The sequence below is a fragment of the Mizuhopecten yessoensis genome, unplaced genomic scaffold, assembly GCF_002113885.1.
Source record: "Mizuhopecten yessoensis strain PY_sf001 unplaced genomic scaffold, ASM211388v2 scaffold9385, whole genome shotgun sequence".
Lineage (NCBI taxonomy): Eukaryota > Metazoa > Mollusca > Bivalvia > Pectinida > Pectinidae > Mizuhopecten > Mizuhopecten yessoensis.
In genome coordinates, this window is record NW_018408021.1 from 54,481 (window position 1) to 120,636 (window position 66,156).

The 66,156-nt window shown below is 34.7% G+C and overlaps 3 protein-coding genes across 13 annotated transcripts in view; 1 reads left to right on the forward strand and 2 right to left on the reverse strand.

The window, feature by feature from the left end:
• Positions 1-9,285, reverse strand: part of LOC110457945 (GDP-L-fucose synthase-like) — a 16,217-nt gene extending 6,932 nt beyond the window's left edge. The window contains exons 1-7 of one of the 2 annotated variants that reach the window (XM_021509449.1): positions 9,151-9,285; positions 7,203-7,370; positions 6,709-6,823; positions 4,833-4,961; positions 4,419-4,492; positions 1,914-2,047; positions 684-815 (exon numbers count right to left, since the gene is read on the reverse strand). In XM_021509449.1, coding sequence (XP_021365124.1) covers positions 684-815; positions 1,914-2,047; positions 4,419-4,492; positions 4,833-4,961; positions 6,709-6,823; positions 7,203-7,354 — 736 coding nt within the window. In that variant the 5' untranslated portion in view covers positions 7,355-7,370; positions 9,151-9,285. Of the gene's footprint in view, positions 1-683; positions 816-1,913; positions 2,048-4,418; positions 4,493-4,832; positions 4,962-6,708; positions 6,824-7,202; positions 7,371-9,032; positions 9,123-9,150 lie in introns of those variants that run through there. The other variant, XM_021509450.1, reaches the window with a different exon arrangement.
• Positions 9,286-14,686: 5,401 nt separating this feature from the next.
• On the reverse strand, positions 14,687-58,496 carry LOC110457934 (baculoviral IAP repeat-containing protein 2-like). 10 transcript variants are annotated; one of them, XM_021509419.1, is made up of 8 exons: positions 58,426-58,496; positions 48,420-48,550; positions 45,793-45,876; positions 32,614-32,872; positions 31,940-32,092; positions 16,898-17,086; positions 16,145-16,297; positions 14,687-15,615 (listed from the first exon to the last, which is right to left on the reverse strand). In XM_021509419.1, the coding sequence occupies exons 2-8, from the start codon at positions 48,546-48,548 to the stop codon at positions 15,602-15,604; spliced, it is 981 nt and encodes a 326-aa protein (XP_021365094.1). In that variant the 5' UTR covers positions 48,549-48,550; positions 58,426-58,496; the 3' UTR covers positions 14,687-15,601. The 10 variants fall into 10 exon arrangements, with proteins under 10 accessions (XP_021365094.1, XP_021365092.1, XP_021365091.1 ...); XM_021509417.1 differs by having other exon boundaries at positions 48,420-48,553; XM_021509416.1 differs by lacking the exon at positions 58,426-58,496 and adding an exon at positions 54,135-54,193 and having other exon boundaries at positions 48,420-48,553.
• A 6,797-nt stretch (positions 58,497-65,293) lies between these two features.
• The window catches only part of LOC110457931 (leucine-rich repeat-containing protein 74A-like), an 18,032-nt gene continuing 17,169 nt past the window's right edge, over positions 65,294-66,156 (forward strand). The window contains exon 1 of the mRNA XM_021509404.1: positions 65,294-66,055. Coding sequence (XP_021365079.1) covers positions 65,620-66,055 — 436 coding nt within the window. The 5' untranslated portion in view covers positions 65,294-65,619. The remainder of the gene's footprint in view (positions 66,056-66,156) is intronic.

The following is a 66,156-nucleotide window of genomic DNA, read 5'->3' on the forward strand; positions in this document are numbered from 1 at the left end:
AGTAAATTAATTTATAATAGATGTAATTAGTGTTTGTTTTGTTAATCCAACAGTAGGTACCTCAATTAATCACCTATTGACCATGTTAAAAGGATCCGGTGATAATTGCTTTAGGCTCCAGTGAGCACGCTTATTGCCGGACACCTGTGGGCTTGTCGTCCGGTCCCCCTCCCCACTAATTACAGGCCCCCTGTGGCAATACGCCTATCGTGCAACTGACCAGTGGGGTCATTGCTGGACTTTGGTCAGCCGTGTCATTTAATCAGTGTCAATTTCTTGTGTAAAAAGACCACCTTCAGTACAAATAACAAGGTGATACGGTTCACAGTTTAAGGTGATACGGGTCAATTAAGCTGATACGGCAGGGAGGATTTCAAAATGAAGCTGATACGGAGCCGTATCAGCTAAATGGCCTGGGGAGAACCCTGAATATATATGTGACAATTTAAACACAAGTGACTTTATACTGTCTAGTTGTTGAATTTGGTGGACGTAAAATAATTTTGCAATTTGGTTTCTGGATCTAATTTGTGGGGGTTGATTTTCATAAATCAAAATTTCGGTAATGCCAATGTTTTCGCAAATACAGAACAGGCATTAACAAATTTTATATGTGTTTCTGAGTATGTTATTACGTTTGCGCATGCATACCTTCCACTGCTTTAGAATACAGATTTACTTACCAGAAAGGATGATGGGATCAATTTCTGGATAATCTCGGAGAACCCAAATTATAAGCTCGCCCAGATCTTTCGAGTAGATGAATTGACGGAGTGGTTTACCCGTTCCCCAGACTGTAAAATCCTCGTTACTCTCTGTAATGTAACAGTTGAAATACTTTTCAGCAGATACATCTTAGTCTTCTGATACTCATTTGAAATTCTGCTGTACAACATAAATTGATATTATAGCATGCTTAACAGCCCGTCAACAAATGGGGGTCATTAGGTTTGATGAAAACAATGTGTAAAACGAAATGCCATCAACAAGAGAAAAAGGCTAACGACAAACGTCAACTTGAATATTACAAGCAGCTTTGGTTTGATATATCTTTCGGAACAGATTATGAGTGTTCAGGTAGTCTAGATTTCGTAAAAAGATGCGTTTTTCAGGATACTGTACCGCTGTTTGTACCCAGGATACCGTACCGCTGTTTGTACCCAGGATACTGTATCGCTGTTTGTACCCAGGATACTGTACCGCTGTTTGTACCCAGGATACTGTACCGCTGTTTGTACCCAGGATACTGTACCGCTGTTTGTACCCAGGATACTGTACCGCTGTTTGTACCCAGGATACTGTACCGCTGTTTGTACCCAGGATACTGTACCGCTGTTTGTACCCAGGATACTGTACCGCTGTTTGTACCCAGGATACTGTACCGCTGTTTGTACCCAGGATACTGTACCGCTGTTTGTACCCAGGATACTGTACCGCTGTTTGTACCCAGGATACTGTACCGCTGTTTGTACCCAGGATACTGTACCGCTGTTTGTACCCAGGATACTGTACCGCTGTTTGAACAGTTGTTTTACTTTAATATTTTGCAGTTGTCCAGATCAACTCCAGTTCCCAGAGGTTAAAATTCAAGCTACAATTGCCAGGTAAAAATATTGCGTCCAAGAGGTCACTTTTTTACTTGGATGATTGGATTTATTTTACAAAATGTTTTATCCAAATAACGTATAAAAACAATTTTTAATAGGTGTTTCTATCTCCACTGTTCAACATTAAAACGGTAAACGGACTTGTTCTTTCTTTTGTTATATTCATTGTATATCTTTTTCTGTCTTTATATTTGCTGGTTATTAACGTTCATGCTACCTTTGTTCATTTACGCTATCTATGTTCACCATGACTGTAGCGAAATTAAATTCGCCTGCAAAAAATACCAACTAAACAGTACAACTTACTTTTGGCCTTGTAAACTTTGTGTATAAGGCCTGGGAGTACATGACCATCTTCCAGATTAAAGTTGTCGAAAGGTCCATACACATTAGTGGGGATAATTGCAGTAAACTGACAACCATGCTGCTTGTTGTACGCCCTGTAAAAGATTAACCAACTGTTACAAAACCTAGAGAGGTCAAACTTCACATCTATACAAATCCTACTTCCAGCAGATGTTTTTATCCATGAATTGTTTTAACAATCTTTCACTGGTAAGAATCATAGATGGCCTCCTAATAGTAGGGGTTGCACACAAGAGTTTATCTTGCTAGTCTAGTGGTAGGACGCTGGGCTCGTGACCGAAGGGTTGCATGTTTAAGTCATGTCACAGCAGTACTAGTGTTGTATCTTTGAATAAGATTCTTTACTCCACTTAATGTGCCAGTCTACTCAGCTGTAAATGAGTATGTGATTGAGCAGTGATGGCATTGTTGAATGCTTGCTGTGAGCATTTAAATTGCAGCACCGGCTGTATGCTCCTCAGGGAATTGAGAAAGATATTGGCTGGTTGCAAAGCCCAAATAACCACAGATAACAATTTATGAACTGCTTTGAGACGACCCAGTACCTAGATTGTGATGTATAAAAACCTCAAATTATTTTTATTATTATATATTATCACGATATGTTGTAATGCAGTAGGATGTATTCAGGGTTTTTGCCAGCTATTTTGGGAAAGGTCTCTGAGCAGGAATTTGGAAAATATTATCGGCATTTGGCAAAAATTTGGAAATACCATTAGTGTTCACACATGCACAGGTTCGAGAAAATATTAAAAGTTTTGAGAAATTAAACCTACAAAGTGATTTGCAAAAAGTTTTCCTCTAGCTGTTTCTTACAGTAAAATGTATAGCAATAAATAAACACATCGGTTTTTAGCGTTTTTGTTTATTCAATTTCAAATTTCCATTATTATGTATTTTGAATGCTCTTTCATGGATGGTAATACTTTGAACGTTGCACATATAACGACTGGAAACTTGTATAAAATGATTGTTTAAATTTAATTGGGAAAATAAAGACTGAAATTGGGAAAATAAGTAACTTGTTTATAGTTAATGGCATAGCTGTTGTCAGAATCCAAGTTGGCCACCTGATAGCTATCTTTTTCTTGTGACCATTGCAGTCTCAAAATTTTACTTTCAAAATTATCAAGGACCAAGTAGAAACTACTTCAAAATTAAATTTGAAAAGGTTCATCTATTATTTCTTGAGAAATAGCAATAACTATTGTTAAGAATAGTTTCAGAAGAATGATGAACTGTGGACCAAAATGCCATTTGATCGGCCCAAAATCTAGTAATGATCTGATAATCGATGTAGACCTAAAATTAAAATTTATACAAGAAATATGGATCATATTTATTTTTGCCTTAACAGTGCCCCTTACTCCTCGATGATTTATCGTGCCCCAGCTCTGATACTGTTCCCAGTATTTCATTCGATCCGAGAAAGTCAGACATGACACCATGCTGTACCCTGTACACGTATGCATTACCACGACATCTGTGACATTATTTGTTCAGTAAGTTTTGATCCATACATACATTATTGATCCTCTGAATAACACTCCTTTATGTGAGGAAAATCAATTGATAACTGTACGACAGGTTTTATCTATCTGCAGTCCAACCTTTTAATATCATTAAGGTACATTAATGTCCCACCACTTCTCTACTGCACGCAAGTTACTTTCCTGTATTTATACATTTTCCAATGTTCATACGTATACAAAGACAATTATAGGTTGCAGGCCTATTTAGCTAGGGAGTTCAAACATTTTGAAATAACCCCCATTATGTAGCAGAAAAGAATAAACATATAAATATCGTGACCAGTGGTACATGTAGCTCACTGAATTTAAGCTCCCTGATTTAATATTAACAAGATGACCGGAGCATTGAAGCCAACGTGTTTTCTTCAAAAAGGAATATGTGATGATAATAATTCTTTGTGGACTTAATTTTACTGTCTGCTACTAGCGTAATAAATGTAGTTTATTTGCACAATTTGTAGTTTACTTATGTATTACATGTATTATGTCTTAAAATGTCTGCTGTAATGAGTTTGCAGATTAATAATACTATTAAGAAAACCGTGTAAATGATATCAAATTGAGGGGAGCACTGTATATTAAGTACAAATCTGGCATACATTGTATTTAACAGCAATATCTATATCTTTTTTTTTCTTTTGTCTTCAAACAGAGTTCCAGAATGTATCCATTTGTACAGATAATATGCCTTTGATTATTTATTTTTTATTAAAACTTTTATAATCAATGTTATCAATTTATGATTTCAATATGTACTTTTCAAATGTGTCATCAATTCTTGTGAATATTTCGAATATGTCATCATTGTTGTATAAATTTCGAATGTGTCATCAATTCTTCTAATGAATCTTTTAAAAGTGTCATCATTGCTTGTGTACATTTCAAATTACTCATACAACATATAAATATATACCTGTTCTGTACATCAATCATTCTCTTGGCGAAGGAATATCCAAAGTTGGACTCATGAGGAGGGCCGTTGTGTACCTGTTAATACATATAGTGTCTAGTTATATATGTCTAGTTATATATTTTTTCTGAATCTAAACATTTAGAAAACTTAAAAACATCAGGTAGTTGACAATTTGTTTTACAGAATTATGTTTGTGTAACACATTTACAAGAAATGCTTTCCTTGGTTATCTCCCTTGATATAGTTTAATTTTAATGTGTCCTTCCATGTAATTTTTCATTTAGCATGAATTTTAATTAGAGTTTGCCTCAAATTTATTTCCTAAAAAAAATCAGATTCTGTAACTGAATGTATTTACCTTTATGGCTGTTCAACTCCATACACACCTGTATGTTTGCCGTTATGATCACTTACCATAGTTTCGTCAATGGGGTAAGTGGTTTTGTCGGGGAATATACAAGTCGACAAGCAGGAAACCAACTTCTTGACACCAAATTCCTTACACATGGACATCACATTGTCATTGATGATCGTGTTATCTCTCTGAAAGGACAAAGTTATTATTAACTAGAAATATATGTTTAACTAGAATCATATTGCCAACATCAAACATGGTAGGATTTGATATTATACTCAGACCTCAGTGGCGGCATAACAAAGAGGAGGCCCACAGTGACTCCAGGGCAACACCCTCTGTTTATACACTAGCTAATTATATATAAGCACAGTGCCTAGATAAACCTACTGTGCCTAATAATAGTTAGTTCCCAATAATAANGGAGGAATACACAAAATGTATAACAATCACCAGGCTGTTGGAGGAATACACAAAATGTATAACAATCACCAGGCTGTTGGAGGAATACACAAAATGTATAACAATCACCAGGCTGTTGGAGGAATACACAAAATGTATAACAATCACCAGGCTGTTGGAGGAATACACAAAATGTATAACAATCACCAGGCTGTTGGAGGAATACACAAAATGTATAACAATCACCAGGCTGTTGGAGGAATACACAAAATGTATAACAAACGCCATAAAATTTGAGATTTTTATGCGGTTTTAACAACAAAAAATGAGATCATATAGAATATAGATATTTTCAATTCTATTTTCATTCAGGTCTGGGTAAACTTTAAATGTGTCATTTCTCAAGCTTTAAGTCTGTGCAATGTTGTAAGAATTAATACACTGCTTATTATACAAATATATGCTTAAAAGGTCAATTTCTTAATGACGATTGAGTGCAGGATTTTATCGTGTTTTGTAATAGTCTTCAATGATAAATACTATCGAAAAATCTTTTTGTGTAACTTCTAGTACTTCTGGGTATGACTGCACAGTGGACCACAAATGTCACTGGATTATTGAAAAAATATAGGTAAACGTTCTTAGAGTTTGCTAAAATTGATTGATAGTTGAAGTACTATTATAGTATATCACGATGCAGGCAAACAAATTTCAATTTGATATGATACACAAGAAAGTATCGCGTTACGATACAACAAGATATATTGTTGCAGTCCTATATAATGTTGTATTGATATATATATATATACGTAATATTTTAAAACAGAAACTATTCAACTATTGAATCTGTGGAACTCTTCTGTTTTCGGATTGTTGCTTGCTTATTTCTATATACACACATCCCACAATTCCTGCCCCAAAGACTAGAGGAGTCTTCAATTGTCGCTGTTCCATCAGGCATGTTTCTGGTGTCGAATACCATGTATTCCTCGAAATATTAATCTGACTGGACCCCACATTTGAGATAGTGGGGTTTTACTAGACAAGGATATATATACAGCCTAGATGTCATTTACATATCAAAGTGAAGCATTAAATATTGGAGACTCAACATTTTCAGTAATACTTTATAGTATCAGTTATGTATATATCTCTATTCATATGACCTTATTAGCTTTGAAGAAGACTAAATCTAAAATCAAGTTTTGCCAAGACTTTTTTCTGGCACCTGCTATAAAACTTTCAAAAATGTCAGACGCCATCAACTGTAACTTATTAATCATATATTTATTCATGTAAAGTTGCCTTTATATACCTTGGTATATATATATTGTGATGTTGAATGAATACAGCTATATTCAAGGCATAGCCCCAGATAGTGTACCTGATACCACCTGAAAAGCCACAATACTCTATACAGTAACAAGTGACAACAAATATTAAAATCACAGGAAACATATAAAAGATGCTGTACTATTCTAGATAACCTCCAATTTTTAAACCATCTTACTATGTAATCATGAGTGCACTTACATAAAAGTCAAGGTTGTACTTGAGGTTACGGAAAAGTCCTCCCACTAACGCTGCCAAGTGGATCACATGTGTCGGTTTGTGTTTATTGAACAGCGCCCTGGTCGCCTCTGTATCCCTGAGAATGAGAGGGAAAAAAATATGCCAAAGGAATCATTATTAGTTAAAAATTAGTTAAAAGTTCCATTATCACTCCATACATGTACATACCTATACAATAGCTTATATATTGTGAATATAGCATTTCTTTAAATTGACTGGAATAAGTGTGAAATCTTTAGAATCAAATGTTAAATTAAAAAGGAGATCCATTATCAATGAACTGGAGTGTTAACCTATTTCCATGAAACGCTGTAAGGTTTGTTTAATGTTTATGTTGTATTACGTATACCAGCTGTACTGCGTTAATTCTTACTGAAAATTCAACATCTGGAGAAAACGGGATATTTTACAGTTAGTTTTAATATGATTCACAGGCTTGTGAATATCTGCCTTACTTGAGATTCGCATCCTTAGAGCTGAGGTAGATCCACTTTTCATCTTTGTGCACAAGACTTGGCTTACGTTCCATGGCCAGCCTCAGACCGTGACCAACCAAACCAGTGCCTCCTGTCACAAGCACAACTTTTGTCGTGTCACAAGCAGCCATCTTTTAAATTTGTTTTCTGAAATGTTTAAAATTACACAACATCAACCATCTGACTATCTAAATATATACTAGTATAGCCATATCTGATAACTAGGCTTCTCAAAGTTAAGTGTAAAGTTCCCATGCTGACTGATCATGAAATGTCATAAGACTGGACACAGATAAATACATGACACATTAAGTTATACTTCTGCAAAAAGAATCAATTCAGTAAATTCCTCCGCCAACCATGCAGAGTCGACAGTTTAAAAATGTCCTTCAGTGTCCTATGCTTCTGTAGAATTGATACAAAGAAACAAAATGTGGTTTTACTCAAATGTTTCTGCTATGACCATATTTGAATTCATTTAAACATTGCACATTTATGCTTTTTCAAACACTGTCACGTGTAGTTATCAATACTATTTTTCATTTTACTGGTATTGTCATTGATTTTCTCATCATAAACATTAGTGACCTGCTCCGTATTGTACTGTATGTGACAGCTGATGACAAATCTTTACATGCCACCACACCATATTCAGGGTTAGACACTAACTTTTTGTGCTTAGTAGTCCACAGGACTAGTTGAATAGATTTTTAATTGTCTTTCGTCAATGTATTAAACTAGTCCACGATTTCCTGATGAGGAAACATTGCAATCTACAGCACGAAACATCAAAAGTTATCAACTGTATGGGACTTAAAATAATTTCCCCTAAAATAATTACAAGTTTTAGGAAAATTTTGACAATTATCATGCACTATATTTTATTTTAAGCTAGCTGTTTTCTAATTTTTAAAAAGAAATAGTCTTATTTTATAATGATATTTTTCACAAGTCGAATTAAAGGACCAGTTAGATTAGGTGATTCACAAGTCCTTGCCGAGATCTACTAGTCCAGGACTAGCAGACTAGTGTTAGTGTCGACCCCTGCATATTTAGATACTGTCTGTTATCAGCAATTGTCCTGTATTTGGCCTAATAAGGGTGACAGGTGCTGGTTTGTTTGTTTGAATGGGGTGCAACATTCTCACAAGTCTCATAATGAGCATATGAAATTGGATGCTAAGCTTGACACCAATAAGAAGAGCAAGAAAAAGAGAAAAGAAAGACAGAAATATCAAGTACTGACTGCAATTGAGATATAGAGTATCAGTTTGGGTTTCTTCCTAAAGTAAGCAGAATTAAGATACTGAAGAAAGTCTTGTTTCTACAAGGGGGGCGTGGCATTTTTTGTATAGCATTCAGTGGGATACAGTACTAGTACACAATAGGCCAGTATTTCCCCCAAACCTGCACGGTTGTCAGTAAACGACATGTGAGACGCCCTTACTTCAGGAATGAGGTTCTACACCTAAAAAGGAATGGGACTAAAGAATAAAATATATAATATACCTTTTTGAAAGTTTTTGTATAGGCCTATATTTTATATTTATACATGTATACACCATCCAAAATGTTAGATTTTGCAACGAGAAAAAAGGCGGGGTAGATTTCGACATCAAGAGTACCAAAACCTTTCAGTTTTACATTTTTTTTCGAGTGTTGACTTTAGCTGTTACATGCATGAAACCTCTCTCTCTACACATCATGATAGCTCCAACATAAATACTGTGTATGAATAAAGTACAAATGCATAATTTCTTTGCCTATTTTGCGACAATGAAAAATAAACGAACTCGGGTGTCACATTACCATGGAAGCCGGTTTTCGAGCCGGAAACTGGGCAAAGCTAGATGTCTACACGTGACGCTATAGTTTGTTGTGGTCTGTATTATGTGCATATGACTTGATTAGTAGGTTACAATATTACCTGTTTCAAGTGCTAAACGAAATTCCGGCGTGAGAGTGTATTGGAACGTCCCTTAGCGACTAGGTCCGAAACGACGCTATCTGGAATGCCACGTGAAGAGGTGATTGGGCCGCTTGTGTAATCGCGAATATAAAAACTTTGTCCTAAGCGGCCGAATGATTGTAAGACCGCCTGATCGGTTCCCGCGGAATGCTTATTTATTTAAACTGTACCATACTTGCCAACTTTTGAAATTTCCATTGGAGATATTCTGCATGCTCAAAATTATAACATAGGGTAAACATAATGTGTGTATATATACCCCATAGTGACAATCTTACCCTAAAGCGATTCATTTAGTGTAGTTCAACTGTTTAAAGGGTTAACAATCGAGAGTCTCCCTCCTAAATATTTAGGAAGAGTTGGCAAGTATAATCTATGCGTATAAGATAATTTCTAATAACACCAAAACAAATATATTATGATGTAAAGTGGCACAATAAAGAAGTGAAAGTGGAAAAAACATGGGACACCATGCATTGGTTGTTATTCATTAAAATAGTTTTTAATTAATTTTTCGGTCACCTGACATGAAGTCTTTGCTGATCTATCAAAATCGCATTAAATTGTCCGCCGCACGCCTGTTAATCAACCTCTGCAAAACAGCAGAGTCGACTTCAATAAAAAAAATCGATGGAAAACTGAATGAATTCCATTTAAATATTGTCGATAGGCCGTGATACAATACAAAGACACAATCCATGCACAAAGGCAAACCAAAGGAGGGAATACAGTTTACTATTATAGCTAGTGTCCACATGGACTCGGTTTCACCTCGGTACCCTCAATTTTTATAAGGTTTTAGAATGTGTATTTACTGGTTTGTATAGGTTTATTATTAACCGAAAGTATTCCGAAACCGAGCCCCTGTGCTAGTGTCTACGTACATGTTTATTCGACCACGGACTTGGAACAATGGTATAATATATTGATAGAGTAGGCCTATTTACATCATAATGGGGTGTCAATTTTACCGAGTTTGATTTGAACCCCTTATACTCTGTTACACATCAGGATAGTTCCAAACACATTATATATGTATAGTAATAGGGACCTAAGGATTTATAACAGCTATACTTGGACCTAAGCTGAGGTTGTTAAGGTGGCTCCACACATTGTCATCAGTGTCCATTTTAAATTTCGTGACGTACTTCCGGACAAAGTACAGCTCGGACTCAATTAACTCTATCGCATGAACACCGTGTCGTCATTTCCGTATTGCGTATCGGGTATTTCAGTATATCGAAGTGAAAATTAATGTAACACCTGGTAAACAATAGTACACGTACGTATGTGACGATGATATGTCAACACCCAATATCAGTTTTTACCTGGAAATGTGTAATCACACATACATCAGAAATAACGCGTCCAATTCATAGACATAAACAGACTCACGGGAAGACACTGCCATGCATTTATGAAGGCTGTCACTTTCCCTACTCGTCATGAAAACACTCTCGATCTGTTCCTAACAATAACTATTTTTTTCCAGACACCATCAGGCTGTTGAACACATTACCATCAGCAGTTGTAGACAGCCCCTCACTTGATATCTTTACGAGGAGGCTGACCACCACCCGCCTACGATAGTGCACCATAGTGCTTTTAGTTTTTAACTGTATATATAATGGATTTTTAATGCACCTGTGAATAGTTGAATTGCTCACATCACGCAAAGTCCGAGAATACACTTAAGTGGTATGGACTGTACCTTGAAGAAGAAGAAAACATGGAATGCGGACTGATGTGATTTCTGGACCGACCTCACATGTACATATCACGTCCTTACACGAGTTTACAAGCTCGAGGTCGTTACGATTTTCACTGTTAAGCGAGTTTCACTCTGTTGATTGAATCGTTTTTACAAATGCAATCTAGTTATTACTCTGTAAAAAAAGTGTTTTGTAAAATATCAAGATCCATATGAAAATGCATGTTTGAGTGCACGTGAATGGCATACCATGCGATAGCCTCATGGGCACATATGGTACCTGACATGTAAATAGACCGTGCGTTAGCGGGCTGTGGAATGATGTTCAAAGTGTACACGACTGAGAGTAATTTGGTTCCATCAAAGGACAATAAATTGATATATTTTACATCAATTTTTGGTAAAGTAAAAATGCGTACACATTTGCATTTTCATCATTGGGGATACGCAATTGAAGAATTAAATAGAAAATATAACAGAAAGATTTCTTTCACTGTGTTTCCTATGCATGGATACTGAAATAGTTAACCAACAGTTGAGTTGCTTGACTAACATCGACACGCAACCACAATTGGTACAATTTTGACAGTTTTTCAGTGATATTCTAAAAATAAGTTCTTGTATCAGGAATGTTTTTTTTATTCTTGACAAAGACTACCCATGATGATTCATTTAAAGAAAAAGTTTTGATTCTAAGTAATGTGTTTTTGAAAATAGAACGCTAAACTCGCTGTGAGATTTCGTCCGTTTTTCGGCCGTGATTAGTACCCAGATTGGTACACAATATCACAGGCTATAAAACTTCAAAATCCTCCAAAATTTTCTTCGACATACGTCGTTTTTACTGGTTTTCTTATATGTTTATTTTGAAGTCAACGTGTACTCTTAAAATGTTCACGAAAACAAAACTATTCGGTAGAAATGCTTATAAATATCTTTTTTGTTATGCTGTCAAAGGGAAATGATCAAATTTAATTTTAAAGTTCTATTCGAACCATTTTCTGACCGTGTACCAATTTGGGTAGTTTTTGTTCCATAAATATATAGAGCTAGTACAGATTTCACGCATGTACATGTACATGCAGTAACGCATATACCTAGATTCTACATAGTTTCTACATGCTGCTTCCCACTGGTACCTAGGAACAGAAAGGCGATCGAAATAAATCTGCCTTATCCTAACGTAAAATCTCTATTTTGGCCTCGGTGTTGAGCATTCGCCAAGGCCGGGAAGGTTAATGGTATATGGGCTCTGTTCCCAGTCCCTGACAAACCAAAGTACTTCAAATCTGTACTTAATTATTTCTCTTTTCTTGACGTTCACCTTTAGATTTGTGTCTGTAAGGATTGTTTAGCACGTTATAAGTTTAGTGTGACCAGTGGTAGATTGTGCTACAATGTCATGGCCCCCGAATCTTAGAAATTCTTGATTCTCATTAATTCTTTAGGTAAGTAAGAGTTTGGTTCCCTTGGCCTGATTATGATAATAGAAGAGATGACATTTCATCTAAGTGGCTACTGAATAAACCTCTTATCCGTAGATACCATTTCCAAATGACCATCGCCTTACATAAATATATATGTATGTACACATAACAAGCCTATTGCAGCAAAGTTTTTCGTCTATCACTCCAGGAAGCTGTTCGAATTTTATAGGGAAATGGAATTCTTTCATACATTTTTTTCAATGACAGTTCTGCTCTGTTTTATAAGCCATACAATGTTTTGCGAAATAATAATAAAATAAAGAACAACGATTAGAAATATATCCAACACTTTTATTACATTAAATGATTAGAATCAACTAAACATGGAAACACACAATATTGACCGTATTCGTCAATTGCCTGTCAGATTAAAAAAAAGATCTTTTCTATAATTATGAACCAGTATGTTGGCTGTTACTTTCGTAGTCCTAAAGCATATTCTTATTTAACGCCTGGGTCACATTAGATCATATTCGTTCCATGCTTCAGTGGCTGGAGTCCTGTGTCAGCAACCAAGGGCTCGGTATAGTGAAGTAACTGGGTAAGTGGCAACCGATTTAGAAAAGCTTGACTGTAATTATACTTTATTCATTTAAATTCTGAATTAGGAATCGTGTTGGCTCGGGTTAATTTCCCCACCAAATGCACTCTACTGACTTAAACATAGATAGGAAATATGCTTCCCTCATTTTTCAAAGACATAATAAATATTTCGATAAGCCGAATAATTTCAAATACTTGAACAATGGTAAACTCTGCAAAAGTGAAGTTCCATTGTAGACAATTTAACGAATACGGTCTGACATTAACAAAATAAATCTTTGCATATATGCATAGAAGATAGTAAAATTTGTTTACTCGTAATTTACATAAACCATACACATATATTCACCAGATATGAACTAATTTATTTTTATGAAAAAGGAAAATTGTTGAAATACAATTTATAAAAAAAAGATCTGCTAGGTCGTCACATTTTTTTTTTTATTAAATCTGTTTTAAATACACAAAACTACTGTTGTTTTCATGATTGAAAAGAAAGAAAACAAATTAGTTTTCGTATCATGTACAAATGTATAAAGCCAGTCTTTTTATTTTTTGTCTGATGAATATTATATATATAGTTATTTTAGGTTAGAATGTCATTACATTTTCAAACACAAGACATTCTACCTACATCGAAAAATAGTCGAACAATACTAACTTACTTTTTATGTGGTCCATTACTGAAGGTAATCTATAATTGACATTTCGCGGCTCAGATAAATCTGTAATTGTATGCTCAAGCATGCACTAACATTTTCAAAAAAAATTGTTATAATTTATTTTTATTGATTTCTTATTTTATAATAATATGGACCGTCCGTATCAGTCATCAAAGGGAAAGAAATAAAAAAAATCTTTTGAAAATCTTAGTCTTATTATATTATGTCTATACACATTGGCAAATATCGAAGCTTTATGTAAATCAAAAGCTACTTTGTGAAGAACACAATTATATATTGTTAATTTAAAAAGTCGGGGTTTACTTGTTAAAAATTAGACTAAATCAGAACACGGGCGATTGCTTATAGGGCCTAGTAGATGTTTTCCGGCTCCCATACCCTCCCCCTCCTCCGGCGCTACTCGCCTCGGACGCTCGACCATCTGTAAGCATACACTTCGAAAAATGATTTGCTACACCACTCATTACATCCGTTTAGGCATCGTCAGTACTAGTGGAACTAAAGATTAAAGGAATGAAAGGCCATATCTATTAAAGTTCCGAAACATATGTAGAATTTATCGAAAGGGACAGGTATGACAACCCTTTTTGAAGTTACTTATTTTGATTCAAACAGATATTTTTTTCTTAAGGACTCGCACAATTAAATCAGTCAATCAAATGTAAGGACTTCATACGATTGTAATCCTTACCTAAAAAAATTCCCAGTTTAATACAGTGGGTCTAAATCATTTAAATAGGTAATTGTTGACATATTTTACATTGAATTAAATCTACAGATATTGAATGTTAGAAAAACGTATAGTTTTAGTAGATTTTAATATGTAATAGCGGATTGATATGGGGTCAAATGTCAGGGGGTATTCCCCTCCCACTTCACCGGTTTTACTTGTAAACTTGCGGTTGTCAAATACCACTTAACCCACCAAAAATGCCCTTTGAAGCCTTTGTCAGGTACGTATCCAGTTGGCACTAGTGTTTAACTTCAAATATTAACGCTTTTAACCCAAAAGCTAAATAATAACATATAGTAAATGATTCAGTTGTGCGAGTCCTTAAACTACATCAAACTTGTTATTCATGTAAAATGTGCCAGTGAATATATTCCAGTTATAACATATATGTATATATATAAGCATAGATTATATTCTACCACTAACCAAAAGCTATAACCAATAGCCATTACATATTTCATGACAAATTGAATATATATTTTCAGTTATTGAAACAATTTCTTGTAATCTCCGATAACGCTAAGATGTCACGTTTTTGATGATTATATCTAGAAACAGTATTACCAAACTCAGTAAAAGAATATAAAAAAAATATAATTATTAACATATGAAATAAGCAACCCGGACATATAAAACACGTATACATGTACTCTACCTACATACAAAATCGTATGAATCTTAGATAAAAAGAGATAAATATAAAAAAAAATTCAAGTCAGAAGGATGAGAATAATTATTTTAAATAACTATGTACAACAACTTAAGTTTAGCATGAAGGAGTTCAAAATAAAAAGCTGATTACAAAATAAGTATCATCAAACCAAATATTCGTGTTAAAACTATATTGATTAATTTAGTATTGATTGATTGGGTTTTACGTATACGTCATCACAACAGTTAAGGCCATGTGAAGACGGTGTCCGTAGACGATGGGGCCACTAAGGAGCCATGCTATAGTGCCATCTTACTGAAATGTTATAATCTGGACACAGTATAATGACAATCCGACCGGTTACATCATTCTTAAGGGCCTGTCACAGCTAGCCGATTTGGGTGGCCGGAGCTAAAACCGCAGCACAAATTATGCGATTTTCGGGGATCGGTATAGCTCCAGCGACACAAATCGGCAAGGTGTGACAGGCCCTTTACCAACGGTGCATATGGGACAGTGTTGCAGCCGGTCAAATATATTTTCTTCTTTATCGACAGAATACTCGATTTTCCAAGGGATCCCGTGCCAGTCCCGGAACGTTTACATTTGTTTCCCTAAAATAAAAGAACACAAATAGTCTTATATATATCAAATACTCAATGCAATGTTCAAAATATCTTTAAGTACCGTGTCATCAATACAATGTTGCTAACGATCACTGTCCCATTGCACACAAAAACTCGACAGCACCACTCTAGTTTTTCGTACATGCAGTTATCTTTGACTGGGCCAGTGTGTTTGGACTAGGTAGCTCTGTTGATTAAAGCGACTATATACTTATCTCAGGTCCAGTGTTCGAATCCTGATCTTACCTTGATACAATGCTTTTTTCTTATTTAACATTTTTCATAAAAAATCCGCAAGGTTTGGCTTTCATTTCAGAAATGATTTTTCAAATGTATAACCATACAGGGAAAGACAATTTCAATACATAGTTACAGGTTTTTGGCAGTGATGCAGGGACTCTTAAAAGAGACGATATTTTATTACATTAGAAATAATCATCTTATGCTGTTATTTTGTTTATGTCATTTTCATATAATTATATATGTAAATATATAAGTAAACAAATTCTACACTTACGGTTGAAGAGTATGCCGTATAAAACATCAAGGGGAAAAGTATCACGCAGGAACCTACATCTTGGGGCCCATCTCACATGCGTCATTAGAGGAGCCTCGTCCCATTCATATCCGCAGAAACCACAGTGAAAACATTCAGCCTGATTTCCAGTTCCTAAAGTTGAAAAACATGCAAATAATTCCATTTAATTAACAAACAATAATAATAACAATAACAGTGGTAATTTTGCCGCGCAAATGTCCTATCATGTTGTAGTTTCAAAATGGTCACATACAACTTACAAACTAATTCAAATAACTGTTGATTGTTATTTGTTTTTTTTATTTTCTATAATCTTTGAAAATATTAATTTTAATATATGAAGTTAGTAATGCAGGCTTTGTTCAGTTCAGATTTTGTAAATGTTATCAATAAAAGAGGGATGGGGGATGAAACTTTAAGTAATGACCTAAATAGCTTTTCTGTTGATGACGTATGTATCTAGGAGTAATTTAAATATATGTAAGAGATAAACAACAAGCGATAATGAATTTAGATTGGTATACGACATAAATAATCATTAAAAATAACCTATAAAATATTGAAAACAATAACAATATGTTTGTGTTATTGATGAAAACAATCCCCTTAATGAAGGGGTAGGGGTGTGATATCTCCGATAATCATATTTCACTGCGGGATATGATATGTGTTCTGATAAAAAAATATATATATTTTAACAGGAAAAACCTGAAATAGGATTGAATGTCATACCTGTATAAAAGAATCCCGCCTTAACCATTTGCTCAGCCGCCCATTTTCCATTCAGGCTCCATTCACGGAACGTGCGCATGCGCTGTTCAATACCTTTCATGCTGGGAGTACAAGGGTCATGTCGGGAATCTATCACATGTGCGATTTCTTCCAATGTCATTCTTGGATACCCTGCATTTCTGCGTCCTCCTGTGTGCATTGGTGTAGGTACAAATCTATTAAATTGCTTTTTTTCATAAAAAATCCGCAAGGTTTGGCTTTCATATCAGAAATGATTTGTTAAATGTATAACCATACAGGGAAAGACAATTCCAATACTTAGTTACAGGTTTTGGTAGTGATGTAGGGATCCTTAAAAGAAACGATATTTTATTACATTAGAAATAATTATCTTATCCTGTTATTTTTTTATACGTCATTTTCATATATATATGTAAATATATAAGTAAACAAATTCTACACTTACGGTTGAAGAGTATGCCGTATAAAACATCAAGGGGAAAAGTATTACGCAGGAACCTACATCTTGGGGCCCATCTCACATGCGTCACTAGAGGAGCTTCGTCCCATATATAACCGCGGAATCCACAGTGAAAACATTCAGCCTGATTCCGAATTCCTAAAGTTACAAAAAAGCAAATAACGGCATTTAATTTACAAAAAAATGAAAACAGTGGTAATTTTGCAGCATTAAAGCCCTATCATATTGTAAATAAAAAATGGTTACATACAACTTATAAAGTGATTCACATAAATATTGATTGCTATTTTTTTTTTTATTAGTTTTGAAAATTTGAAAATTAATATGGTGTATTAAGTATTACAGGCGTTGTTCATTTCAAAGTTTGTAAATGTTATCAATAATAGCCCCCCCCCCCCACACTCCTAAAAAATGAGTGATGGGGGATGAAACTTTAAGTAAGGATCTAGATAGTTTTCTGTTGATGACGTATTACTTTACACCGTAAATCATATAAATATATGTAATAGATAAACAACAAATGATAATGAATTAAGATTGATATCCGACATAAATAATTATCAAGAATAAACTATAAAATATTGAATACAATGTTTTGGATAGTGATGAAAACAATCCCATAAATGAAGGGGGGGGGGGGGGGGGGGGGATATCTCCGATAATCATATTTCACTGCAGGCTATGATATGTGTTCTGATAAAGATATATTAATTTTTAAAAAAGACAAACCTAAAATAGGTGGAATGGCATACCTGTATAAAAGAATCCCGCCTTAACCATTTGTTCGGCCGCCCATTTTCCATTTAGGCACCATTCACGGAACGTGCGCTTGCGCTGTGTAATACCTTTCATCCTGGGAGTACAAGGGTCATGTCGGGAATGGATGACATCTCCGACTTCTGCCATTGCCATTCTGCGATACCTTGCATTCCTGCGTCCTCCTGTGTGCATTGGTGTCGACTCAGTTTCATTGGATTGTGTATCATCCTCGTCTTGACTAGCATCCTCGTCGTTACTAGCATCCACGTCTTTAATAACTCCTGTATTACGATACTCACGTTGAAAGAATTCCTGGAAATCCGATTCAAGTAGATGAGTATTTATATAATCTGTTCGGTTTGGAAACGAGTGGAAATCCGATGGGAAGCGACTGTTGGAAATGTCATGCATGCTATCGTCACCCTGAAATCCCACCGGAAGAATAAGCTTGCCACCTCCCGTTTGTATTTCATAAACATCAAGTGATCCAAATTGACGGTTTTCCTGGAAATCGTAATAATAAATATTACCTATATGTCTATCGCCACCGCCACAAGCCCCTCTAAACTCTTCATTAGATATACATGCAGCAAACATGAATATTTTTATCTTGAAATATTCTCTCATCCTGAAGCATATCTGTCGTATGTTTTCCACCAAATCGTTTCCGATATCAGTCACAACGACCCTTGCTTGTTCTTCGCTTCTTACTCGTTCGGACATTATTTCTGAAAGAGAAAGACAACCAAGGTGTTAGTATCGATTTATGATTTTGGTTTAAAATTGCAATTCATGACGAAACGTAATTATAAGGATTAGTTTTTTTCGAAATCAATACAAAATTATCACTGGGTATTTCTGTTTAAAGATTTCGACTTAACTTATTGACGAAACATTTGCTATTCTATAAATGAGCAGGTTCATCGCTAAATCATAACTAAGTAATACCACTTAACATTTACATTCTGTATGCCTAGTACTATTGACCAAAATTACATATTTGTTTTTCGTAACAAAGGTGACCTCACTACATAGTATATTGATAATATGTCGCGCCGTATCACGTAATTCATGCGTAGTTTGTTTACCGACCTTGAAGCCACCGTTAGAGCATTGTTATAAGTTAATTTAAATGAACATTAGATATGATTGCATTCTTTTTAAAGATAAACGAAGATGTTTAAAATAACTGATGATATCATATGACGTGTTATATTCTAAAATTAAATTTTGAAAATAGAAATGTATTTCGTTTGTTTTGACGTCATGCAGTCGATAGGACCCCCAACACTTTTCGTCCTGATAACACCCTGTTCTCTCTAATGCATTATCCGTTCGTCAAATGATGTTGTTCTTTAAACCATTTGCATTATAATAAGAAAATAGGTATATTGTAATTTATTTGTACAGCTTGCTAAATTGTCAACGAAGGATATTGACTACTGTCACTGTCACTATCAGGAACTATTTTCTTATTATACTAAGGTATTAATAATATAATATTTGGAGGTTCTTGTATACTGCTTTATCACAAACTAGTTCGTAGGTCGTCTCAAAGTGGTTCACAAATTATTATCCATGGTTATAGGGCCTTTGCAACCAGCCAACATCTTTCTCAGCTCCCTTGGGAGCATCCAGCCGGTGCTGCCATTTCGGCGCTCACAGCTAGCATTCAACAATTCAAGCACTACCCAACCACGTACTCATATACAGCTGAGTAAACTGGAACAAGCGGAGTAAAGTATCTTGCTCAAAGATACAACACGGTGCCATGCCGTGGCTCGAAACCGCAACCCTTCGGTCATGAGCCCGGCGTCCTACCACTGGACTACCGTGCCTCCTACTATTATCAAGCAATAGGGAATAGAGCGAAATATTCATATACAATACAAGTCTCATAACTTTCTTTTAACATTAAACAGCAGCAACACTGTGTCGTCTATAGTGTGATTACCTTCTTAAAGGACCCGAGCAGGTCGCAATAAGTAGTCTCATCAATACACAAACCATCCAAGTCTAGATTCAGCAACACTGAGAGATTTAAAATAAACTAGTTAAAAACCACACCCACCAATTTTAACTCTTATAAAACCAGAAAATCAATTAATATATTTGGTACATAAAGCCATGAGCACTGTTCACTGCTAAATAATTATCTTGTAAATTTTAGTCGCTTTAATGTCATCTTGCTCAGATATGACGCTGAATAAACGCTCACGAATACTGCACCAGAGAACTCATAACGTAAAACTAGAACGAAACTGGTGAAGGTTAAGTTTTATAAGTACGTGTGTATGCACCGTAGGTACACACATGTTCAGATATACAAAACGAAAGTTGACAGATAGGACAGGGACTAATTCTGGGAACCCGCCTACCTCAGGTAATTGTAGATACGTTGATTGTGTACAGACAAATATACACTACACCTATAATGAACAATGTAACATTTCAAGGAATATCTCATTTTACAACCACTTTTATCTACAAATGTTTTTTTGTTGATATATAAAAAGGACAATATATTAAAGGTCATTCGATGGAAAAATAAAATAAATAAATTGTTTACACGAAACAACAACAATAAAATATCGATGGATTATGTGTCTGGTATAAATTTTGAATCATTGGATCTGATAGGTGATAAACTATAATTGTTTAACAAAACAATATTATATATACAACTTTCTCCCATATTTTAAAACAATCGCAAATATGAAAAGGGAGGATTCGGACCAGAACCCCTGTTCAGTTTAAGAGAAGGAAAATATCTGTATCGCACCACATATCGTAAGAGACTCGTATGTGGGTCACCTGCAGAATGGGGAGGTGGGGGATCGTCTTGTTTTCTATTTAGAAAGATACTGTTTTTTTCTTTTTTTCTTTTACCTTCTATTTCCTTTCGGTGTTATAACCCTAGGTATTGCATGAACTTGGCTGTTACAAGGTCATAATACCCCTAACAAACTAACACACAAATTGAACTAAACTATAACAGCTGAATTATTATCATTTTGTTATGTTTTATTTCTTTATCTGTATATATATATATAATATAAAGCAAACGCAATGCTATTGCGACATGTAGTTCATATCTTAAACCTTCAGACCAATATACTCTAATGTATATAATTCATGGTCTTTAATGTTAAATAAATGATATAGAATCACAAATGACAAAGGAAGACAATTTTATGTCTCGTACCCTGTCCGGGCATCGAACTCACAAGTGTAACCCAATCTCCTAGCCTAGAAATATCCATAGCTCATATCACTACACCACCTGACCCTCTTAGAAATACGTTTTGATGTTGCAATGGTCAACATCACGGTACTCGGTGATTGAATATATACATATATAGAGATAAATAGTTTTAAATGTCCATTTGACGGTAAAAATATAGATAAAACAAAACAAAATGCCTCAATGAAATATATGGAAAAAGAAACGGGGCATATTACAAATGCTCAAAATGAATACATTGTTCAATAGTAAAGTTAAAAATATCTAACAGTAAAAATGAATCTCAAAGCAAATACTTAGTTCATCCCAACATATTAAACATACGGAATTTGTAAATTTATTATTTATGTATATTTTAATTTATATTTTCGGAGGAATCGAACTTTTGACCTTTCTGTCAGGGAAGTTGTGCTCGGTGTTAACAGAAGTATTTGTATTGCATTGAGTCGTTTGGCTACCTAACCTAGTTCCAGGACTGCACGACATGTTTGTTTTGGATAAGGTGAGAAGTAATTGAAGAACAGACCTATGTGCATTACCATAACGCCGTTACGCTTGAAATACTTTTTTTTTTGTCTCTCGTTTGATTCTATTTCTTTTACTAACTGTTTAAAACATGCGTAAGTTCGCAAGGGAATATATATCCGGATTTCCGTCTGGTTTGGTAGTTACTATATACTTCCGGTTTGGGTGGAGAGAAGAAAAGACTGAAAATTTATAAGAAGTTTCAGTTTCCATAATTTGTAATGTCATGAATTTACATAACCACAGAAAAAAATTAAGGGACACAATTATAAGATACAATTATCGGTACTCGATAAAAATATATTTCGCCTTTCGTGGAATTTGATAACACGACAATAAGTTTCTGTTGCGATTTCGTAATCGATAGCATTAACCAGGTCATGGAAATGAGTATGTCATCGGAGAAAATAGAATCGAATCAAATGGTGTTGTTTATTTAATTGTAACGGCTGGTTATCGCACTTTAATGTAACGGGGTACATGTATATATCAACCGCCAAATTGCGTTTTCCTGTATGACTTCCGGGTACGTACAGATATTATTTCATTATGTCATATTTTAGATATGATTTGCCTTCGTTATGTAATGATTTTAAAATGATGAGACATATTCTAGATAGCTCTAGACAAGCATATACACATATATTCAATAAAAAGTGAAATGTGATCAATTCATATACATACATTTGTACGAATTTCTTCCAAATAACTTTATAGTCCTCACAAATAACTGTTCCTCAATGTATGTGTTCTGTAATTGCGCATGTACGTCCTTTAACCCGGTAGTAAATGATGCAATGATGCAACACCTGTTTTCACGTGATACAGTGAAAACCCATTGTTGTTGTGATTTTACCTATACAGTAAAATAGTATTCAATACAGTTGTGCACGCATGTGTATTTGGAGAGTGTTAATTAAATCATTCATATAAATGAAAAGTATGGTACTTTATTTACTATAAACAACATACATATTTTCTGCTACTTGAATCTGAAAGCAAACTATGATGTTCTACGTACGCACAATATTATCCATTAAAAAATCCTGATGACGTAAAATCAATTTAAACAATTAACCTGTATTTAAACTGTACCATACTTGCCAACTTTTTGGAATTTCCATGGGAGAGATTCTGCATGCTCAAAATTATAACACAGGTTAAGTGTAATGTGTGTATATATACCCCATAGTGACAATCTTACCCTAAAGCGATTCATTTAGTGTTGTTCAACTGGTTGAAAGGGTCAACAATCGAGAGTCTCCCTCCTAAATATTTAGGAAGAGTTGGTAAGTAGAATCTATGTGTATAAGATAATTTCTAATAACACCAAAACAAATATATCATGATGTAAAGTGGCGCAATAAAGAAGTGAAAGTGTAAAAAAACATGGGGACACCATGCATTGGTTTTTATTCATTAAAATAGTTTTTAATTAATTTTTCGGTCACCTGAAATTAAGTCTTTGCTGATCTATCAAGATCGCCTTAAATTGTCCGCCGCACGCCTGTTAATCAACCTCTGCAAAACAGCGGAATCGACTTCAATAAAAAAAAAATCGATGAAAAGCTGAATGAATTCCATTTAAATATTGTCGATAGGCCGTGATCGATACAATACAAAGACACAATCCATGCACAAACACAAACCAAAGGAGGGAATAAGTTTACTATTATAGCTAGTGTCCACATGGACTCGGTTTCACCTCGGTACCCTCAATTTTTATAAGGTTTTAGAATGTGTATTTACTGGTTTGTATAGGTTTATTATTAACCGAAAGTATCCCGAAACCGTGCCCCTGTGCTAGTGTCTACATACATGTTTATTCGATCACGGACTTGGAACAATGGTATAATATATTGATAGAGTAGGCCTATTTACATCATAATGGGGTGTCAATTTTACCGAGTTTGATTTGAACCCCTTATACTCTGTTACACATCAGGATAGTTCCAAACACATTTTATATGTATAGTAATAGGGACCTGAGGATTAATAACAGCTATATTTGGACCTAAGCTGAGGTTGTTAAGGTGGCTCCACACATCGTCATCAGTGTCCATTTTCGTGACGTACACCGTGTCGTCATTTCCGTATTGCCTATCGGGTATTTCAGTATATCAAAGTTGAAATTAATGTTACACCTGGTAAACAATAGTACACGTGCGTGACGATGATATGTCAACACCCAATATCGAGTTTTTACCTGGAAATGTGTAATCACACGTACTTCAGAAATAAAGCGTCCAATTCATAGACATAAATAGACTCACGGGAAGACACTGCCATGCATTTATAAAGGCTGTCACTTTCCCTACTCGTCATGAAAACACTCTCGATCTGTTCCTAACAATAACTTTTTTTTTCCAGACACCATCAGGATGTTGGACACATTACCATCAGCAGTTGTAGACAGCCCCTCACTTGATATCTTTACGAGGAGGCTGACCACCCCCCCCCTACGATAGTGCACCATAGTGCTTTTAGTTTTTAACTGTATATAATGGATTTTAAATGCACCTGTGAATAGTTGAATTGCTCACATCAAGTCCGAGAATACACTTAAGTGGTATGGACTGTACCTTGAAGAAGAAGAAAACATCGAATGCGGACTGATGTGATTTCTGGACCGACCTCACATGTACATATCACGTCCTTACACGAGTTTACAAGCTCGAGGTCGTTACGATTTTCACTGTTAAGCGAGTTTCACTCTGTTGATTGAATCGTTTTTACAAATGCAATCTAGTTATTACTCTGTAAAAAAAAAAGTGTTTTGTAAAATATCAAGATCCATATGAAAATGCATGTGTGAGTGCACGTGAATGGCATACCATGCGATAGCCTCATGGGCACATATGTACCTGCCATGTACATATACCGTGCGTTAGCGGGCTGTGGAATGATGTTCAAAGTGTAAATGACTGTGAATATTTTGGTTCCATAAAAGAACAATAAATTGATATATTTTACATCAATTTTTGGTAAAGTAAAAATGGGTATATTATCATCATTGGGGATACGCAATTGAAGAATTAAATAGAATATATAACAGAAAGATTTATTTCACTGTGTTTCCTATGCATGGATACTGAAATAGTTAAGCAACAATTGAGTTGCTTGACTAACGTCGACACGCAAACACAATTAATTGGTACAATTTTGACAGTTTTTCAGTGATATTTAAAAAATCAGATCTCAGTTGTATCCGGAATGGTCTTTTTTATTCTTGACAAGGACTACCCATGGTGATTCATTTTCAGAAAAAGTTTTGATTCTAAGTAATTTGTTTTTGAAAATAGAACGCTTAACTCGCTGTGAGATTTCGTCCGTTTTTTGGCTGTGATTAGTACCCAGACTGGTACACCATATCACAGGCTATAAAACTTGTTTTTATTTCTACTAGTTGATGTGCCTTTTGCAACAAAATATATTGCTTTTATAAATACCATACTGAACTACAATCGTGTATATATACACTTTTATATTATCCGGTTACAAGGACCAGAAATCAACATTTAAACATACTTATATTTAACCCCTTCAAAATCCTCCAAAATTTCGTCGACGTACGTCGGTTTTACTGGTTTTCTGATATATTTACTTTGAAGTCATCGTGTACTCTTAAAACGTTCCTGAAAACAAAACTATTCGGTAGAAATGCTAAAAATATCTTTTTTGTTATGCTGTGTATCAATTTAGGTAGTGTACCAATCGTGGTAGCGTGACGTTAGATTTTGTTCCATAAATATAAAGAGCTAGTACAGATTTCACGCATGTACATGTACATGTAGTAACGCATATACCTAGATTCTACATAGATTCTACCTGCTGTTTCCCACTGGTACCTATGATTCCCATAGGGACAGAAAGGCGATCGAAATAAATCTGCCTTATCCCAAAGTAAAATCTCTTTTTTGGCCTCGGTGTTGAGCATTCGCCAAAGCCGGGAAGGTTAATGGTATATGGGCTCTGTTCCTAGTCCCTGATAAACCAAAGTACTTTAATTAATACGTATTTATGTTTGCTTGACGTTCACCTTTATATTTGTGTCTGTAAGGATTGATTAGCACGTTATAGGTTTAGTGTGACCAATGGTAGATTGTGCTATAATGTCAGGGGCCCCGAATCTTGGAAATTCTTGATTCTCAATCATTCTTTAGGTAAGTAAGTGTTTGGTTCCCTTCGCTTGATTATGATAATAGAAGAGATGACATTTCATCTAAGTGGCTATCGAATAGACCTCTTATCCGTAGATTCATTTCCAAATGACCATCGCCTTACATACATATATATGTATGTACACATAACAAGCCTATTGCAGCACCGTTTTTCGTCTATCACTCCAGAAAGCTGTTCGAATTTTAAAGGGGAAATGGAATTCTTTCATACATTTTTTTTCAATGACAGTTCTGCTCTATTTTTTTGAGGTAAGAAATCCATCGCCTGAAACTATTTATTAATGAAAGTCTATGCAAAATGTCAGCAAACTGTAAAATATCTCCATCTGTTTTATAAGCCATTCAATGTTTTGCGAAATAATAATAAGATAAAGAACAACGATTAGAAATATATCAAGCAATTTTATTACATTAAATGATTAGAATCAGCTAAATATGGAAACACACAATATTGACCGTATTCGTCAATTGCCTGTCAGATTAAAAAAAAAATCTTTTCTATAATTATGAACCAGTATGTTGGCTGTTACTTTCGTAGTCCTAAAGCATATTCTTATTTAACGTCTGGGTCACATTAGATCATATTCGTTCCATGCTTCAGTGGCTGGAGTCCTGTGTCAGCAACCAAGGGCTGGATATAGTGAAGTAACTGGGTAAGTGGCGACTGATTTAGAAAAGCTTGAGTGTAATAATGTTTTATTTATTTAAACTCTGTTTTAATTAGGAATCGTGTTGGCTCGGAGTACTTTTTCCACCAAATGCACTCTCATGACTTAAAAATAGATAGGAAAAATGCTTCCCTCTTTTTTCAAAGACATAATAAATATTTCGATAAGCCGAAAAAAATGTAATCCTTGATAAAAAGGTAAACTCCGCACTAGACAATTTAACGAATACGGTCTCAGATTAACAAAATAAAAAATGGTTTTTCGTAAAAGATTGAAAGTAATATGAACTAGTGATACATTTTACATAAACAATACACACATATTATCAGATATGATTTTTTTTGGATTTATGGAAAAGAAAAACAAAAGTTGAAATACAATTGATATTTTTTTTAGATCGGCTAGGTTGTCACTTTTATTTTTTATCAAATCTATCTTAAATTCACAAAATTACTGTTGTTTTCATGTTTGAAAAAAGAAAACAACTTCTTTTTCGTATCATGTACAAATGCATAAAGCCAGTCTTTTTCATGTTTGTCTGATGAATATTATAGATATAGTTATTTTGGGTTAGAATGTCATTACATTTTCAAACACAAGCCATTCTAGCTACATCTTAAGAATTACACATACTAACAGGTAACGTATGATATATAATACAAACAGGCGTTACTGTATGCCTTGTTATTTACATCAATAGAGTTGATCGAAGCATTCTCGTGTAGATATTAACCTTAAGTATCGTGAAGATATTATTGTACATTATTAGTACATGTAGTTGAATAAAAAAAATCGTAATTAACACATTCACATATTTGATTTTAAGCAGTATTGAAAAATCAAATACTTAAGGATGTACACCTCTGCTTCTTTTTTGTCCCATTATTATTTGTGTTATTTTTCACCTTTTTCGGGGTCAAAAATCAAAAGTGCTTCAGTTACACTAAATATGTATAAAAATACCAATAATGTATAATTTTCCATTCTGTTGCATATTATTTTTTATCATATTGAACATTATAAAGTTGTACAGCAAAATTGAACCTGCTACAATTAAAAATGGCGACACAATGACAATTTAGGTGATCAATCTAGTGTCAAAAAGGTGAAATGTTGGCCTTTTGTGAAGCGCAAGATATACACATTAATACACATTTTCAAAATGGCCGTTGCGAGATATCACTTCAGAGACATAATGAATGAATCTAACGTTAACCATGACATACCTAAAATGTAAAAGCTGTAGCTCGTTTCAGTAAATGTATTTAAATTTGCATCAAAATGCATATATTTTTCACTAAAAGTTGTGGTGAATATTGTGAATATTGGGATATTTTGCATAGTTTTTCTCCTAGAAACTATAGAGCGCATGCTTGAACAAACTTAATATTAAAGGATAATGTGTAGGCACCTGTAATACATCTTTAGAAGAAATATAAAGTTTGTTCAAGAGTGCGCTCTATGGTAGCTAAGAGAAAAACTAGGTGAAAACCTGTCAAAATTGACTGAATAATCAAATTTCAATAATTTATGCAAATATGACCTGGTCACCATGGCAGCCAGAATTGAAAACATAAATAAATATTTACATAATAGTACTGGGGAAGTATTCAAAATTAAAGAAACATTCGTTTGAAAGTTCTATTGCAGATTTTTTGTTTTGATGGATTTGGGGGCCAAAAAAGGCCCAAACCATACATAGTCCAAATTTGTGTTGAAAGTTACGTTCATTCGAAGAAATAACGCTCATGCACAGAATATTACGACATGGCATTATACACATTTTGTGAAATTAGGTAAATAAGGCTTCGTTTTCAGTAAAGAGATGATGTCTCTTTTTGTACGTGACAAATGTACTTTGAGGACTGTCCTAAACCTTTCAATAACATTCGGCTGTTTTTATCGTTGGTCTGCAAATGATATACTGATTAAGCGAATTATTTAAGGAAAAATGAAATTCTAGGCACAACTATGTCTATATCCCATGTAAAAACATATGTAGTTATTTAACAACCGATGCTGCTCTGAGTGACAATTCACTAGTTGAACGATGTGAATGGTTGGAATTATTTTCTGGTATTAATGCACTTTCCATGATAAAACATTCCCAATTCAAAAGATAGGTTCCAGAATGATACAAAATTGCACTCACAGGGTCTCACCGTACGTAATTGACACAAAACTTATACGCCAAAAGTCATAAACTTGTAACGTTATTAAAATAATATAGGAAAATTTCCCCTTATTTTGGAAATACTTAATACATGAATTCCTATTCAAGGTTGTTATAACCACTATGAAGCCCTCAGTGGGAAATATCCATATGGTGCACTAAATGTTTTATTTGTTTGGTTTCTGCAATCCACTCACTATATTTGATGTAGGTGCTTCATTACTTCGTATTCTAATTAATATTTAGTCGAACAACACTGACTTACTTTTTATGTGGTCCATTACTGACGGTAATCTATGATTGACATTTCGCGGCTCAGATAAATATTGAAATTATCCACACTTATAACAATCGCTTGTGCCACTTAGCATACATCTATATAACGATGGTATTTTGAAGTGTATCAAAATGCATCAAGTTTGCCTTCTTTTTCGTACTGCTCTGATGCTACACTAGCATAATTAAACAAATAAAAAGAAAATAATGATGACAATGATAAAAAATAACCGCTAAACTATCTTCAAGCAGAAAAAAACACTCTTGATACGTTAATAACCTCTAGCCAATGATTAAACTAAACACCTGTTTTATGGCTTTCAACAGAATATATTGCCGCATTGTTAAATAATCAGTAAGGTGGCACCTATTTACAATTTATTTTGAAGAAGGAGGAATCTAAACAAATCCACCCTATTACTGCACTTAGTGGCGTATCGTACATGTATGCTTGTATGCTCAAGCATGCACTAACATTTTCAAAATAATTTGTTATGATTATTTTTATTTTTATTGATTTTTATTAATATGGACCGCCCGTATCAATTAGTAAAAGGATTTTTTTTGTTTTTTTTTTAATTTTAGTCTTATCATATTATGTCTATACACATTAGCAAATAGCGAAGGTTTATGTAAATCAAAAGCTACTTTGTGAGGTACAAAATGTGATATTGTTAATTTAAAAAGTCGGGCGATTGCTTATTGGGCCTAGTAGAATTTTCCAGCTCCCTTACCCTCCCCCTTCTCCCGGGCTACGCGCCTCGGACGCTCGACCATCTGTAAGCATACACTTCGAAAAATGATTTGCTACGCCACTCATTACATCCATTTATGTTTTGTCACTACTAGTTGAGCTAAAGATCAAAGGAATGAAAGGTCACATATATTAAAGTTCCGAAACATATGTAGAATTTATCGAAAGGGACAGGTATGACTTATTTTGGTTTAAACAAATAATATTTCTTAAGGACTCGCACAATTAAATCAGTCAATCAACTCTCAGGATTTCATACGATTGTAATCCTTACCTAAAATTTGTCCCGGTTTAATACAGTAGGTTCAAGTAATTTAAATATGTAATTGTTGACATATTTTACATTGAATTAAATCTACAGACATTGAACGTTAGAAAAACGTATAGTTTTAGTAAATTTTAATATGTAACGGCGGATTGATGTGGCGTCAAATGTCAGGGGGTATTCCCCTCCCACTTCACCGGTTTGGCTTGTAAAACTTCCGGTTGTCAAATGCCACTTAACCCGCCAAAAATGCCCCTTGAAGCCTTTGTCAGGTACGTATCTGTGAATCTAGACAGTTGGCACTAGTGTTGAACCTCAAATATTAACGTAATTAGCTCAAAAGCTTAGTAATAACATATAGTGAATGATTTAGTTGTGCATGTTCATGTAAAATGTGCCAGTGTAATATATTCCAGTTATATATAAGCATATATTATATTCTACCACTAACCAAAAGCTATAAATAATAACCATAACCTATTTCATGACAAATTGGATATATATTTTCAGTAATTGAAACAATTTCTTGTAATCTCCGATAACTTTAAGATGTCACCTTTTTTGATGATTATAGCTAGAAACAGTATTATCAAATTAGGTAAAAGAATATAAAAGAAAATATTAAACAAAAGGTCGGGAGTAACTAGATTATTAATATATTGTTTCAAGTAATGTTGAACATATCCAATAAGTCTGTCAATACAAGCAATTGTGACATATAAAACACGTATACATGCACCTACATACAAAATCGTATGATTTTTAGATGAAAAGAAAGAGATAAATATAAAAAAGATCAAGTCAGAAGGATGAGAGATAGTTATTTTAAATATCTATGTACAACAGCTTAAGTTAAGCATGAAGGAATTCAAAATAAAAAGCTGATAACAAAATAATTATCATCAAATTAAAGTTTTACGTCATCAAAACAGCTAAGGCCATGTGAAGACGGTGTCCGTAGACGATGGGACCATTAAGGGGCTATTTTATAGTGCCATATCACTGAAATGTCATAATCTGGACACGGAATAATGGCATTCCGCTCAGTTACAAATATATTTTCTTCTTTATCGGCAAGGCGAGGTCGAGTTTCCAAGGGATTCCGTGCCAGTCCCGGAACAATTACATTTGTTTCCCTATAAAAGACAAATCAGTCTTATATGTATCATATACTCAGTGTAAGGTACACCATTTATTTAAGTACCGTGTTTTGAACATTTTGCTAACGATCACTGTCCTATTGAACACAAAAACTAGAGAGCATCACTGTATTTGTTGTACATGTAGTTATCTCCCTTTAATATTGTTTTAGACACAACTCTTTTGCGACTTGGCAAGTGTGTTTACATTTGACTTGGTAGTTTTGTTAGTCCTGGTCTTACCTAAATTCTTTTGTTAGTTGGAGCGACTGTATAATTATCTAATGTCCAGAGTTCGAATCCTGGTCTTACCTAAATTCAAGGCTCCTTTTTCTGCTTTATAATTATTTTCATTAAAAATCCGTAAGGCTTGGCTCTCTTTTCAGAAATGATTTATCAAATGTATAACCATACAGGGAAAGACAATTCCAATACATAGTTACAGGTTTTTGCAGTGATGCAGGGATCCTTAAAAGAAACGATATTTTATTACATTAGAAATAATTATCTTATCCTGTTATTTTTTTTTATTTGTCATTTTCTAGTTAATATATAAGTAAACAAATATTAGACTTACGGTTGAAGAGTATGCCGTATATAACATCAAGGGGAAAAGTATCACGCAGGAAACTACATCTTGGGGCCCATCTCACATGCGTCACTAGAGGATCTTCGTCCCATTCCTTTACGCAGAATCCACAGTGAAAACATTCAGCCTGATTTCCAGTTCCTAAAGTTAAAAAATGCAAATAATTCCATTTAATTTACAAACAATAAAAACAGTGGTAATTTTGCCGCATAAATGTCCTATCATGTTGCAGTTTCAAAATGATCACATACAACTTACAAACTAATTCAAATAACTATTGATTGATATATTTGTTTTTTTATTTTCTATAATTTTTGAAAATATTAAATTTAATATGTGAACTTATTATTACAGGCTTTGTTCAGTTCAGGTTTTGTAAATGTTATCAATAATATCCCCCCCACCCCCCCGTGAAAATGAGGGATGGGGGATGAAACTAAGTAATGATCTAGATAGCTTCTCTGTTGAGTAATTTAAATATATGTAAGAGATTAACAACAAGTGATAATAAATTAAGATTGATGTTCGACATGAATAATTATAAAGAATAACGTTTATGACGGGGGGGGGGGGGGGGGGGGGGATATCTCAGATAATCATATTTCACTGCGGGATATGATATGTGTTCTGATAAAGATATATACATTTTTAACAGGAAAAACCTGATATGTGAGTGAATGTCATATCCGTACGAAAGAATCCCGCCTGAGCCATTTGGTCGGCTGCCCAGTTTCCATTCAGTCTCCATCCATGGAACGTGCGCATGCGCTGTTCAATATCTTTCATGCTAGGAGTACAAGGGTCATGTCGGGAATGTATGACATCTCCGACTTCTGCCATTGTCATTCGGCGATACCCTGCATTCCTGCGTCCTCCTGTGTGCATTGGTGTCGACTCTGTTTCATTGGATTGTGTATCATCCTCGTCTTCAATAACTTCTTGATTACGGTACTCACGTTGAAAGACTTCCTGGAAATCCGATTCAAGTAGATGAGTATTTATATAATCTGTTCGGTTTGGAAACGAGTGGAAATCCAATGGGAAGCGACTGTTGGAAATGTCATGCATGCTATCGTCACCCTGAAATCCCACCGGAAGAATAAGTTTGCCACCTCCCGTTTGTATTTCATAAACATCAAGTGATCCAAATTGACGGTTTTCCTGGATATCGTAGTAATACATATTACCTATATGTCTATTGCCACCGCCACAAGCCCCTCTTAACTCTTCGTCAGATATACATGCAGCAAACATGAATATTTTTATCTTGAAATATTCTCTCATCATGAAGCATATCTGTCGTATGTTTTCAACCAAATCGTTTCCGATATCAGTCACAACGACCCTTGCTTGTTCTTCGCTTCTTACTCGTTCGGACATTATTTCTGAAAGAGAAAGATAACCAAGGTGTTAATTTCGATTGATGATTTTGGTTTAAAATTGCAATTCATGACGAAACGTAATTATAAGGAATAGTTTTTTTCGAAATCAATACAAAATTATCACTGGGTATTTCTGTTTAAAGATTTCAAGTTTAACTTAATGACAAAACATTTGCTATTCTATAAATGAGCAGGTTCATCGCTAAATCATAACTAATTAATAACACTTAACATTTGCATTATGTATGCCTAGTACTATTGACCAAAATTACATATTTGTTTTGCGTAACAAAGGTGACCTCACTACATAGTATATTGATAATATGTCGCGCCGTATCACGTAATTCAGGCGTAGTTTGTTTAACGACCGTGAAGCCACCGTTAGAGCATTGTTATAAGCTAATTTAAATGAACATTAGATATGATTGCATTCTTTTTTAAGATAAACGAAGATGTTTCAAATAACTGATGATATCATATGACGTGTTGTATTCTAAAATTAAAGTTTGAAAATAGAAATGTATTTCGTTTGTTTTGACGTCATGCAGTCGATAGGACCCCCAACACTTTTCGTCCTGATAACACCCTGTTCTCTCTAATGCATTATCCGTTCGTCAAATGATGTTGTTCTTTAAACCATTTGCATTATAATAAGAAAATAGGTATATTGTAATTTATTTGTACAGCTTGCTAAATTGTCAACGAAGGATATTGACTACTGTCACTGTCACTATCAGGAACTATTTTCTTATTATACTAAGGTAATAAAAATATAATATTTGGAGGTTCTTGTATACTGCTTTATCACAACCTAGTTCGTAGGTCGTCTCAAAGTGGCTCACAAACTATTATCCGTGGTTATAGGGCCTTTGCAACCAGCCAACATCTTTCTCAGCTCCCTTGGGAGCATACAGCCGGTGCTGCCATTTCGGCGCTCACAGCTAGCATTCAACATTTCTAGCACTACCCAACCACGTACTCATATACAGCTGAGTAAACTGGAACAAGCGGAGTAAAGTATCTTGCTCAAAGATACAACACAGTGCCGTGCCGTGGCTCGAACCCGCAACCCTTCGGTCATGAGCCCGGCGTCCTACCACTAGACTACCGTGCCTCCTACTATTATCAAGCAATAGGGAATAGAGCGAAATACTCATATACAATACAAATCTCATAACTCTCTTTTAACATTAAACAGCAGCACCACTATGTCGTCTAAAGTGTGATTACCTTCTTAAAGGACCCGAGCAGGACGCAATAAGTAGTCTCATCAATACACAAACTATCCAAGTCGAGATTTAGCAACACTGGGAGATTTAAAATAAACTAGTTAAAAACCACACCAATCAATTTTAACTCGTATAAAACCAGAAAATCAATTAATATATTCGGTACATAAAGCCACGAGCACTGTTCACTGCTAAATAATTATCTGGTAAATTTTAGTCGCTTTAATGTCATCTTGCTCAGATATCACGCTGAACAAACGCTCATGAATACTGCACCAGAGAACTCATATCGCAAAACTAGTACGAAACTGGTGAAGGTTAAGTTTTATAAGTACGTGTGTATGCACCGTAGGTACACACATGTTCAGATAAGCAAAACGAAAGGTGATAAAATAGGACAGTGATTAGTTTCGAGAAACCGCCTACCTCAGGTAATTGTAGATACGTTGATTGTGTACAAATATGTGTGACAAATATACACTACAACTATAATAAAAATGTAACATTTCAAGGAAAATTTCATTTTACAACCATTTTTATCTACAAATGTTTTTTTGGTAATATGTAAAAAGGACAATATATTAAACGTCATTCGATGGAAAAATAAAAAATAAATATTGTTTACAAGAAACAACAACAAAATATCGATTTATGACTCGTTTATTTCTGGCTTAAAGTGGATTATGTGTCTGGAATAAATTTGGAATCATTGATTCTGATAGGTGATACACTATAATTGTTGAACAAAACAATATTATAAATACAACTTTCTCCCCTGTTTAAAATCAAACGCAAATATGAAAATTATAGTGCATAAGTGAGGATTCGGACAGAACCCCTGTCCAGTTTAAGAGAAGGAAAATATCTGTATCGCACCACATATCGTAAGAGACTCGTATGTGGGTCACCTGAAGAATGGGGAGGTGGGGGATCGTCTTGTTTTCTATATAGAAAGATACTGTTTTTTTTTGTTTTTTTTACCTACTCTTTCCTTTCGGTGTTGTAACCCTAGGTATTGCATGAACTTGGTTGTTACAAGGTCATAATACCCCTAGCAAACTAACACACCAATTGAACTAAACTATAACAGCTGAATTATTATCATTTTGTTATGTTTTATTTCTTTATCTATCTATCTATCTATTATATAAAGCAAACGCAATGCAATTGCGACATGTAGTTCATATCTTAAACCTTCAGACCAACATACTCTAATGTATATGATACATGGGTTTAGATATAAAGAAATGATATAGAATCACAAATGACAAAGGAAGACAATGTTATGTCTCGTACCCTGTCCGGACATCGAACTCACGACAAGTGTAACCCAATCTCCTAGCCTAGAAATACCCATAGCTCATATCACTACACCACCTGACCCTCTTAGAAATACGTTTTGATGTTGCATTGGTCAACAGCCCGGTACTCTTGAGACAAATCGGTGATTTAATATATACATATTTAGCGATAAATAGTTTTAAATGTCCATTTGACGGTAAAAATATAGATAAAACAAAACAAAATGCCTCAATGAAATATATGGAAAAAGAAACGGGGCATATTACAAATGCTCAAAATGAATACATTGTTCAATAGTAAAGTTAAAAATATCTAATAGTAAAAATGAATCTGAAAGCAAACATACGAAATTTGTAAATTTATGATTTATGTATTTTTTATTTTTTATTTTCGGAGGAATCGAACTTTTGACCTTTCTGTCAAGGAAGTTGTGCTACAGTGTTAACAGAAGCATATACATTCCATTGAGTCGTTTGGCTACCTTACCTAGTTCCAGGACTGCACAAAATGTTTGTTTTGGATAAGGTGAGGAGTAATTGAAGAACAGACCTATGTGCATTACCATAACGCCGTTACGGTTGAAATACTTTTTTTTGTCTCTCGTTTGATTCTATTTCTTTTACTAACTGTTTAAAACATGCGTAAGTTCTTAAGGGAATGTATATATTTGTATATAACGATAAAGGGACACAATTATAAGATACAATTCTCGGTACTCGATAAAAATAGATTTCAACTTTCCTGGAATTTGATAGCACGACAATACAGTTTTTGTTGCGATTTCGTAGTTGATGGCATCAACCAGGTCATTGAAATTAGTATGTTATCGGAGAAAATGGAATAATCAAATAAATTTAAACCACATGCGACATGCGAGATTAAATGTCCATTAGTCTTGTTGGGTGGTAGAGTGTCCTTCACTTTAAACAACACAGTTAATCATGCCTTTCGTGTTGTTTATAAATGGGTGCATAAAGGCTGGGTATCGTGCTTTAATATAACGGGGCATAATTGTTCGATTGAATCTTTAAAGGCAACCCCTCAGAGGTGACAATTATCTATAAGCTACACAGGGTTCATGTATATATCAGCCGCCATATTGCGTTTTCCTGTATGACTTCCGGGTACGTACAGAGGGTAATGTGTGAAATAAACATTCATTATGTCAATTTTAAGATTTGATTTGTATTCGATATGTAATGATGAATGACATATTGTTTGATAATCGCAAATATGAGTACGTCACATTTCTTATAGAAGAAATGTCATACTGACATCTCATGTATTTTAGATTTTCCAATCAACGTTTTAGAGACGGCACGATTTTTCGTAGTAGAGTATTTGCAATGATTTAAAATGATGAGACATATTATAGATAGCTCTAGACAAGCATATACACAAATATTCAATAAAAAGTGAAATGTGATCAATTCATGTACATACATTCGTACGAATTTCTTCCAAATAACTTTATAGTCCGTACAAATAACTGTTCCTCAATGTATGAATTGTATTGCGCATGTACGTCCTTTAACCCGGTAGTAAATGATGCAATGATGCAACACCTGTTTTCACGTGATACAGTGAAAACCCATTATTGTTGTGATTTTACCTATACAGTATAATAGTATTCAAAACAATTATGCACGCATGTGTATTTTGAGAGTGTGAATTAAATAATTGATACAAACGAAAAGTATGGTACTTCAATTACTCTAAACAACATTTTCTGCTACTTGAATCTGACAGCAAACTATGATGTTCTGCGTACGCGCAATATTATCCATTAAACATTCCTGAAGACGTAAAATCAATTTAAACAATAAACCTGTAATTAAACTGTACCATACTTGCCAACTTTTTAGAATTTCCCCTGGAGAGATTCTGCATGCTCAAAATTACAACACAGGTTAAACACAATGTGTTTATATATACCCCATAGGGACAATCTTGCCTAAAGCGATTCATTCAGTGTTGTTCAACTGGTTGAAAGGGTCAACAATCGAGAGTCTCCCTCCTAAATATTTAGGAAGAGTTGGCAAGTAGAATCTATGTGTATAAGATAATTTCTAATAACACCAAAGCAAATGTATCATGATGTAAAGTGGCGTAATAAAGAAGTGACAGTGGAAAAAACATGGGGACACCATGCTTTGGTTTTTATTCATTAAAATAGTTTTTAATTAATTTTTCGGTCACCTGACATTAAGTCTTTGTTGATCTATCAAGATCGCCTTAAATTGTCCGTCGCACGCCTGTAAACAACCTCTGCAAAACAGCGGAACCGACTTCAATAAAAACTTCGATGGAAAACTGAATGAATTCCATCTAAATATTGTCGATAGGCCGTGATACAATACAAAGACACAATCCATGCACAAAGGCAAACCAAAGGAGGGAATAAGTTTACTATTATAGCTAGTGTCCACATGGACTCGGTTTCACCTCGGTACCCTCAATTTTTTAAAGGTTTTAGAATGTGTATTTACTGGTGTGTATAGGTTTATTATTAACCGAAAGTATCCCGAAACCGAGCCCCTGTGCTAGTGTCTACATATGTTTATTCAACCACGGACTTAGATACCTAATTCCGTGGAAATTTTATTGGTAAAGAATTCAACCTTTGTTGGAAATGATAAGAAATTTGGGTAAAGACCCTTTACTCTCAATGGGAAATAATAACGTTTTTCGGCCGTGATTAGTACCAAGACTGGTACACCATATCACAGGCTATAAGACTTGTTTTTATTTCTACTAGTTGATGTGCCTTTTGCAACCAAATATGTTGTTTTTATAAATACCATACTGAACTACAATCGTGTATATATACACGTTTATATTATCCGGTTACAAGGACCAGAAATAAACATTTAAACATACTTATATTTAACCCCTTCAAAATCCTCCAAAATTTCGTCGACGTACGTCGGTTTTACTGGTTTTCTGATATGTTTACTTTGAATTCATCGTGTACTCTTAAAACGTTCCTGAAAACAAAACTATTCGGTAGAAATTCTTAAAAATATCTATTTTGTTATGCTGTCAAAGGAAAATGCTCAAATTTAATTTTAAAGTTCTATTTGAACTATTTTCTGACCCGTGTACCAATTTGGGTAGTGTACCAATCGTGGTAGCGTGACGTTAGTTTTTGTTCCATAAATATATAGAGCTAGTACAGATTTCACGCATGTACATGTACATGTAGTAACGCATATACCTAGATTCTACATAGATTCTACCTGCTGCTTCCCACTGGTACCTATGATTCCTATAGGAACAGAAAGGTGATCGAAATAAATCTGCCTTATCCTAACGTAAAAAGCTCTATTTTGGCCTCGGTGTTGAGCATTCCCAAAACCGGGAAGGGTAATGGTATATGGGCTCTTTTCCAGGCCCTGACAAACCAAAGTACTGTACAAATATGTACTTAATTATTTCTCTTTTCTTGACGTTCACCTGTAAGGATTGTTTTGCACGTTATAAGTTTAGTGTGACCAATGGTAGACTGTGATACAATGTCATGGCCCCCGAATCTTGGAAATTCTTGATTCTCAATCATTCTTTAGGTAAGTAAGTGTTTGGTTCCCTTCGCTTGATTATGATAATAGAAGAGATGACATTTCATCTAAGTGGCTATCGAATAGACCTCTTATCCGTATATACCATTTCCAAATGACCATCGCCTTACATACATATATATGTATGTACACATAACAAGCCTATTACAGCAAAGATTTTTGTCTATCACTCCAGAAAGCTATTCGAATTTTATAGGGATCTGGAATTTTTCATATATGTTTTTCAATAACAGTTCTGCTCTATTTTTTTGAGGTAAGAAATTCATCGCCTGAAACTGTTTAATGAAAGTCTATGTAAACTGTCAGCAAACTGTAAAATATCTCCATCTGTTTTATAAGCCATACAATGTTTTGCGCAATAATAATAATAAAAGAACAACGATTAGAAATATATCACACAATTTTATTACATTAAATGTTTAGAATCAGCTAAATATGGAAACACACAATATTGACCGTATTCGTCAATTGCTTGTCAGATTAAAAAACAAATATGATTCATTTCTATAATTATGGGTCAGTATGTTGGCTGTTAACTTTCGTAGTCCTAAAGCATATTCTTATTTTACGTCTTGGTCACATTAGATCATTTTCGTTCCATGCTACAGTGGCTGGAGTCCTGTGTCAGCAACCAAGGGCTGGGTATAGTGAAGTAACTGGGTAAGTGGCGACCGATTTAGAAAAGCTTGACTGTAATATGTTCTATTTATTTAAATTCTGATTTAATTAGGAATCGTGTTGGCTCGGGGTAATTTTTCCACCAAATGCACTATACTGACTTAAACATTGATAGGAAATATGCTTCCCTCATTTTTCAAAGACATAATAAATATTTCGATAAGCCGAATAATTTCAAAAACTTGAACAATGGTAAACTCTGCAAAAGTGAAGTTCCATTGTAGACAATTTAACGAATACGGTCTGACATTAACAAAATAAATCTTTGCATATATGCATAAAAGATAGTAAAATTTGTTTACTCGTAATTTACATAAACCATACACATATATTCACCAGATATGAACTTATTTATTTTTATGAAAAAGGAAAATTGTTGAAATACAATTTATGAAAAAAGATCTGCGAGGTTGTCACATTTTTTTTTATTAAATCTGTTTTAAATACACAAAACTACTGTTGTTTTCATGATTGAAAAAAAGAAAACAAATTATTTTTCGTATCATGTACAAATGAATAAAGCCAGTCTTTTTCATTTTTGTCTGATGAATATTGTGAATATAGTTATTTAGGGTTAGAATGTCATAACATTTTCAAACAAAAGTCATTCTACCTACATCTTAAGAATTACAAATAGAAACATGTAACGTATGATATATAATACAAAAAGGCGTTAATATATGCCTTTTTATTTACACCGATAGAGTTGATCGAAACATTCTCTTGTAGATGTTAACCTTAAGTATCGTGAAGATTATATTCTTGTTCATTATTAGTACATGTGGTTGAATACAAATATTGTAATTAACACATTCACATATTTGATTTTATCCAGTATTGAAAAATCAAATATTTAAGGACGTGATCTGAAGCCATGAATATAGTATCCGAAATTCCATAATTTTGAGTTCACGACGTGTTTAATTTTCATAGAATTGGGTAATAAAAATGAACAGAACACCAAGATATACGTCCTTCTTTTATAACCGAGCATTCGAAAGAATTATTATTCATAAAATATAGAGCAGTCGGAATATTTAGCGCACCTAAGTACTCATACTTTAACCAATTCAACATTCGTAGAGCATTTTGCAATTTTGTCTTTACACATATATAGTGGTCTTATTGCGTCCAATTGACCAACATTTCAAAACAATGTTTGCTGATTAAATGGTAAAAGTTATCACTCATAATACAGCCACCTGTCTTTTTTCTAAACTCATTTCGGAATATAATTCGCCGCATTTTAAATATTTAACACGATAACTTCAATTAAGTTGCGAGATATCACTTCAGAGACATACTAAATGAATCTAACCATGTCAGACCTAAAATGTAAAAGCTGTAGCTCGTTTCAGTAAATGTATTTAAATATGCATCAAAATGCACATTCTTTTCACTAAAAATTGTGTTGAAAATTACGTCCATTCGTAGAAATAACGTTCATGCACAGAATATGACGATGCGCCGAACATTACGACCTGGCATTATACACATTTTGTGAAATTAGGTAAGTAAGGCTTTGTTTTCAGTAAAGAGATGATGGCTCTTTTCTACGTGACAAATATACTTTGAGGACTGTCCTAAACCTTTCAATAACATACCGTTGTTTTTATCATTGGTTTACAAATTATATAATAATATTAATTATAATAATAATATACAACATTTATATAGCGCCCTATATATATTGTAAAATTACTCTAAAGCGCTTATATACTGATTAAGCGAATTATTTAAGGAAAAATGAAAATGTAGGCACAACTATGTCTATATCTCATGTAAAAACATATGTAGTTATTTAACAACTGATGCTGCTCTGAGTGACACCAGTGGAACAATGTGAAGGGTTGGAGTTATTTTTCTGGTATTAATGCACTTTCCATGATAAAACATTCCCAATTCAAAAGGTAGGCTCCAGAATGATACAAAAATGCACTCACAGGGTTTCACCGTACGTAATTGACACAAAACTTACAGCCAAAAGTCATAAACTTGTAACGTTATTAAAATTCACATAGGGAAATTTCCCCTTATTTTCGAAATACTTAATAGTTGAATTCCTATTCAAGGTTGTTATAACCACTAAGAAGCCGTTAGTGGGAAAATATCCATATAGTCCATTAAAGTTATGGAAATGTTTTCTTTGTTTGGTTTCTGCAATCCACTCACTATATTTGACACAGGTGCTTCATTACCTCGTATTTCTAATTATCATTTAGTCGAACAATGCTAACTTCCTTTTTATGTGGTCCATTACTGAAGGTAATCTATGATTGACATTTCGCGGCTCAGATAAATCTGTAATTGTATGCTCAAGCATTTTCAAAATAATTTGTTATAATTTTTTTTTATTGATTTCTTATTTTATAATAATATGGACCGTCCGTATCAATCATTAAAGGGAAAGAAATAAAAAAAAATCTTTTGAAAATCTTAGTCTTATTATATTATGTCTATGCACATTGGCAAATATCGAAGGTTTATGTAAATCAAAAACTACTTTGTGAAGTACAAAATTTGATATTGTTGATTTAAAAAGTCGGGATTTACTTGTTAGTAATAAGACTAAAAGAAGTTCCCAGAACACGGGCGATTGCTTATAGGGCCTAGTAGATTTTTTTTCCGGCTCCCATACCCTTCCCCTCCTCCGGCGCTTCTCGCCTCGGACGCTCGACCATCTGTAAGCATACACTTCAAAAAATGATTTGCTACGCCACTCATTACATCCATTTAGGCATTGTCAGTACTAGTGGAGCTAAAGATCAAAGGAATGAAAGGTCATATATATTAAAGTTCCGAAACATATGTAGAATTTACCGAAAGGGACAGGTATGAAAACCCTCTTTGACGTTACTTCCTTTGGTTCATACAGATAATTTTTCTTAAGGACTCGCACAATTAAATCAGTCAATCAACTGTAAGGACTTCATACGATTGTAATCCTTACCTAAAACAAATCCCAGTTTAATACAGTGGGTCTAAATAATTTAAATAGGTAATTGTTGACACATTTTATATTGAATTAAATCTACAGATATTGAACGTTAGAAAAAAGTATAGTTTTAGTAGATTTTAATATGTAATAGCGGATTGATATGGGGTCAAATGTCAGGGGGTATTCCCCTCCCACTTGCTTGTAAACTTTCGGTTGTCACTAATGCCACTTAACCCACCAAAAATGCCCTTTAAAGCCTTTGTCAGGTACGTATCTGTAAATCTGGACAGTTGGCACAAGTGTTGAACTTCAAATAATAACGCTTTTAACCCAAAAGCTTGATAATAACATATAGTAAATTATTCAGTTGTGCGAGTCCTTAAACTAAATCAAACTTGTAATTCATGTAAAATGTGCCAGTGAATATATTCCAGTTATAACATATATGTATATATATAAGCATAGATTATATTCTACCACTAACCAAAAGCTATAACCAATAACCATTACCTATTTCATGACAAATTGAATATATATTTTCAGTAATTGAAACAATTTCTTGTAATCTCCGATAACGCTAAGATGTCACTTTTAAGATGATTATAGCTAGAAACAGTATTACCAAATTAAGTAGAAGAGTATAAAAGAAAATATAATTATCAACATATGAAATAAGCAACCGTGACATATAAAACACGTATACATGTACCTACATACAAAATATCTATGTACAACACCTTAAGTTAAGCATGAGGGAGTTCAAAATAAAAAGCTGAATACAAAACAATTATCATCGTGTTAAAACTATATTGATTAATTTATTATTGATTGATTGGGTTTAACGTCATCACAACAGTTAAGGCCACGTGAAGACGGTGTCCGTAGACGATAGGGCCACTAAGGGGCCATTTTATAGTGCCATCTTACTGAAATGTTATAATCTGGACACAATATGATGACAAACCGACCGGTTACATTATTCTTTAGGGCCTGTCACAGCTAGCCGATTTGGGTGGCCGGAGCTAAAACCGCAGCACAAATTATGCGATTTTCGGGGATCGGTATAGCTCCGGCGACACAAATCGGCAAGGTGTGACAGGCCCTTTACCAACGGTGCATATGGGACATCGGCGATTGGAAAGAGTAGAACAAAGTGGGAAGAATAGACAGAGCGACGAAGTGTTGCAGCCGGTCAAATATATTTTCTTCTTTATCGACAGAATACTCGATTTTCCAAGGGATCCCGTGCCAGTCCCGGAACGTTTACATCTGTTTCCCTCAAATAAAATAAAACAAATAGTCTTATATATATCAAATACTCAATGCAAGGTTCATAATATCTTTAAGTACCGTGTCACCAATACAATTTTGCTAACGATCACTGTCCCATTGCACACAAAAACTCGACAGCACCACTCTAGTTTTTCGTACATGCAGTTATCTTTGACTGGGACAGTGTGGCTCTGTTGATTAAAGCGACTATATACTTATCTCAGGTCCAGTGTTCGAATCCTAATCTTACCTCGATACAATGATTTTTTTCTTCTTTAACATTTTTCATAAAAAATCCGCAAGGTTTGGCTTTCATTTCAGAAATGATTTTTTAAATGTATAACCATACAGGGAAAGACAATTCCAATACATTGTTATATTTTTTTGCAGTGATGCAGGGATGCTTAAAAGAAATGATATTTTATCACATTAGAAATAATTATCTTATCCTGTTGTTGGTTTTTATACGTCATTTTCTTATAATTATATATGTAAATATATAAGTAAACAAATTCTACACTTACGGTTGAAGAGTATGCCGTATATAAAATCAAGGTGAAAATTATCACGCAGGAACCTACATCCTGGGGCCCATCTCACATGCGTCACTAGAGGAGCTTCGTCCCATTCATATCCGCAGAATCCACAGTGAAAACATTTAGCCTGATTTCCAGTTCCTAAAACTAAAAAATTCAAATAATTCCATTTAATTTACAAACAATAAAAACAGTGGTAATTTTGCCGCATTAATGTCATATGATGTTGTATTTTCGAAATAGTCACATACAACTTACAAACTAATTCCTATAACTATTGATTGATATTTGTTTTATATTTTCTATAATTTTTGAAAATATTAAATTTAATAAGTTAACTTAGTATTACAGGCTTTATTCAGTTCAGGTTTTGTAAATGTTATCAATAATTACCCCCCTCCCCCTAAAAAAGAGGGATGAGGGATGACACTTTAAGTAATGATCTAGATAGGTTTTCTGTTGATGACGTATGTATCTATATACAGTAACGTATACATATCATATTTAGGAGTAATTTAAATATATGTAAGAGATAAACAACAAGTGATTATAAATTTAGATTGATATCCGACATCAATGATTATAAAGAATAACTTATAAAATATTGAAAACAATAACAATATATATATAGATATATAAAAAGATATATCATTTTAACAGGAAAAACCTGAAATGTGAGTGAATGTCATACCCGTACGAAAGAATCCCGCCTGAGCCATTTTGTCGGCAGCCAAGTTTCCATTCAGTCTCCATCCATGGAATGTGCGCTTTCGCTGTTCAATATCTTTCATGCTAGGGGTACAAGGGTCATGTCGGGAACGTATGACATCTCCGACTTCTGCCATCGTCATTCTGCGATCGCCTGCATTCCTGCGTCCTCCTGTGTGCATTGGTGTCGACTCTGTTTCATTGGATTGTGTATCATCCTCGTCTTGACTATCATCCTCGTCTTGACTAGCATTCTCGTCTTTGATAACTCTCGGATCACGGTTCTCAGGTTGAAAGACTTCCTGGAAATCCGATTCAAATAGATGAATATCTATATAATCTGTTCGGTTTGGAAATGAGTGGAAATCCGATGGGAAGCGACTGTTGGAAATGTCATGCATACTATCGTCACCCTGAAATCCCCCCGGGAGAATAAGCTTTCCACCTCCCGTTTGTATTTCATAAACATCCAGTGACCCAAATTGACGGTTTTCTTGGATATCGTCCCAAGCCCCTTTAAACTCTACTTCAGGTAGACATGCAGCGAACAAGTAAATCTTTATTTTGAAATATTATCTTATCACGAAGCATCGACAATTAGTTACCGTGAATGGTCCAAGCCTAGACTGCCCAGATTTTTTTACGAAGATTAAGCTATACATCTTTTTGATAATGATAATAATATTACATGTGGTGATTTTAACTGTGTTCTTAATCCCAAGTTAGATTATGATAACAACTATAAGAATATCAACAATCCAAAAGCTAGAAATAAACTGTTAGAAATGGTTGAGAAAAATTGGCTTATTGATATTTTTTGGGTTCAACATGAAGGAACTAGGAGATATACATGTAGGAGAAAGACCCCAACCAAACAGGCTAGGCTAGACTACTTTCTTGTGTCTGAATATCTTTTAACCAGTATTCAAGGATCAAGTATAGAGGAAGGGTACAGAACAGACAACGCATATCCCATAATATCATTGAAATTGAAAGAATTTAAGAAAGGGAAGGGTTTATGGAACTAAATAACCCTCTTCACAGGAAACTGAACAACTTTTATTAATGATGGTATAAGAATGGGATCGAACATCAGGCTATGCCTATATCAGTTCTCTCCTGCATGCATTTGTATGGAACAGTATATATATATATGTATATTATAATTTATAGTAAAATGATTTTTTTTTTTAGATAAAACTTATATACAACATATATCAATGTGCAAGTCAATGGCAATAGGGGAGATAACTCAAACTGATTTTAGAAATTACAGGTCAAACTGTGCTGTATTCTGACCTGACCAGGGTAATGAGTGAATATTAGCCATCTTCCTGCACTAGATCATCCCTGGGAGTTCAAGATCCATATAGAGTGACTTGTAGATAGTTAAATATTAAGCTTATATACACTGAATATTATGAATAAGCCATGCCAATATTGTATGGTATATTAACATTCACATTATAGTATGTTAAACATATAATCATACAAATTCTTGTTACTAATTACTCAGTACAAAATACAAGTCCATGTCGATTTATGGGGTGAGCATATAATATTCACACTGTGTTTATGTGTAAGTTTTGTGGTATTGATAACAGCCATAAGTAGATCACCAAGCTTGTTTGATGCAAGACGTCCTTTGAACTTGAATATTCATGTTTACAATATAAGTACTTCATAAATAGTTAATTCTAGTTATATAAACTATAAACTTTTTAGAGTTCACGATAAAGGTTGAAACTCTCTCTAGAATATTCGTATTAGTTTCATTGTCACGTTGGTTACAACCATTCAGTATAGTATGTAGAGTATAGTGTGAGTGATTATCATTGAATAGAGAAGCTGAAAGTAATTGTCTGTGATCGATGTATCTGGCACAGTCAAAATAGTAGTGTTTCTTGTATATAACCACATTCACAAGAAGTAAATTCTAATAGATGGTCATTAAAGAGATAAAAGTTAAGTTGCTAGCATTATTTCTAATGTGACAAAGTATAATATTGATTTTTAAATAAGTTACATTTGTAATTATGAATGAGTTCTTTTGAAACTGCCCAGTACTCTGGCAATTTATTTTGCTGATTCTGGAAGTAATACATTTTTAAATATTATATGAAGATAGTTCGACATCTCTGTCTCTGGTATTTATCCCTAGAATTCATCGATATGATATTTTTGCAACAGAATGTCTATGCTTATTCATTCCTTTTTTTATTCCTTTCTTCTCTCTTGTTTCTCTTTCCTCCCTTTTGTGTAAGTGAAAGCGTAAAGGAGTGGGTATATCTGTTGGTGCTTTTTAATGAGTGCAGTATACGATTTGGTTCTGAAAACAAGTGTACCTGTAGTCATATGGTTAAAAAAAATAACATGATGTGGATTATGAAAAGTTCTTTTTACACATAAGAGTTTAAGTTGTGTAAAAAGAACTTGTCATAATCTGTACTAACCAACCCGAAGAAAATGTTTAGAATATAATATGATGTGGATTATATTGTCCGTCATAAAAAATGTGTATACATGAAACAATATATTAAAAAGAAAAAATGTTATGCTGATCTTCCTCATTATGAATGAGTTAATCATGATTATTGAGTCTGTTGATGCCAAATATTGAGTGTACCGATTAGAGAAATGTTGATGCAGTGTGGTTCAGAGGCTGTCTGTTGAGGTGTGTTGCTGATACCACTCATTGTATGGATGATGATGATGATGATGATGATGATGATGATGATGATGAATAAGTGATGATGATGGGGAGGAAGATTATGATAATGATGATGATAATGGTGAGTGAATTATGTGTCAAAATGTGTGTAATAAAGTGTGAACATGAAAATACCTGGTTGTTATCATGAAAAGTCTTTGGAAAAATTAAAAAGCATGTCTGCCGTGTGTATTCCATCAAATCGTTTCCGATGTCAGTCGCAACGGCCCTCCATTGCGCTTGATAGTTCCTCTGTTCGTCCATTACTTCTGAAAGGGATTTATGATTTTGTTTTAGTTTGCTATTCATGACAAAACGTAATTATATATTTGTTCTTTCTCAAGAGTAATTCAAAATTATCACTGGGTATTTTTGGAGAATTGAAAAAAACCCGGTTCTGCAGAGGTCCCGCATAAGTCGTCAACTACAACATGAACTAGATACAGCAGGATATTTATTCCCTTAACCTACATGGGTAAAGATACAGAGACAGACAAAGAGATAGTTCTCGTTAGAACAAGACATCACTACTTTATCTGAATGAGAATTTAAAGGATCGGGCAACTATATTATCCTCCTTCTTCTATAACCTTGTCTTGATTGGTTTTGGTTTAAACAACTCTGGTAATTTAAGAACTTGCCTCCCTGTGTGTTTGTATATGTGTGCTGGAGGTGGTATGCTGAATATATGCTTTCTTACGATAGGTCGGATTGATACCGACTTTAGAGTGCTACCTACCGAAAACATGCCGAAGACAACCAATATTGTATTCTACCAGTCACAGTATAGTGAAAACGGGTTAACCAGTTGTTGAAACTACTCTAAATGCCACCGTTGCAGGTCGGGGATCTTAAAAAGAATACACTTGCTGTTACCGACTGCATGTATCGTAAGAGGCGACTAATATGGGAGCTCCCTGCACCAACATACCCCGTCTCCGGCGTACATTCACACATGCATGCATACACAACACACATGGATACACGTCCTTTAATGACAGCAGCTGTGATAGGACGTGAAACTTGTACATGTACAACGAACCACACCTAAATGTTGGACGTTTAGCAGAAAGTCACAACTATCATTTCAGGACTTTGGTAACACTTAGAATTTATATCGTTTTTTTTCTCATTTCAATACTAGTTGTCTTTATATGACCCTATCTGTCGCGAGGACGTGAAACCCTATTAACTTATACCAAGGTACCAAATATCAAGATATATGTCACTCATGGCAAAAGGTCAAAATGGTCTTTGTAATAATCAGTACGATATCAATTTCTAATTTCACACCTGATGATGATGTTTATTCAACCATTTGTATTATAATGAAAAACATATGATAATTCATTTGTGCAACTTGTTAGAATGGCAACAAAGGATATCGACTACTTTCACTGTCACTGTCTGGAACTATTTCCTTATCATTAAACATTAGGGTATAGAAGTCTTATAACTCTCTTTTAACATTAAGCAGCAGCAACACTGTGTCGGCTACAGTGAGATTACCTTCTTTGAGAACCCGAGCAGGACGCAGTAAGTTGTCTCATCAATAAACAAACCAACTAAGTCTAGATTAAGCAACACCGGGAGAATGAAAATAAACTAGTTAAAAACCTGAAATATAATCGGTATATAAAGCAACGAGCGCAGTACACTGCAAAATCATTATCTTGTATATTTTAGTCACTTTTATGTCTTCTTGCTCAGGGATCGCTGAAACAAAAGGCCCAAAGGGCCTGCATCGCACATCTGGATATCTAAGCATTCATGGCAAAATATTCTCCAAATAAAATCCCAGTGATAGGGCCAGACCCCAAGGCCAATCCTTGTAGCATACCTGTATTTAATTGTCATGCTCAGCAATTGTATGTATAGTTATGGGGTGGAGATCACAACTGTTGTGACTCAGAAACTAGGGTTGTTGCCAGACCCAAGTGTCAATTCTTATATCATGGCTGCAATCGTCTCTTCATACTAAGCAATTTTTTATTTAGTTTTGGGGTGGGGATCTCAGCCGTTTCAAATTTATGACCCAGGGATTAAGTCTGCAAGGGTGGGGTAGAACCTGGGGTCAATTATAATATCATGACTGCAATCGTCTCTTCATGCCAAGCAATTGTTTACTTTGTTTTGGGGTGGGGATCTCAACCGTTTCAAATGAATGACCCAGGGAATAAGGTTGCAAGGGTGGGGCAGACCCTGGAGTCAATTCTAATATCATGACTGAATTCATCTCTTTATGCCCAGCAATAAAATACATTGTTGGAGTGGGGATCTTAACCGTTTCGAGGTTATGGCCCAGGGGTTAAGTCCCTAAGGATGGGTCAGACTCTGGGCCCATCCTGGAAGCATATGTGCAATTGTATGTATGGTAATGGGGTGGAGATCTCAACTATTTCTGAGCTTTCTGGGGATCTCAACCGTTTCAAAGTTACAACCCAGGGACTCAATCTCCAAGGGTGGGGCCAGATCCAAGGCCATCCTGGAGGCATTTGTGTATTCATCTCTATATTCTCAGCAATTCTATATATGGTTATATGTTGGGGATCTCAACCTTTTTTAAGTTTTAAACTATTTTTGGTCCATCCCCTTAGCCCCAGGGTGGGGGGAGGGGGAGGGAGGGGGTGTCAGCCTGTCTAATCTAACTTTCAACAGTTTCGTTCTAGTTTTGCGTTATTAGCTCTCCGGTCCAGTATTCATGAGCGGTTTACCGTGGCGTCCGTCGTCTGTACGTCTTTTTTCAAACGAGTTTCTCTCAACCAGTGAGGTGGTGGGGCTAACACCCTAGGGGCTGAGGAGCGGGGCCAAAAAAGGGTTATTTAGCTACATTAGTTTAAGCGCCTTTTCTCTGGAACTTAGGAATGGATATCAATTATATTTTGTTGGAAGCATCCCTAGTTAGTGGGGATGCAAATTTGTACAAATGGTGGTGCTGACCCCAGGGGGCTGAAGGCACTGCAGTACTCTGCAAACTCATTATCTTGTATTTACGTCTTCTTGCTCAGAGATCACTGATAAAACGCTCATGAAGACCTCACCAGAGAGCTAAAAGCGCGAAACTAGAAGTTTGTCTAGTTTGTGTGTGTGTACCTGTTGATTGTGTACAGACAAATATACACTACAACTATAATGAACTATGTAACATTTCAAAGAATATTACATTTTACAACCTCGTCAATCTGCTAATACCTTTTTGGTAATATGTAAAATGGATATAATAGGTAAAATGTCATACAACGGAAAAATTAAAAAAATCAATGTTTACACAAAACAACAACAACATATTGATTGATGACTCGTTTATTTCTAAATTAAAGTTAATTTGTGTCTGGTATTATTTTGGAATAATTTATTCTGATAGGTGAGAAACTATAAGTGTTGAGAAAAAAATCGACTTTCTCCCATATTTTAAAACCAGTGCAAAATTGTAAAAAAAGGAGGTTTATACGGGAGGATTCGGACCAGAATCACTGTGCATTTTAAGGAAAAGAAAGATTTGTATCGCACTACATATTTATCGTAAGAGGCATTACAGAATGGGAAGGAGGGGGATATTCTTGTCTTCTACCTAGAAAGACACTGAAGCGAACATTGCAACACTTAAGACTTTTCTCTTTCTTTTTCCTTTTACCAATTCTTTCCTTTCGATTATGTCGCCCTAGACATCACATGAATTTGGCTGTTACAAGGACATTTTACCCCAAACAAACAATATCGAATTTGAATTTAAAAGCTGAATTATTAGCATATATTTTTATCTTTTATTTCTTTAGATATATATCAAACGCAATGCAATTGCAACATATAGTTCATATCTTAAACCTTGGGAGCAACATTCTCAAGTGTATATAATTCATGGTCTTAAATGTTAAATAAATGATATAGAATCACAAATGACAAAGGAAGACAATATTATGTCTTGTACCCTGTCCGGACATCGAATTCACGACCAGTGGTACCGAATCTCCTAGCCTAGAAAAATTCACATAAATACACAACCTGGCCTTTTAAAAAAACAAAGTTTTGATGTTGCATTGGTCAACAGCCTGGTACTCTCGACATGGCCATAGTGTCCAGTTGGCGGTAATATTATATTTAGATATAGTAAACCTTTTATTTATTTATATTTTCGAAGGAATCAAACTTTTGACCGTTCTGTCAACGAAGCTGTGCTGCAATGTTAACCGTGGTATATGATGAAACGCATTGAGTTGTTTGGCTACCTAGATTGCACGTAATGTTTGTTTTGGATAAGGTGAGGAAGAATTAAAGACACATATATGCATTACCATAAGGCCTTTACGCTTGAAATGCTTTTTTGTCTATATCTCGTCTAGTGTAAAAGGATTGGGTTTTGACCACTTACTTGTTGTATAATTTCCGTATTTACGTTTCGTGTAACGGAATGCATGTACCTGGGGTATTCCCGTTGGGGATTCCCTTCCGTTATATTATTTAGACGTTTCTGATTGGTTACTATTTTTAGGATATGTTACCTTACCTGTACAGCACTCTACGCTCAGGTATGGGTCAGTATCGAGTTCAAATACTACATTGCCGTGTATTTCAAATACTACATGGTACGTGCATTTCAAGGCATATAAAATATAGCTGGGTGTTTTTTGGTATTGTAAATCAGTCTGGCAGAGGCTTACATGTAGCTGGCCCGCTCGTCTTTTCCCTTCTTACGGGCAGGTATGTAGGAGTATATTTCGGCCTTAGCCCTCAAAATTATTCCGGGCTTGGTGGTATTTTCCCATTGTAGGCATGTTTGGGTAGAATTATCTCGGTGTTAATTTGGGATGGTTATTTTCCCGTTGTAGGCATGTTGTAATATATTATCGGGGTGTGTTTAAACTTATTCCCCGGGGTGTGATACCGGGTGGACATTTTTGAGAGGACATATTTTACACGGTATACTGTTTTAGTATGGACCGGTCGAGTGGTTGACGTGCTGTAGCATTGTGTATATCTATTCATCATGTTTAATTTACTTCACTGTTTCGTTTGGTACATAATAAATTGTAGAAATTTATATAACGTGTTGTCATTCATTGACCTGTAGCCAGCTGAAGTTAAGTCAAGACAGAACCACAGAGTTGACGAAAGAAAAATCACTATACGAGGGCAAAACTTTTACACTAGCTTCTGTGTTAAAACATGCGTAAGTTCTTAAGGGAATTTATATATATGTATATTATGTATTTAATCTACGAACAAAGGGACACATTTAATTATAACATACAATACTCGGTACTCGTTTAAAATATATTTCCTTTTTCGTTGAATTGCTAACACAACAATACAGTTTTTGTTGCGCTTTAGTAGTTTTTAACAATTACCAGGTCATTGAAATGGAATCGAATCCATTTAAACCACATTCGACACACGATTAAATGTCCATTTGTCTTGTTGGGAGGTAGAGTGTCGAGCACGCAAAAAACAGTGAATCATGCAATTGTCAAACAAATGGTGGTGTTTATAAGTGGGTGCATTCAATTGCAACGGCTGGTTATCTCTTAATATAACAGGCATAATTACTCATCTGATCTTTGAAAATAAATACTTCAAAGCCAACAAATGCAAATAATCTGTAACAAACAAATATATCACACGATATACAACCTGGAACATATATATCTGCTGCCATATTGTATTTAACATGTATATCTTCCGGGTATGAACAGAGGTATATATGTGAAACTAACATTCAAACTGTCAATATTTTGTATAATGTATAATGGTTTTCAAATAATGAAACATATTATGGTCTGCTCTAGACAAACATATTGACACATATTCAAAAAAAGTGAAATATCATCAATAAATATACAGAATCGTACATACATTTGATCAAATTCCCTTTGCAAAATCTTCTACGCAGTTTATCAATTGATAAATATGCGCATGTACGTAATTATAAACCGGAAGTAATTACGTAATTGATTATATTTAAACAGAAAATTACCATACTAGTCCTCTTCAGATAAATGTTAAATGGAAATTTATATTTCATAACTTATCTTTCTACTTTTACTTTATTTACTTTTTATCTTGTTACAACAAATCACATTTACTTCAATCTGGGATCAAATAATTGTATAAAAATTGATGAAACAGCGTCTGATGGCGAGATCCAAATAATGGTGTCTTCAAAATATATTCAAATGAGAAAGGTATGCCCATATAGATTTTAATTTGATGAATCAACCAGTTTTACCATTCCTTTTCGGGAAAATTATATTTAATTAGCCGAACAATGACAAACAATTGTGTCGAGTTATTTTGATTACAAAAACGATTATTTTTCTTTGCTAGAAAATCTTAATACCAAGTTTTTATTGGATTATTCACCAAAAAATATTAATGTACATGCTTTTACTGTATTTTCCTTTTTTATGAAAGAAATAGATAGTATTATAATTAAGTTATTATTAACTTTATTCGTTGAAAACCATTAGAAGCAAGAGTTTCCACTACCTCATAATTGTGTAGCGTCCGATGCTATTTCTTCCGTACAGCGTACGTATAACATTTGTAAACATAAACAAATTCATTGTTGTTGTGCTTTAACCTATACATACAATACCCATAAATCAATACAGTTATGCACGCATGTATATTAGTACTGTGTTAATTAAATCACTGATAAAAATGAAAAGTATGATACTTCATGATCAATTACTATAAACATTATTGATATTTTCTGCCACTTGAATCTGGTAACAAATGATGATGTTTTGTGTATGCACAATATTATACATGCAAATTTCCTGTTGACGTTAAATCAATTAAAACAATTTTCCATTAGTAAATGATAAATAAACATAAGTTTAATACCAGTATGTTTTACGGTTACTTACGGTTCATATCGTAGCATTACAACTGTTAAATATGGACAAACAATACATTTGTGTCCTTGCACCGACTTCATTAAAACACCATTCGTTGACACTAACAATTCATGTTTTTCAGTAATTGGACGATACAATCAGACACAAACGACCAGTCGTGTTTACCTTTCCTTTGGATATCCATACTGGCCGATTAGATATGCCCACCTATATATTGATGTCTAAATGTATCGAATACATTTTACACCTACTGAGCTCGGCTGTCGGTAGTCCTGTCAGCAAACGACGATTTAAATTTGACATAATTTATGATACATTCTCATAATACATCAATTATGCGAGTATTTGCAGGAAAAGAATGTTTATGCACGTAAAAACACAAAAATACGGATGCTATTCAAACTCAAAAACGACGTTTTTTATTTCGTAAACAAAGTTAAACTTACGGAGATTTGTCCTTGAGTTTTATACGCAATAAATAACACAGATGGCATGAATTCACAGAAGTTGTTTAACATCAACAAACTCAATGTAATATACACAGTTCGAGGCGTAGTGTAACTGAAAAACGATTAATGAACATAGAACGCCATCATCGCCAGAAGATTGACAAATTCATAATACGTCTACAGGATGGCAGTGGCGATGAAACTGATAGCTGTGACACAAGCACAACCAGCGAGGGAGATGAAGATGTTATTGAATAAATGATCGTCAGAGTTCGATCCAATATAGACCATTTTGTCATAGACCGTACTTCACGCCCATCAGTGACAACCGTTTAGACATTAATGTCAGCGTTTGAAATGGTTCCGTTGTTTTGACTGTTACATTTTTTAATGAATTTTGTACTTATTATAACATACATTAACTGATATATGACAGTTGTTGGATTATTAAATATAAATAGTGTTAACATTGAGCCTTAAATTGATTTCTGATTTTATGTTCAAGGTTCATCATACCTATAGAATAAGCATAATGTTATTCATGCGCGTCATGGAATACAAGCATTTGAAAGTCATAGAGTATTGACACTGACATGTATATTTCAAGTATGCGAAGAGAAAAATCTTACATGTGTATGGTCAGTGGACAGGGACATTTCAACCTTCGGGTTGGGATATCCATGTCCACTGACCATACACATGTAAGATTCTATCAATATATTACACAGTGAAAGAAAAAATACCAATATTTATAATTGTCACGTCATATACATACAATTATGATACTTGTTCAAATATTTTATACAAATTTTTATTTTACAAAAGCCATAACATTGTAATCTTGACCGATATGAAAATAACATCAATAAATCATTTCTTACCAAAACCTTTATTACTTTTTGCGGACCATTTATGACAAATGTTATGGAGATAAAAGTCGAAAAAACAGTGTTCTAGGAGTAAAATCGTAATAGGGCCACATCGGGATTCGAACCCAGGATCTCTGATCATAATACGGAACTCTAAACAAATGATCTACCCGATCATCGGAAGTTGCTTGGTCCAACAACCATATAAGAATCTATTAAAATATCATACCGTGATTTTTTTTTTTTTTTTTTTTTTATAGTTGTCACGTCATGAACTTCAACATACAATTTTTATATTTGGTAAACTATTTGTTCCATAGAAAAGATAATATAAAAGCCTTAACATTGTAATCTTGACCGGTATAAAAATAACCTCAAAAACTCATTTCGACAAAAAGTCTATATTGCTTTTTGCGGAACGTTTATGACAAAAATAATAAAGATAAAAGTCGAAAAACACTGTTCTGGGAGTATAATCGTAAATAGGACACATCGGGATTCGAACCCAGGATCTCTGATAATAATAAGGTCGCTCTACCCAATCATTGGTATTCGTCTGGTCCAGTCCTACAACAATACGCGAATGAAAAATTACAGTGAAAGTCTGGTATTTTGCCTGCTTTAGAACAGAGATCCATGATAAAGGCCAAAACTAATACACTTCTCAGGCGATTGTCTATAAACATGCATCAATAAAAATACTCATTACGGATTCCTGTCCCTCAACCCTGCCGTATTTCCTAAATACAGCTATCTCCCATTAACTGCCGTTAGGATATAAGTGTAGCACATTTAGTCGTTAAGCTACCTCGTCTGCACACAATACTTGTTCTGTGTAATATGAGGAGGAGTAATATAAGATCACCTACTCCGTCTTTGTGTATTGCAGAGTTATCGTCTCTTGTGAGCAGGTATTGATTGTTACGTCATTGGTTTGTGTGAGAAAATTACGTCGTTTTCTCAAAAAATGATGACGTTACTCTCACAAACAAATGATGTAACAATCAATACCTGCTCACAAGTGCAGATCAATCTGCATTACGAGAAGACGGAATATGCATTACCGTAAGGCCGTATCGATTGACATATTTTTATCTTTATTTCGTTTGATTCTAGTTCTTTTACTAACTTCTATGTGTTTAAAACATGCGTAACTTCTTTAAGGGAATATATATATATATATGAACAAATAACTGTACGAATAAAATGACACAATTAGTTACACAATACAATTCTCGGAACTCGACAAAAATAGATTTCAACTTTCGTGGAATTAGATAACACGACAATACAGTTTTTGTTGCGATTTCGTACTTGATAGCATCAACCAGGTCATTGAAATTAGTATGTTATCGGAGAAAATGGAATAATCAAATAAATTTAAACCACATGCGACATGCGAGATTAAATGTCCATTAGTCTTGTTGGGTGGTAGAGTGTCCTTCACTTTAAACACAGTTCATCATGCCTTTGGTGTTGTTTATAAATGGGTGCATCAAATCGTAAAGGCTGGGTATCGTGCTTTAATATAACGGGGCATAATTGTTCGATTGAATCTTTAAAGGCAACCCCTCAGAGGTGACAATTATCTATAAGCTATACAGGGTTCATGTATATATCAGCCGCCATATTGCGTTTTCCTGTATGACTTCCGGGTACGTACAGAGGTTAATGTGTGAAATAAACATTCATTACGTCAATTTTTAGATTTGATTTGTATTCGATATGTAATGATGAATGGCATATTATTTGATAATCGCAAATATGAGTACGTCACATTTCTTATTGAAGAAATGTCATACTGACATCTCATTTTAGATATTTTAATCAACGAGAGACGGCACGATTTTTCGTAGTAGATTATTTGCAATGATTTAAAATGATGAGACATATTCTAGATAGCTCTAGACAAGCATATACACATATATTCAATAAAAAGTGAAATGTGATCAATTCATATACATACATTCGTACGAATTTCTTTCCAAATAACTTTATAGTCCGTACAAATAACTGTTCCTCAATGTATGAATTGTATTGCGCATGAACGCCCTTTAACCCGGTAGGAAATGATGCAATGATTCAACACCTGTTTTCACGTGATACAAAACAAAATACATTTGCAACATATCAATACCTTTATTTTATTTACTTATGTTCTAAATTCAACTTAACATATGAAGTTCACACTTGGATCAAATGAGTGCTTAAACAATAACAAAACAGCGTCTGATGGCGAGATCCAACTAATGATATTTCGAAGACATATCTAAATGAGAAATATCTGCCTATATAGAATTTCATTTAATGAATCAACCATTTTCGGAACAAAACATATTTAATAAGCCGAAATATGGCAAAAGTTGTGTCGAGCTATTTGGATTACAGAAATGTTTATTTTGCTAAAAATCTTAATAACAAGTTTTATTTATAGGAAATTTGGCAACAAATATTTAGGTACATGTTTTTACCGTATTCTAAAGAAAGAGTATCACAATAAAGCTATTATGAGATGTGTTTAAGAGTTGTTATTTGTTGAAAACCATTAGGAGAATGAGTTACCACTACCTCGTAATTGTGAAGCCTCATATGTTGTTTGTTTCCGCACAGCTTACGTATAACTTTTGCAAATATAAAAACCCCATTGTTGTTTTGATTTTACCTATTCAGTATAATAGTATTCAATATATTTGTGCACGCATGTGCATTTGGAGAGTGTGAATTAAATAATTGATATAAATGAAAAGTATGATACTTCAATTACTCTAAACAATATACATATTTTCTGCTACTTGAATCTGATAGCACACTATGATGTTCTACGTTTGCACAATATTATCCATTACAAATTCCTGATGACGTAAAAGGAATTTATACAATTAACCATTAGTTAATGAAAGATTAAACATTTGTTTAATACCTGTATGTTTTACGGTTACTTACGGTTCATTACGTAGCATTAAATATGGACAAAAAATACTTTGTGTCCTTGTACCGACTTCATCAACAACACTATTCGTTGACACTCACAATTTATATTCTTCAATAACGTGACGATACAGTCTGACATAAATTACCCGTCGTGTTTTCCTGCCTTAAGCATGCGTTTGACTTCCTGTTCAGCTATCTTCTTCCTGGCTAATGGTAGCCTCCGAGGTGCTTGTTTAACTGGCCATGCATTCCCAGTATCTATTTTATGATAACCTTGCTTGGTTTTTTCCTAAGTCATCTTTATCCTTTGCAAACACATTCTTATTAATGTTTAATATCTGTTTCAGCTGCTTGACCTTGTCATCATCCAGATGCTGCTTACTGGATTCTACTGTTACCTCTAGATACTCTGGAACACTGTCATCCGGAACAGGTGGTGTCTCATCCAATTGGCACAAGTATTCTGCCTCCGGTCCAGCTGATTGTTCTTCGTCCCTCACATGACATGATCGGTCACATGACCAGGTTGGTCATATTGGCTACTCGGACTGGTATGACCACTGATGACGGGTTAAATATACTTTTCCCCAAAAGTACTCCTATCTTCGTCAACTTACATCTTCCTTCATCGATGATAGCTTGTTGTCCCACCGTTATGTCCCCTACTATCTTAGTGGGTAATATCATCTCGCTACTGGCTGGTATCACCACATTCTCTGTTAGTGACAATTTCAATACAGATCTTGACCTCTCTCTCTCCTAGTAACATTTGGCTGCCTTACCATAGAAGGTCACTGTTCCTCAACCTAGATCCATAACACAGTCATTCTGTTTGATAAAGTCATATCCAATTACAACCGGTACTTCAATATCAGCTACTATCATACGACACTTCTTAAATTTCTCCGAAATCTCCAGTGGAAACATTGCCATACCCATCGGCGTAATGACCTTCTCATCGGCCAATCTCAGTTGTCCATAATTTCTGCTCAAATCTGGTACTCTCTGGCAACTCGAGAAATACCTTGCTACTAAGTACGGAAATAGTTGCTCCTGTATCCAATACACTATCTATCTCTTTACTATACAGAGATACCTGTAAAAATAATCCAGCATTACTTGTATCTTTAATCTCAAACACACATCGGGGTCCCTCTTTGTTTTCCGTTATACTTTTACCATCTTTTTCCTCTTGGGTTGAACCCTTACTAGTTTAAATGACTCCTCACTTCAGTTTGTGACGCTGAATTATTACTGTCAGGACCATTCTGTTGATGAGTTCCATTGGGTTGTCTCCCCTCCCTAAGTGATTGTCTCTGTCTTCTTGGCTCTTTGCAGTCTCTCATGATAAGACCTGGTTTTGAGCAGTTGTAACAGGTACGCGTCTCTGTATTCGTTCTACGTTCCTCCATTTTTGCTATGTTGAAATCATCTTCCTGGTCATACTCATCAAAAGTCTATTGACGTACAGTGTGACGAGCTGTGCCACTTTCCTCTGGTGACTCACCAGAAAGGCTTCATATTTCAGGGCTGCATTCAATGCATCATCAATGTTTTCAGAACTTGACTGGCATACTGCCCATTCATGTCTCTATCTGTTACGGCTTTTCTGAAATATCTGTAAGCCAAACTTTCTCTCACTTCTCCAGGTGCTGTATGATACCCTTATCTCACTAGGCGTTTGACATCTTGGGCCAGATCTGTCAGACTCTCATTTGGTTTCCTAGTCTTTGAGATAATTTGAGCTCTGTACATCTTGCACTGACTTTTCGGTTCGAACCGAGCTGTTAAAATGCTGACCAAACCTTTGAATGATTGCATGTCTTCACACTTAAGATCTGATATGACGCCTCTTGTCGTTCCATTCATGGATGTAGCCAACTGATTCAACCTGGATATCAATTCGTAGTGACTCAAGTAGTCAGTCCAACTGGATGTGCCAGGTTTGGTATATCCACGTTTTGGTTTCTTACCATCATCTGACTTAGAGTTCAAACAGATGGTGTTGGTTGCTGGTAAAGCTATGCTATTACTATGGTCCTTAATTATTTCTACAATTGGTGCATTGGAGCTGGTATCCTGTCCAATCCCCTGTTTTGTTGGGTTGTCATGTTTCTCTGTAGGATTTTTCTCAAGAACACGGTCAAGACGTTCTAACACTTCTGATAAGGTGTTTTCTACTGACTTGTTTTCTACTGACTTCTCTAACTTTTCATGAGATTGGACCATCTTTTCATGATATTGAACAATGGTAACCATGTTACTATCTATATAATTCACTTGATCTTCTAGAGCCGCCACCCTTTCTATGGTCTTTGCTAGTTCTGACATCTCTCCCTGACTTTCTGACATACCAGTATTAGCTACACTAGCATAGTCTACCCTTGACTGTATTCTGCTTCTAGTTCTAGGCATGTTTGCAATTACAAAGAAAACCTAAATTAGTCTATGAGTTTACTTAATACTTCATGTTAGTTCTACAAAGTACGCTACCAGTACTATCGGTTCAAGTCGAGCGTTACCAGCTGGCTTTTATTTACCGAACTCGATCATTCATAAACACCCGCTATTCGGTGATCGCAACTCTAAACCGGAAATACGTAACAACTGTCACTCTCCATGCGCACTCTCACAACAATGGCAGCACACTACAGAACACGCACCAAGACTCGTCGATAAGACGGTTACTACAGTTATAATACACACAATTATCAAGGTTTATATGAACGGTTCAATTAATACATCAACAATACAACTATATATATCCTCCAAGCGACACAGCGCACTTACTTTGTTCTAAAATAACACTTTACCATTACCACTTAACATTCCTCGTGGTATAACCTAAACACTCGTAAATCTTACCAGGGATGTGAAGTGGACACTACACATCCCTGATCTGACATATCATATTTAACTCAAAGTTTCTCTCTCTCTGGCATTATCGACGACTCACACTATCAATACTAAATGTAATCATACAAAATATACAAGAATGATTTGTTGCTATTTCATTGAATAAGCAAGGTGCCATAGTGGTACATAAATTTGTATCACATAAAACATGAGAAAATATGAGGGTCAACTTCGTTACACTATCCATAGTGGCCGGTTACATTCTTCTTGTACATGTAGGTATGTCCAAGTGTCAGTAGTTCTGTCAGCTTAACGATGAATTAAATTCTACATTGATCAGGGGATTATTTCATAATTCATCAAATACGCGTGTAATTTATGTCAAAAAAGGTTTATGCACATAAAACACAATACATGTACCTCGAATACAATGAAGATTTTTTTAATTTTATTTTTTCATAAATAAAGTTAAGCTTACTGACACTGGTCTCTATCTTATACGCACTATAACACACAGACAGTATTAATTAACAGAAGTTATTGTTTCAATAGCAACACATATATGACGTGAAGGAAACTCGGTAACGACAACAGAACGAAGAACGTAATTATCGGCAGCAAATTTGACAAATTCATAACACTTATACTGGATGATAGTGGCGATGAAACAGATAGCTATGACACAGGCACAGCCAGCGAGGATTGCACAAAAATGACCGTTTGGATTCGATCCAATTTAAACCATTTTGTTGTGGCCAATAGCTCATGCCCAGCAGTGAAAACCGTTTAATCATTACATCTGATTCTATCATAAACACTACCTTCCCCAGTTTTTGAAACTGTAGCACCCCTGTAACATAGATCTACTACCTTTACTCCCTATCCAATAATCGATTCGTTTCTAATCAATATGGTAATCTAAGGTCAACACGATAGGTCATTGTGGTCGGTTTATACCAGCTAGTTATAGAAGTCAGGAATTTTCCGCCAGGTATGAACAAGGAAACCCGCAATTTGTTACAGTATTGACTGCTCCAACCGTTTCTGTAAGTGAACAAATAAACGCCAACTACAAAGGTCATGTGTATTTATTGCCTTCAGTTATGTGATCACGTGGACACCTCACAGATTATTTATTAGTTTGTTATAACTTCTACTTGGCCGATATTTATGACATTCGTTACGTGATAAACTTTAACCTACTAAAAAAGTATTCAATAGATAGTATCGGAACAATTTTGATGATATCTGATACGGGGTGCAAAGTACGAAACATCATGTACATTTTGTGAAATCTACAACGATAGATGAATGTTTTGATTAGCTTTTTGTTGTTTTTCCCTTCTGCTTACTTACCTTAGTCTGTGAGTAACAGAAGTTTAAAGAACGAAGAACGTAACACACAAAGATGATGGTAATAGATACAGTACGCCAAAATGAATTACACCGCATCATACAGCTGTTTCGCTCTTCTATACTAATCGGTGATGGTAGGGGCCAAACAGTTGGATAAACTACTTTTGAAAGTAAAAGGGCAATGTTGGGGAAAACAAAAAACAATCTTCCTTGTCAAAATATTTCTAAATATTTGTAATTGAACAAAGTAAAGAAAATGTCAATATTTATAATATTCGTGTTTAAGATAATTTCAAAAGCTCTTACCTCATACTATGGGACACATTATCTTAGATATTACTCCGTGAAAGATAGGATACAACTAATTAAAGCTGTCACGTCATGAACTACAACATAAAATATGGTTTTTATTACAATATTTTAAATACTGAAATAAAAACACCCTTAATATTGAAATTTGACCGGTAAAATAATAACTTTAATATAAATTATTGTTAACAAGACACTCATATAATATTTTGCAAAACGTTTATAACAAAAAGAATGAAAATAAAAGTCGAAAAATAAGCAGTTGTCTGAAAGTAAAATCGATATGGAGCCACTGGGATTCGAACCCAATACACATGATCAAAATACTGCGCTCTAACCAACTGAGCTAATCTATCATTTTGTAGATGTCTGGCTAAGTCACAAAACAGTTCTATCCTAAACGAGACTACGGCCACTATATATGATCATGAAAAACTGGAAGATTTGTGCTTTGCCTGCTGTTTGACAGGGATCCTTAATTAAGGTCTCAGACCGTATAAATGCACCAATAAGAATACCCATTAAGGATTCCTGATCTCCCTTTAACTGCCGTTTACATGTAACTATAGCACATTTATTTGGACCAGGATACCTCTGTTGACCAGGTGTTTCAATCGGTTACAATGATGGGATAACAATCTGAAGTCCATGGTTCGAATCCCGGTTTAGCCTTGCTGATATCTGTACACCCAGATCACTCTTGTTTAATATATTATGTTTATTGCATCATTATTTTTTTTTCATAAAAGTACCGCAAGGTATGGTTTTCTTCCCAGAAATGATTTATCAAGGTTATAGTCATACAGGAAAACAGTTTCTAATACTAAATAACAGTTTTTGAGAGTACGGAATCCTTAATTTTCATCTTCCAACAATAACGACATTACGTGTAATCGTTTCAATGCCAAGTGGATCCTATAGACAATGTGTCAGAAACATAAAAAAGTAGACACAATGTAATGAATATCATAATATTGTATTACACTAATGTTCAACTTTTAGAATATGTCTGTCATTGGCATAATAAGAGTACTGAATGATAAATAATAGAGAAATAAACTCGCCATTATGTTAATCATCCGAATCCCAGAGGATCGTATCGGTATAATCTATGATGATTTTAATCACTCCCTCCAATAGATACGTATACACGTAATCCGTGATGATGGACAAACACTGATGGGAATATACCTGTATCTGTTTAAATCTACGATGTACTGTTCTGCACACAATACCGACTTTATCAATTACTCATGAATCAGTTACGCTAGACAGCCTTTCGTCACACCTCACCAGGTAATGTCGATATTGTTAGTTTCAACTCTCATTAATTTTTTACATCCCAAGTTTCAAAAGACTACAAACGTCAAACGTGGGTTCTAGGATGGTAGTCAAGGGGTTTGTATATTGTGATCGGCAAGTCACATTGTAACGGACCCAGCAGCCTGTTGGAGAATGTTACAAAGCGAAGCCCTGAGCAGTCAAATGGTACAACATACACCTGAAAACGGACCAACGGGAGAGAAGGCATGCGGAAATGCCAATACACACTACAGTAGGAGTTGTCAGGAAAGGCCGATGGACTAACTTGATAAAATAGCGTTTATCTAGTACACAGAAATGAATCATATTAGGAAACATTCACTGACGGGACAGTGTGGTACATTATTTGTGATTTAAAATTTGTGAATTAAAAAAAAATAAAAAAATGATGGAATTAATTGACGGATTAGATACCAGACTAACAAAAACACCTTTGGTCGATGAAGGATATTTGTCGGGTCGCAATTCATGCGTTTGCAGCCGTAAAATCGTCCGGAAAAGAACTGGTACTTCGTCTGTTGTTACAGATAAACGCTCAACCGGGAGAAAGTCTGAGAATCTAAGCCGTTACAGCACTCTACTGTCCCTTGGGGATTTAGGGAGGGGATCTACATGGGCGGAGGTGGAGAGGGGAATCACAGAGGACAGCGGGAGGGGGACAAGAGTAGAGGCAGTGAAGGGCAAGGAAAACACAATAGATTCTAAACCGGAGGAGGCGAGTCGACAGAGGACAGATGTTACGAGTGGTTTTGGGGTGCCGTCTCTCTCAGACAGTGATGAATATGACACAGATTTGGAAGTCATAACTCTGAAACCGGCAGGTAAGTTACCATTCTGTTCTTTATCCTAGTAACCAAATTGTTGTCTTTAATGATGTTGATGCTCTGCTAGAAACAAGTTAAATCGTATTAAATGAGGGGGG

Excerpts from the sequence above, each read along its gene's own strand:
- LOC110457934 (XM_021509412.1), bottom strand. The coding sequence starts at position 18,860 with ATGTCCGAACGAGTAAGAAGCGAAGAACAAGCAAGGGTCGTTGTGACT. Across the intron at positions 17,087-17,363 it reads ATACGGCATACTCTTCAACC|GAGGACGCAGAAATGCAGGG; the intron begins GTAAGTGTAGAA and ends CAATGCACACAG. Across the intron at positions 16,298-16,897 it reads GGCGGGATTCTTTTATACAG|GAACTGGAAATCAGGCTGAA; the intron begins GTATGACATTCA and ends TTTCAACTTTAG.